Source organism: Centroberyx gerrardi, chromosome 2, assembly GCF_048128805.1.
Source record: "Centroberyx gerrardi isolate f3 chromosome 2, fCenGer3.hap1.cur.20231027, whole genome shotgun sequence".
NCBI lineage: Eukaryota > Metazoa > Chordata > Actinopteri > Beryciformes > Berycidae > Centroberyx > Centroberyx gerrardi.
In genome coordinates this window covers 10,555,860-10,607,655 of record NC_135998.1, presented here as the reverse complement: position 1 = coordinate 10,607,655, position 51,796 = coordinate 10,555,860, and the positions used below count along the sequence as shown (strand labels likewise).

Here is a 51,796-nt window from a genome sequence, read left to right as displayed (position 1 = left end):
CCAGAGCTTAGGGGCCCTAATGGAGACTAAGAGTCTAACAGCCCTGTGACATTGCATTTTGTGGAAGCGTCCCTGCTGAGAATCTGCAATCTAACTCTCTGCGGCACACTTTCACCCACATGACAAAACGGGGTGAACAGAGCGACCAACCGAACAACAATGCGATCCATAGAGCCCCTGCTGTCGCGGGGCTAAAAAAAAATGGAGGCAGCCCAAATGCATGCGAAGTCAATGAAATGAGACAAACAGGGTGAGATGGACACAACTTCACTTTAGGAGTTGCAAATTGAGGTGAAGAGGTGTTCGCAGAAGTTGAAATTTTTCGACGTGACTGAGAAATTCACCTGACGAGGTAAACTGAAAACCAATCTCCTTCAGGTGCCTGTAAATTTCTCCCCCCACCTAGCACTTAGAACAGGAACAAGGTATTTGTGACCAAAAACGTCTGGGCAAAAAGTTTATAAAACCTAGATTAATCAAAGGAGACATTGGGCGTGCTGACTGCCAAGCCTGGCAAATGATTCATATACAAGCATGATAGACTAAAGCAAGCATAGTTTCAAGTAGTCTACATTAGATTAGTAAATCATCATGCCATCTTCGAGCGCACCTTGTCTGTTGGAGGGGCCTTGAAATCTTCCTAACATTTCAGCCCTATGCTTACATGTGGTCAATACAATTTTAAAATCAATCCTAAGTGAAGTTGAAATGGAGGTGATATGCTGTCTCTCCCTAGTTCCCGTCAGGAGTCTGGCTGCAGCATTTTGGACTAATTGTAATCTGGACACACTTGACTGGGTAAGGTGACAGTAGTAAAGGCGTGACAAAATAAAGGCAGGGATCAGTCTCCAGCTGATTAAAGGACAGAAAAGGTCTAAATTTGGAAAGTCTCCTGAGTTGTAGAGAACACAACTGCAATGAATAAAATTAATTTCTGTTTTATAATGGTTAAGATATACAGACATGCCAATTTCAAGACTTCATAAGAAATTTATGGAGCAGAATATCAAAGGCACAGGTAGAGGGGTTCACCTTCACTATGAATCAGCAGAGACGACATCAAATGAATCTAGTGAGGCAGCAATCTGTGCAGTGATGGCTGTGTCTCGCCCGGCTGGGGTGATTCTAATATTGGCAATTTTGTTCATAAAATAAGCTTCATATTCTTCAGATTTCTCAAACGAAAGTTCAGTATTGGCACTATAGGGAGAGTATGTGCGGTATGGTTAATTACATTGTACTGAGACACGTGGTAAGACAACAGCAGCTTATTAGGAGTTTATTAGTCAGAATGGTGACGCTAAGTTGTGGATTTCAGTCTTTTCATTTTTTTTTCGATTTGTGTTTCGAAATAGACCAATAGGCCAATAGACCAATGAACCAATCAGCAGACCAATGAGCAGTTCTCACTCCACGGCCCACTCTCTCACCAATACGTTACATCATCCCATCAGCAGTTCTGTTGTAAGATAAACTTTCATAGCCTCTGTCTACATGCAGGCCAACCTGATCAGGGACCAATTTAGGGTTGAAAAGATAACGCTGAAAAAATGTGTAGCCTGTGTTTAAGGTGATCGAGTCCCAAGTTCAAGTCAAGTATGAGTCCAAGTCTGAGTCACCAATATTCAAGTCCGACTCGAGTCACAAGTCATCAATATTCAAGTCCGAGTCCAAGTCTGAGTCATCAATATTCAAGTCCAAGTCCAAGTCTGAGTCATCAGTATTCAAGTCCGAGTCCAAGTCTGAGGCATCGATATTCAAGTCCAAGTCCAAGTCTGAGTCATCAATATTCAAGTCTGAGTCCAAGTCTGAGCCATCAATATTCAAGTCCAAGTCCAAGTCTGAGTCATCAATATTCAAGTCTGAGTCCAAGTCTGAGCCATCAATATTCAAGTCCAAGTCCAAGTCTGAGTCATCAATATTCAAGTCTGAGTCCAAGTCTGAGCCATCAATATTCAAGTCTGAGTCGAGTCACGAGTCATCAATATTCAAATCTGTGTCCAAGTCTGAGTCATCAATATTCAAGTCTGAGTCGAGTCTGAGCAATATTCAAGACTCTCCAAGTCTGAGTCATCAAAATTCAAGTCCAAGTCGAGTCACAAGTCATCAAAATTGGGACTCGAGTCGGAGTCCAGAGCATTACAACATTCTGTAGTTATGTGAATCCAAGCAGTGTGGGTAGCTGTGTGGTTACAGCTGTAGCTGGAAGTGCAGTAAGTGCCCAGTGGTCCGGTGTAATATGAGGAAATTAAACTGAATAGAACGACATGCCTGAAATAAATTATAAGCGTTAGAGGGCCTATGTCCATGTGGCTGAAAAGTATCACCCCAAAGAGGAAAACCCCTCAAGTAACCATTGGATAAATACAGTGCAAACTCAGAAATCCATTTCCTTTACCCGTGGGTCCCTGTGCTGTTCCTCAGGACTCAAGGTTGCTGACAGCTTCAGCCCTCCAGTCTAAATCAATACAACAGGTTCTTTGAGGATCACACACACACACCTGCAGTAAGGGATAACCTTGAGACACATCCCACAATGGAGCAGCAGAGTGGATGGAGCAGGAAAGTGAGAGAGTGAGAAAGAGAGTTGGGGGGAAAGACACAGGCGGGGAGAGAAGAGAAAGAGAGAGAGGGAGAGAGAGAGACAGAGAGAGAGAGCACCCTCCCACCTGTCCCAACTCCTCTCCAGGCTACAAAGAGTTCTTTATGGAACAGCTGGTCGATTCTGACTATGGAGAAACCTACAGACACTAATGAATTAGAGGAGAGGAGGGTCTGACTCAGGAGTGCAGGAAAGAAAAAACACACAACGGGTTGACAAAAAAGAAAAAAAAAAGAAACAAAGAAACGCTCACAAACATGCTTACACAAGGCCAACAAGGCTAAATCGTCCCTGATAGTGTGTGTGGTGGAGTGGGTAAAGAGAGATAGATAGATAGATAGATAGATAGAGAGAGAGAGAGAGATTTTCCCTCTGCTGAAAGTAAGGGTTATGGTGGTCCATGAAGAGGGAGTCTTAATTGTTTCCTTGGAGACGGGCTGAAACTGCCCGTGAGCTCACGGTTCAGGCTCTGCGTTCCACGCTTTTCTCATTAATAGAGTACCTGACATTCTAAGTAGAGAAAAAAAAAAAAGAAAAACTCTCCAGACTGGCACACACACACTCTCTTGCAGCACCGTTCGCCTCTAAAATTGGTCAACACACTCAGACTGACAGAGTGAAACAGCTTCTTTTTCCTGTGGTAATTCTCTGCTCATTCAGTGACTCAGCAGTGTAAATCTACATAATACAGATCTTGATTAGCTGTGAGAGCTGTTTAGATGTACAAGTTCATTCATTGCGGAGTACACAAATCAGCCATGAAGTACCTCTATATACAGTAACTATCTGTCGACACCACAAGCAACCACCTTGATAAAGAGACACTGTTTGATGGACAGTTTGAGCTGGCTAATTGTCAGCTGTAGTGTCAGTGGTGATAGGCAGGACATTATAGAAATGCTACTACATGTCTGGCTGCTGGAAGTGTGAAAGAAAAAAGTGTCTGTGATTAACATCAGCTGAAGTTTCTCCAGTCATATTAAATAAATAGTTTCCTGGCAACTGGTTCCTCAAGCTGGTTGTAGTGTGAATACTCTTATTACAGCATTAAACTCAAGGCTAGGCATTTAAGGCTTTGAGGAGTACTGTACCTCAAAAGGTTTGGAAAATATGGTGTCACACTTTCATAGAAGACAGGATGTTTATTATGGATGGATTTTCTAATACTTATGGTATATTTGTTATGTAGGCACATTTATGTCAGTCATTTTCTTGTTCCATCATTGCTGATAAACAATGTGCAATGCCGAATTTCAATATTCCAGCGAGAGATCATCAGTGCCTATCCACTCTCCTCCACCTGCTTCTATGTGTCCATGGCAACATTTCAGTTTACTATTGATTTTACCATTTGAACACTTTGCAGGTCTTATTATGCCTTATTATTGCCAGAGTGAAATGTCCTCCTCCAGCCACTGGACTATGCTCTTGGTTTAGGGCTGCATGGGCAGACTTCAGCCTATTTGAGCCTAATAAAAAAAACTCTAATGGTACCATTAGAGCAGGCAGATAAGTCACACATGCACGCACGCACACGCACAAAGTTACGTGCACATTCCCTAAGTGTAGTCAGGGCTCTAAAAGTAAAAGAAAAGAAAGTCTCAACTCATCAGGTACAAGAGGAAGCCCACAAGATACTCAGCCTGTGCACAGTGACATGCAGGTTCAGAGTGGGTAGTTACTATGCAGGCTAAGAATGTGCCAGAAATTATTCATGTGTTCTTCGCCCATCCCCTAATTTATATGGTAAAATAATTGGACCTGACAAGTTTACCCGCATATTTAATGCCATGATTTTCATAAGCAATGCTTTTGTATTAACTGAGTTCATGATAACCAAACAATAACACCATACACGACAGAGGAAGCAAATAATAAGAAGCAGAAGAAGAAGATGAACTTCATTAGCAACAGCAGAAAAAGAAACATCATTACATAAAGGCACGTCTGTGGAAATAGGTCTAAAAAAGTAATTTAAAAGGCGACAATAATTCTGCTAGCCTGTGCTCCTCAGGGAGGGGTTTCCAAGATTAGGTTCACTGATGGTGAAGGCCCGGTCTGCTTTAGTCTTCAGTCTAGGAATGACCAGAAGCCCCCCCCACACACACACACACACCCACCCCCACCAAAGCAAAATCTGGTTCAAAAGTAATTGAAAAGACGTTTTAGCTGACGTTCTGTCCACATCCAGTTTTGGGCGAAAGTGAAAGCTGAAAAGATGTATTTTTGGGGTCATTGAAAAGACGACTATGAAAACACATAGACATAAACATAGACACGCCATGGCTGGAATTTAGCCCAGTCCAATTTTAGCCCAGTGAAGTTTTTGGTCTTTGTTGTGGCAAAATGTGGGCCTGGACCAACCGGGACCAACCGGGACCAACCGACCTGAAATCGCCCATTTTAAGTAACGTCTTTCTGACGTCACTCACAGAGACGTGCTGAGCAGGGAGGGATCTAACGTTGCACTCAGGCTCATAGGGGCTTGAAAGGTCAGAGATATAAGTGGGGGCCAAATCTATCCATGCTTTAGAAGTGATGAGCGTAATCACAAAGTGATCAGTGAAGTGATGCCAGAAATGGGCTGATGTGATTTCTTCTTGTTAGCATCAGCTGAAATCCTAGCTACTGCTTTCTGTACAAGCTGGAGGCGTTAGAGAGTCTCTCAGACAGGAATACAGAGAGTCATTGTACTCTAGGTGAGAGGAAATAAATGACTTTGTCCAGATTGCTAAAGAATAAGAACGGTTTATGAGATGGTTTTTACCTGAATGAAACAGGACTGCACAGCTCTCTTTAGCTGAATATCAACGGTTAGGTCAGCATCAAAAATCACTCCTACAGTAAGTTTCAGGCAGCTGGCTTTATATTAGCTGAAAGATAATGCTGTTGTCGGGTAAAAACAAGGTAACACCAATTTTCATGCTTTCATTGGAATTTATTTATTTTTCATTCAAAACCCATTGTTAGGGTTAAAAAAAATGCATGGTCATCATAAAGCTGTCTTTCTTAATTCCTGAAAAAACATTTTGATGATACAAGTTTAATAAACCCAACAGCAGAAATTGTATCTATAAAGTAACTCCTTTTTCCAATCATTAATAATGTTTTTTTGTATTTGCTTGCATAATAAATGAAATGTCTTTCACAGATTTTAGAGATTTCAGAAACATAAGCCGCCGGGGAAATCCGCTAAATGACGATAAGAATGTCAGGCGCGAGCTGTCTTAGCCTCTCTACACTGACAGAGCTCCTTCATTTTCCCCCTTCTCCTGTCAATAGTGCAGCTCGGTCTCCATTCCCCATAGGGTCCATTTAGAGGCCTTGTTTTGATTTCTTCACATGAAATATCACTCCATCTTTAAAACCCCGAGGGTGGGATTCCCACTCTGACCTTTCCCTGTCAGTCAATAAAATGAACCCTCCTTTCATCAAACGGCCCACAGGAAAAATTAATACATCATTCGGCCCGGCACATTTGCTCCAAAACCATTGATTCTCGATAGCTTCATCACCAGCATTCTGTTATGACCAAATCATTGATTTTACTACAGTGCATAGAAATCCAGTATGAGTGTGAGAGGCAAATGTACAGCATGACATTGGGTTGGTTTTCCTCATATCCTGCAGCCTGAGCAATGATTTATGGGGGAGGGGAGGGGTAACTTTGGTAAGTACACACATATAATATCACTGACACCAGTTCAGAGCTGATGCAGCCTAGAATTCACAATACAACCCACATATTGTCAGCGCTTGGTACCACTAAGCCATTCACCTCATATCATATCATTAATATCGCATAATGCAGTGACATAAGCACACTTAACACTCACATTATCTCATGCGCTGCTGACGGCCAACTAGAGCTGCTGATTGATGAGTCCAGTCCACATGTGAGGGGGTAGTGTGTGATAAAGAGCTCTACAGAGTTTTAATTAATGGTGTCTATCCAAGGTCAGAGTCATCGTGTCAGTGTACTGTGGCCCGAGCATTGATTGATCACATTTCTCTCTCTCACACACACACACACAGTCACACACACACAGTCACATGCTGATCAGACGCCACACACTGATTCGATTCTGAGGCAGCAGCCCGCACCGACACACCAGATGCAGCAGCCATCCATCTATCTATCTATCTATCCCCTCGTGCCATTAGCTGCAGCAGCTTCTTCGGCATGGTGATTGGCCGTTCTCCGTCCCCAGTCCATCACTCTGTAGTCACAGGCACCCATTGACGCTCTGTCACCGCAGGGCTCCACCTGACCGTCGGGGTAGTGATCCCTGAAACTGCGCTCCATTAATCAAAGTTACATGCCATACAGGGAGCCACCGGACAAGTAAGACCCAGATGAAAGTTGCTGGAGGTCAGCAAGGCCGGGCCTAGAGGCATCAAGGCTGACGACTAACCATAAATTGCTAAATTTACACTTATTGTCCGTGTGCAAGTGGATCAAAGGTGGCCGACTACATGAATACAAAATAATGTTTCCATCTTTTTGTTCCATATAACTTTATGGTAAATATTTGTAGTCTAATCACAGGTGGGTGTGTTCCTGCGGTGAGCTGGCAACTTGATCTGTATTACATCAGCTATTTTACCCACCAGCACTGCCAAGGCTCTGATCCCCCCCCCCATTGCTGTGATTTTTCTCTCTAACCATTTGGTAGAAATGCATAGAATATAAGAACGGATTAATTACCTTGTGTAGATTTTCTAATAACACACTCCTTGCAAAGAGAATTTAAACTTGGTGTCAGTGGGATTTTAATCCCCGTAAAAACACTGAATTCTTTGGAGCATTAACACCCCTGGACTAAAGGTTACACTAAATGCAATACACTGGTATTAGGAAGTGACTGACCTGCTTAGCGTAGCATGGGATTGTGTCGTAGAGGGAAGCAGTTGGGGCTTGGGCAGTGACTGGCCAGAAGCGACACTAAGCTCTTCAGGGATCACATTTCATATAAGCTTTCAAGAGGACACACTGCTGTCACTGCTGCTTGTTGTGACTGCCTTGTTTTCAACCACGTTAAAATGTCTTCATGCATCATTGTTTCAAAGAGGGAGAGGAAGAGAGGGGGGGTGACATTATCGATCACAATTGTCCAATTTCAAAGTTTCTTCAAAAAATAGTAAAACTCTAAGTTCAAGTAGGCAGGAATAATTAAAGGAGGAAAATTCACCCACCTCCTAATATTTAGAGGGACCTGTAACCGCCAAACCTTCTCCATACATATAGTTGCACACAGTTGAACAGCAGAATAGAATTGGGAATGAACTCACACAATAAAAAGTCACATACTCTTGACAAAATAACTGATGCACCAGAATAAGTACAATCAGTTTCTCACAAGATGTTTTATGTTGGCAGGACAACTGTCATTATTTGTTTGTTTATGGTCTTGTTTATCTCTGAGATGTCATCCTGTTGCAAACACAACAGGGGTTTGAGGTGACTGATAATGTCGATGTTTCATTTTTCAAGTATGAGGTCCTCTACCATCATCTAGTGGCTGACTTGACATAGCACAGTAAGATAGTTCTATAGTTTGAACTGCATTCACAGCTGTGCTGTATTATCAATTTCTGATTGCCAAAATTGCATTATAATACAGAAATACAAAGGATGTCTCTTATACTCATAAACTAAGATATTAAATGCAATGGGGTGATAACGGTAATAATAACAACTGAACAAAGTACATTTTCCAATGTAAATGCATGTACTTGCATGTACGGTAGGTAGGCCTCTTTGTTCATTTATAGTGCTGTCAAGTTTTATGGCTATTGGCAGAGTACAGGGAACTGCCAAAGCAAAGGAAACACCAGCATAAAGAGTCTTAACAGGGCTTTTGGCCACCACAAGCCACCAGAACAGCTTCAATATTCCTTCACATAGATTCTGCAGATTTCTGGGACTCATTCTTCCACAATAAATTTCATCATTTGGTGTTTTTATGATGGTGGTGGGAAATGCATGTCTCTAGAATCTCTTTTAAGTGTTCACTTGGATTGAGATCTGGAGACTGGGTCAGCGATAGTATATGGCTTACTTTATTTTCATGTTCATAAGACCTTTCGGCGACCGCTCATGCCCTGTGGAACGAGGCATTATTTTCCTGGAAGATTTGACGGTATATAATTGCTTCACCGCAGGATAAACGTGATCACTCAGAATAGCTTGGTATTTAGTGGCATTTACCTTGCCCTCTCAGCGGTTCAGTGGACTTAAACAGTGCCAGGAAGAATTTACCCCACACCATAAAAGAGCTCCCAGACCATTCACTGAGGGAAACAAGCACTTTGGCCTGTAGACTTCTTTTGGTGTATGCCCCAGTGAACTGGTCAGCTTGTTGAAAACAGAGTGAAGGATTACTGACCATATGACCTTTTTCCACTGCTCAGTTCATTGCACCAATTCACTCTAAAAAGTGCATTTTTAAAGGGTTTATGTATTTCAGACCAGCTCTAGTATACCTCTCTGTGAAGTTCTCAAGTGGATTATTTGAGATGAAACTGCTTGCCCTTGTCTTATATTGACATCTGAAGTGATTCAGAGGTGCTTGGCTGGTTTTCCTTGCATCTCAAACCAATGCATTGACATCACAGTCAAGAAGTAGGCTATGCACTTCCATCCCTATTTGATGATGCCTTCCCAGCGACATCCATACAAAAAAAAGAAGTCTTTGGGCCGCATCCGCTTGAAAGCCTTCTGATCTGTCTGTAGTTCACACACAGTTTAAGCTGACATGCCAGATCCAAACCGAAATGTGGTGTCAAACTAAAACGGCCCTTCGTTCTGTTGCCGCCCTACAGGTTTGGGCCAATTCTCTATTGCAGACCTCAGCCGAAAGCTTTTTTTAACTGAACTGGGCCAGCCCTTTCCCATATTAGACGCAGATCCGCAATCCAGACCCATGCCATTATTGGGCCGTTGTGCGTTTGGACAAAGGCACGGATCCGTTTGGTGGATCCGTGCCAGATGTTACAGTAGATGTAGCCTCGATCTGGCTACGAAACAATCATGGTCCACTTCTTCACCCCATCCCTATTCTTCCCTAGTTTGATGGCCCCTTGCCTCTAGCGTATAGGATATACTGTATATTTCTGTGTTTTTTCATATCTGACAAATCATCATGTGTCACTAGGCTGAACGGGTGATGATACATCGGCTGCACAAGGAGACGATCAGCCTGGTAAGAAGATTTCTGGGAAGATTTCTCCCTGCCTACCATATAGCTGATGTCCCACTGAAGGACATCAAATTCAAGGACACCAGCCTACAGTTGCCTGATGAATACCTCTTTCTTAGAGAGGATACTCGAAGATTATTGGAGAACAACACGGACGACCTTTCTTCCTCAGTCCCAAGGATGTTTGAGTAAGCTTTATTGTATAATCCAAATCAAATCACATCTGAAATCCCATCATGTAGTCACAGCAGTGGCTGTAATTGTGCATCTGGTAATGTGTCATAGGGCAGTGAGAGGCGTCTTTGTAGCTGTGACAACAAAGATGATGACAGCATTTCCGCTGGACATCATCACCCTCCAAAATCTGATTGTGTTGGACCCCGAGAGACGGCATCAGTTTCCCCCAAGCTCAGGTGCAGTAATTAAACTTAATTTAACTTAATCTCATTATTAGTTTTTTAATTAATTGATTTCAGAGGTTACAGAGAAAACATAATATCCAGCTCAGTTGTGCTGAATTTGTTCATTTTTATTTGCAGTGGTAGAGTTAGGGAAAAGACTGCCACAGCTCAGGTTGGACCCAATCTTGTACTCAGTGAGTTGTGTCCAATTGCAAGAGGCAAAAGTCGGCCCAGGAAGACAGTATCACTTTGTAAATCCTTTTCATAATGTACTTTGGTGCTCAAGAATACATAAAATCCATTGGTGGTCAGCAAAATAATATGGTACTCACTAGTTGGATACTGCACATAGATGTTTATTGATCTTTACTGATCTTGATTAGACATTTTCTCTTTTGTCTTTCAACCATCAACAACAAAGACGCTGTAACGGTTTTAATGAATTTGGTGTACTGCACTTCACTTCATCCAGTGGAAATGTAAATCAGGCAACAAGCAGAACTACAACTTACTAGAACTTCGGGTTAGTCGCAGCGATGCATCATCAGAGAGGATGTTCAGCATGGTCAGAAAGATAGTGACAGAGAATAGAATGAGGATGGACAACTCTACCCTTTCCTGCAAACTGAATTTCGCAGGTCCGGCCCACACATATGCTCCCCCAAGGGCATCACTACAGGTTGCGAAGCATTGCACTTTCAAAACAATCAACATTTGTAGATGGCCACAGATTGGTTGCTCTGTATTTGATTTTCATTTGTAAATACAGACTTTTCTAATTTATAATATGTAAATGGGTATCAAGATGGGTTTTAAAATTTGAATGGACGTACTTATGTTGGACTTTTTTTGTTGAAGCTTAAATAAAAAGTGTTTAACATAAAAAATGCAGTTGCAGTGGGCTTATTCTTTTGTTATTTTCATATTCAAAAATTCAACATAATGCAGAAGACAAAGTATCTGAAACACAAATATGCTCTAATGGAGGCAAAGGTATCAAATGGTCAGTGGGAAATATGTATTGCTTGTAACCACAAACTCATCAGGGGCTGATGTGTTGAAACCAGCAACCGGGTTTAGGCAGAATGACTTGATTACTGTGCCCAAATTGGATCTTGACTATAATGCCAAGATAGGGGGAGTTGACCATCTGGACCAGCTTAGGAGATATTATGATGCAGATTGCCCAGGCAAGAAGTGGTGGAAGTATATGTGTTTTTGGGGGATGCTAAACATCACCATCATTAGTGCTTACATTGTGTGGGTGAACCTGCAGAGGCCTTTACCCAGTAATTTGAAACCTTTCTCCCCCAAGGCCTTCAGGCTGGTGCTTGTTCACGCCCTGTGTGATGGCTAAAGTGGGAGGAAGCGGGGGGTAAAGGGTATGGCAGATTTAGCTGTGCATCAGGTCATTATGAGAAATCTGAAGCCAGGTCACTCCCTTGTGAAATTCATTGGAAACGAGAGGGTGTGTTGCTTGTAGGGGAAGTGGACGTAGGGCAAAGAGTGGGCAGGGAGTAGAGACAACATTTGGATGCACCACATGTGCAGTGCCATTGTGCAAACTGGGCCCGTGTTTCCAAGAGTTTCACGGCATGCTGTAAACAGTCTGCCTGATAATGGGGCTGTTTAAATGCATGGAAGTTGGTTCAAATCATTCCTGAGTCTGCATTTCTAAGGTTGGTACTGTGCTTCCGAGCAATACGTTCGTTGCTGCTGCCACTTGTGGTCGAAAGCTAAACTGCAACAATTTTGTGTGGTTGATGCGCTCAATCGAAGTAACTAAATCATTAGAACAAGACCATTTAAAATTTGTTAGTGTCACCTTGCATGTTTTATGACCCTAAATTAGCGATATAAGCATATACATTATGTTACTATATGCCTCATCATCCTATCTTCACATCCACTGACAGCTTAGGCTATTATTTTCACATGAATTAAGCTATCACTGCTTGAGTTTGGAAGTTTATACTAGTGCTATGCACAGCCAAAACTGAGAAGAAGAGAAGTTCTTAAGTAGAAAGGAGAGAATTTAGATGGAACAACAGTGGTTGCTATGGACATATTCAATTAGTTCATGCTCCATCAGTGCTCAACCATAAAAAAAACAAGTGCGGGACGTGCCAGTGGCTCAACCGGTAGAACACGTACAATTAAGGCAGCGGCACAGGTTCGAATCTGGCCATGCCCTTTGCTGCATGTCATCCCCTCTCTCTGCACTGTCCTGTTTCTCTTGTCAGTATAATGTTAATTTAGCAATTCCTATTAGCAAAGAATAAACAGAAACATTCATCTGGCATTGAGTTAGGAAACAGTGGCAGTAAATATGGAATAAGCCACCAGACATCTGTATCAAATTCAACAGTTGGCAGGTCAGTAGAAAGAAGCTGGAAAGAGGATAATGTATAGGCTTGTTAGTACTAGATTGAAATTAGGTAATACAAAATTAAATTCCTCTTTACAGTTATAAAATGGGCCTAAACATCCGAATGAAGACTGTGACTATTGTCATGAGAGACAGTAGCCTAAATGCTCTTTTTTACTGCAAACAATATTCATGTGAGAGACGAAACATGGAGTTGAAACACAAGGGAATTAAAAATTGGGCTTTAAATCAATTTTTATTCATTGATCAAGAAGTGTGGTGTCTGACAGCATAGTAGTATTACTACAAGAGCATGAACCAACTAAAAGGATCTAGATGACATCCATTTTTCGCCAGCTGGTGGCGGTGTTGCTCCACAAATGGCTGAGAGAACACATTTCAAATATACTTTACCCCTGTGAGTAGATTCTTTTTTTTTTTGTAAATAAACATGTGGGCATTTACTTTTTTACTTTTATTAATTATTTGTAAACAATCACCTTAAATGAACAGTTAATCAGCAAAATACACAACATATAGACTTTGTTTCAGGAATTTCCTGACACATAATGACTTGCATTTAGACATTTACCCTAAGGCAGCTCTTATTTTCATGTCTCAAATGTATTAGATCTCAGCCTGACAAGAGAAAATAAATATCACACATTTTGACTTCAGTTTCTTCAAGACTGTGCATCCACTGACTGTTGTAGCATGTGAACCATCTGATGTTTCTTGAACTCAGCCCGCTGGGTGTACACTTTACCACAAATTGTACAACGATAAGGCCGTTCGCCTGTGTGGATTAGTCTGTGTAACTTGAGGCTGCTGGACTGAGTAAACCTTCTACCACAAATGGTACAACCGTACATTTTCTCCCCTGTGTGCGTGATGTTGTGTTTTCTGAGATTGCTTGGGTTACGGAACTTTTTACCACACTGATCGCAGGTGTAAGGTTTTTCCCCTGTATGTACGCTCATGTGATATTTGAGTTTGACCATACTGCTGAGATATTTGCCACACACATCACAAACTGGCCGTTGCCCTGGCTTCTGTCCAGTGTGGATTCTCATGTGGTTTTGAAGTGCACTTGCATGACCACAACGTTTTCCACAGGTCTCACATACATAGGGTCTCTCTCCTGTATGGGTGAGCATGTGGTGCTTGAGAGCGCTTAGGTGACTGCAACCTTTGCCACAAACATCACAGGTAAAAAGTTTTTCTCCAGTGTGCCTACTTAAATGGTTTTGGAGAACACTTAGATTGCTGCATCCAAGGCCAAGCTCATCACAGCAATTATCCTTCTGCATATGAGTCACCCTGTGAGTGGACAAGGACGAGGATGAAAAGAAACGCTCCCCACATATCTCACAGACAAAATCTCTATCTCCCGAATGCAGATTCTCATGATCGGCCAAACTTTGTCTGCACTCGAAGGTCTTGGGGCAAAGTGAGCAGATGAAAGTCTTTTCCAAGGCAGAGCATTTGTGCCTTTGAAGCGCCAACGCCCCTGGAAACTGACCCTCGCAAAACGTGCATGTATGAGTGCACATTTTCTTAACGTTGTGCTGACGCATATGTCTATTGAAAGTACTCTTGTAGGCAAACTCCGTCCCACATTCTGAGCATTTGAAGAGTTTCTCTCCAGTGTGACGTCTCGCGTGTGCGACAAGCCCCTCTGGCCTGGCAAAACGCTTGCCGCACTGGGAACACAGATGGGGTTTAGAGTGACTCAGAAAGTGCCTGTCGAACCAACATTTCTGAGCAAATGTTTTTTCACAAGAAGGACACTTGATTGGCGATATACTAGCCTTCTTCTTTTTGATCTTGGCTGTGATTGTGGTTGTGGTTGAAGTGGAGTCAGTGTCCTGGACAGCATCCTCCTCACTTAGCTCTGAGACTGGTTCTGTGTACGTGGCGTGGGGGTTTTGTTTGTCCGGTAAAGGCTGCGAACCACCGTTTTCTTCCTCTTGTGAGGCAACATTAGCTGCAACAAATGAGAGCGTTTGTTTGGCGACTTGAAACAACGTGCCAAATACAAAGCTATGGGTAAGGTTTTTTATTTTTAGAACAATGAAGCCCATAGTCACACAATATGAAAATAATCATATTATTTAACATTCATAATAGTTGAACATTTTAGTTTTATGGAGATATTATTTTATAAAGGAGACATTAACAACAGTATATAAGTTGGGGGAAGGATGTCTTGCCTTGAGTATAGACCTGCAAAGTGGGATTGTGAGTTTTGGTAGGTTGTAAGTAAAATGAGTGTCTTTAGGCATTTTAATCTCTTGTCTCCTCTGCAGTGCTAGGGTGTCTGTCAAGTACATTGGAAGTGTTAGGGTTAGGGTTAGCTGTTTAAGGAAAGTTAATTTCATATGATATAGCCTAAGTGGTAACGTACCTTGGTTGACATTTCTTTTCCTTCTTGCTGGTGCTAATCCTCCCTCAGTTTTCCTTCTCTTCCGGCAAGAGGCTCTGACAGGTGATTCTGTAATTAAACCACAAGGGAATATGACCGTATTTTATACACAAAAAATGTAAATATTCTTGGGGGGCATGATGTAGCTTAAGGTAAACACACTGAAACTCACAACACAAAGACAGTGTATGAACTTATAACCACTTGCCACCTTACAGCCACTTGGGTAGCTAGCCCACTTACGCTTTTTGGGCCCATCCACCCGTCCTGCCTTTGGCTTGACCCTCTTCCGTGTGGTCTTGTCATTCAGCCTGGTCCTCTTCTTTGCAGAAGAAGCAGGTTCAGCTTCACCCATGGACACTTTCAACATCACTGACATTTTCTCCACTGCGGCTTTGCTCCATGTTTCCATGAGGGACGTGAATTGGCTCTGGAAAATTATTGGTAAAAACCATGCATAAGAGCGAATAATAATAACCAACCAGAGTGAGGAGTTCTTCGTCCTGGTTAGTTATAATTTGTCAGAGCTGGGAGGGGAACAACTGAGCACCACAAGCATCTGTGTTCAAGTCTCATGCACTTACATGAAACAATCCTCAAGTCCCAAGTCTGAGTGTAGATTACCAAGTCAAGTCCATGTTATTAATGTCAAGTCCCAAGTCTAAATGTAGAACACCAAGTCAAGTCAGAGCAAATCAAGCGTCCAGTATCAATTTAATATCTTAAAGAAAACAGAACGTTTCAATGCAATATGGTTTTAATAGGATAAAAACTTGATAAGAGCATCATGAGTTTCTGCTTCAATAAATTCAATCATTCCATACAAATTCAGAAAACAAAATTTTAATTCAGTTTTCTGGTGAAACAAATCTCCTAACTTTAAATCTATGTAATTTAGACATAAACAATACACAAAGATCTTTTGTCAAGACTTTAGAAACCTTTTCAAGTCTAGTCACCAGAAGTCCCAAGTCACTAGAACCCAAGTCAAGTCTCAGTTATTCCCTTCATGCATCAAGTCAAGTCTCAAGCAATTAAAATTGTGACTTGAGTCTGACTGAAATCCAAGTCATGTGACTCGAGTCCCCACCTGTGGTGCTATGGCATAGTTTTCAGCATCAATACGCATTCATTAATTCACATTCATGGGTTTAACATAGCTTTTTTTTTTTTCCCGATCATAGCCAGGCAACATAATACCGTTAGCTCCAGTTAGCTCAGACCACAGCTGTCACTCAGACGAACGGCCTTGTGTTGCCTAGCAACAGAATAGCCCCGTAAGTGCCCATTCTCAAGTGCATGGAACCAGGTAACTGTGTTTCTGTGTGTGTGTGTGTGTGTGTGTGTGTGTGTGTGTGTGTGTGTGTGTGTGTGCGTGCGTGCGTGCGTGTGTGTGTGTGTGTGTGTGTGTGTGTGTGTGTGTGTGAGCTTTAACCCTACCGTCATGGCTTTGTTAAACTGCTGAGTTCCCTCCAGCAGCGTCATTTCGCTCTCCTCTTCCTCATTCTTCACAAACGTTACGTGTGAAGTGAGAGCCGAACAGCGCTGCATAGCCATGGCTGAGCACTCGTCAAGAAGTCTCCTGATCTCCGTGACTGCTGCTTCTACCAACGCCTCCATGACAGCGGACATTTGCGTCTGAAAAGTCTCGTGACTAAACATTTTTTATAGAAGTATTTTAACGTTCACAACAATCTGGCAAATCGCTTCATTTACGCAGCTTGCGTTAGTTTTCTAGCTAATACTGCCGAAAGCACATAATTCGGACTGCTTTGGGTAAGTTGTGTCAAACTGTCAGCCGTTGAATGTTGTTGTTCCTTATTCCTCTTCTTCGTGTGAGATTTTAAGGCAGACTGGTCGCGTCTCAGGAGTGTTGCTGCCCTCGACAGGAAACTAGTGGTATCGTCTTTACAGGGTGAAAAAATATAATAATCAGAGTGGATATTTACCATCAGCTGTCAGCCAAATGTTGGTAAATTTTGGCTGTTGCTCCTAAATTTGCCTACTCCCTTGCCTTGCATTACTTTTGTAATGTAAAAAGCATTTTGGCTGGTAAAATAGTAAAAGCGGCTGCTGAATTTTGGGATCCAAACAGAATAAAGTTTGGTTTTATTCCAGAAGCCATAAGACTTGTATTGGATTATTTTAAATTATCCTTTCTCACAGCATAAATGCGCTCGCACTTTCCTCTGGACTGGACAGAATTGCATAGTAGCCTATCTATTATATTGTGGCCTAGCCATTGTTTTTTATTTTTTATATTTATATTTTATTTTATATCTTTTATATGTTGTTTTCTTCTTGTCTTTAAGTGTATGAGTGATTGTTGTATTGTGGTCTCTTGTTGTTTATGAACTCGCTTGCCTTGAATTGCCCCTTGAGGGATGAATAAAGTATTTTGATTGATTGATTGATTGATCCACCACAGTGGCCAGTAGCCTATTAAAGTAAAGTAGTTAGTTTCTTGCTCAAGTAACATCCATTTTAGTCAAATCCCCTACAGATTTATTGATGAATTTATTATTATTACTGTTATTTTTATTATTGTTATTGTTGATAAAAGAATCATCGGCATCCATTCAAACAAACCTACTGGACCATACAACATTTTCATTCAGATTCTTTAGCCTGAGACCTTCAAAATATCCCTCTCAGTATTTCTTGTAGATCAAGCCTTGTCACGTCTTTAATATCTAAAAGTTTCCTGTCTGCATTAATCAGACTCTCTTTCTACCTCCTTTGTGTTCATAGTGGGCTCAATGAAAGCAAGAATTTCCATTTTCTTGAGGAAAATAAATCAGAATCACTTTAATTGCCCTAGATAACCAATAATGACCAATAGTGTATTGCTAATGCAGAATTGGCCCAGTGTACCATGAAGAAGTTATGTTGAATAGAATGATGAGCATGAAATGAAATATGAACATGATGAGCTTATATTAATTTGAATAAAAGCCACTTGGGTAATCATAGATAGCAGGGTAATAAATACTGACAGTAGGAGTCCAAAGACTGTGGGGGGCGGCAGAGGATGAAAACAATGTGCAGGAATATTCTTGGTGGCACTGCTGCAGAATAATATTGACAATATTTCATAGAAGATACTGTGGATTATGGAATATGGACAAAAGGATGGTGGTCATAGTATGATCAGTACCACTCAATATTCAATATTCAGTAACTGGATGACACTTTATATTGAATATTGTACTTTTCATTTCACACAAACTATAAATACTTCAGTTAAAGTAGAATTCTGAGTGGAGGACTTTCTGCAGAAGACCAGTCTATCAGAAGATTTTTGCTTTTACTAGAGAAAAAGATTTGAGTTCATCTGCCACCACTGTATAAAGTCAGAAAGACATGCCCTTAACTTAGTAAGTATGGATAGCATCTTACATAACAGTATACGTCAATAGTAATTAATCAATAGTACTTCAATAATAATCAAAGATAAGCTTTTTTGCATCCTTCAATATGTACAAGTAATATATAAACATACAAAACATTTAGAGCTTTAGATGTGACTGTCACATATTTGACTGTCACATAATGTCAACCCTTTATTAATTAATATAGGCCTAACTGTTGACCGATCAGGATTTCCAATTATATCATTTTATGCAACCCTATAGGCTCTGTTCTCTATTGAAAGCCTTGTATAGACTACAGCATATTCAGCATCGCCTTTCTACCTCAAGATGTCTCCACAGATTATTTGCATGGTATTCATGGAAAAACGTTGAGTGTTGACTAGACTCCTGTTCCTGCTGAACTGAGCCAGTGTGTTGATCGAACTGCTGTCAGTTCAGGAGGCACAAGAGGGAGGCCAGATGTGCAACTTTCCTCAAGGCTCGCTGAGAAAGGCTTCACTTTCCATACAGACTTTTATGTAAAATTACAGAGTACATTCAATTAAACATGGATTTCATTTCCATGTAAAACATAATTCTTTAATGAGTCTAATTACTTGCAGGCTGCTAAATATGAAATTGAGTTCTTGCAGTGTCTTTTTCCCCAATTAACTTTATTTTACATGATAGTTTATGACATTATCTATTAAAATTACTGCTGAAGAAAAGTTCATGCTTTTAATTATTCATGAAATATTATTTCATATTTGTCAATGAGAAAATGAATTGGAATTTTCTCACAAATGGCTGTCACTTTCACTCCCCATAGCAGAGGGAGACAAATTGCAAAGCTGACCTCAGATTAACATCTAGGGGCAAATTCTGCATCTGGCCAGTAGAGGCAGAGAGAGTCAAGCCAAAACTTTTAGACAGGACCGCTCCTTTTTCATGGCTATAGGATGGGGGTCTTGTTAGATGATAATGACAGTCCCAAAGTGTATCCACAGAGGCTTTAGTCTTCCTGGGATTATTCTTAAAACAATAAAAATCAGCATGTGGTACACAGATATCATCCTTTTGTCACATATTGTTTTGGTTGCTTCTACTGACGCACTCAAGTTGCTCTCATCTATTGAAAAACATTCACATTTTGGTAATTTAGTTAATGCTGTACAGTAACTTGCATATGGCAAGACAACTGATAAATGGTGTACATACTGTAGTTAAAGCATGATGATACTCATATCAATACAGCGTGTTCCTTTTTTGTCTGGTAGCTCCTTTCACCACCCCTGGTCAACACAGGAGTGCTTTGTTGAACCTTTTAAAACACATCTATAAACAAACAGTTTTCTCCTCACTACAGACTCTTTGATTCACTCTAAAAGAATAGATACACAGATTGGGCCATTTCTTTAAACACGAGTTAAGTATAATTTTAGAATAAATCTATATGCTTAACTTTAAGATGGACTAACTTATATCAGCTTTCACAGACATAAAAGCTTAAAATAGTCTTAGAATGAACCTACTGTACAACATTGATCTACATCAAGTTAACCAGGTTGTATAAAATAAGATTAGAGTTACTCCAGGACTAAGTGGAGGCTCATCAGGTTTAACTTCAGATTAAAGTTGTTGGTCAGTGGAGTGTGCTATGGCAGCGATGACCACTTAACACCAATAGAGCCCAAAGAGTTTAAACACAAATTGGTTGAGGATTTCTTTGAGCTAGAAGGCGGGTGAAGAATTTTCATAATTGAATTAAATTTCATTCTTGAAATTCTCGTGTTCTCTTGTACAAAGTCCTTTGATTTCATTCAGTTTTTTTTATGTAAATCATTTTAATAACATTTTGGATATACTGTACTATCTGTGATTCATTTGTTTGATCTTAGCCAAGACCCAACAACACAAAATAAATGCATTTACTGATATTTCTGGGAAACTGACCTCAGAAGTTATTTTTAGTTCCCAGGTCACCAGATGTCTGATCAGTGAACCAAATCAAGTGACTGCAGTATTTTGTATCCAAATTCAGGGCCTTTCGCACTTCCCCATCATCTCTGTACAAGTGAAGAACTTAGCCACTGTGAACAAAATGCTGAGACTCCCTGTTCAGCAGTCAACCAAGCTCTGCACCTGATCAGAAACAGCAGATACACACACACACGGCAACACACCCGCACTCAGCCGAACACACGTAAGATACACACGTATAACACACACTGCTCCAGCGTTCTTGCCTCAGATGAGTTTGCCGACGTGCAAGGGCCGATCCGTGCTCTATAACATCTTGAAGAGAAAATGTAAAACATAGTAGATTAGCAGGAGGTGTGACACTCTCTCAGGATCAAAAATAGGTATCTGTCTATCAGTCCTCTCTCGGATAAGTTTCCAGAAGCAGTGGCTCGGACCATAGCGGTGTGGTAATCCCTGGCAATGTGATTTTCATCTTCTGTCCCAAATCAGCATGCCAGAGACCCACACAGCCACGGCAAGGAGGAGACTCCCTTCTCCGGGAAAACTCTGCAACTCTTTCTCCTTCGCTGTATATAGTCATTACTCTCCTTTCTCCTCTCCTTTCTCTCACGTTCCATTCTCTTCGTTCCTCCCTCCCTCCCCCCTCCTCCCCTTTTCAGTCTCCCATGCTCGGTTTAACTTTGGGTATTTCCCTCATTAACTGCTACGCCTATATCAGGAACTCTGGAGAGGGCTGAGGAAGTTTGGGTCTGAAATAAGATGATAACATGCTCCTCTGATAATTATTATTAATGGTAATTGCCCTTCCTTTCACTTGGTACGCATGTGTCATAGCGGGTGCGAGGGCATTCAGGGACGCAAGCTCAGAAAGTCACTCATGAAATAAAAAACTTTTCTGCCTGGCTCTATTGTCTCAGCGCTGCAGCCTTGACTGTTGCCCTTCTTACTATTTATGCTGGAGATTGAGAGATATAAGCTTGATCTAGTGTTTCACTCATTGTACAGTGAGTCACCCTGGATAAGAGTGTCAGCTAAATGTCTAAAATATACAGTAAATTTTAGTGTAAAATAGTGATAGGGATCAGCACAACAGCTTCAATATGTTCTCTTCTGTCACAGAAATCATAGTAGGTCAAAGAAACTAATGATGCCATCAGAGAAAGGAGATTTTAGAGGTAGGGAAGTTGGCCCAGAATTTTTGGTTCTGGCCTCCACATGGTATAGATACTGAGTTACATGTTATTCATAAAAAACAGCTCTCAAGTAGGCCAGTCTTGAGACCAAGGGCTGTTCAGCTGGCAACACACGGAGCAAGGTGCATTGTTTTGCAAGATAATGCTACTGCCACATACCAGCAATACTTCCAGAGTTGCATGCAACCAAACCCAGCTGTGCCTGGCCGCCTCGCCCCTGCATTCCCGCATGAGAAGAGAGGCGGTGTGACCTGTCAGCGGTGCTCCGTGCAGAGGCCCTGGCTCTCATCACGCTCTTTTATTGGTCCCGACGGGGGACTCGCGGTGCATGGGAGCACCACCTACACCGCTTAATGAGAAGCATAAAGTTCCCTCGTGGCAACACATGTCCCCAGCAGGAGGTTAGGGGAAGAAGAAGAAGAAGAAGAAGATGATGATGATGAGGAAGAAGAAGAAGAAGATGAGAAAGAAGAAGATGAGGAAGAAGGAGAAGATGATTAAGAGCAGAATAAAGGACAGTATCTAAGTCAACTCTGAGTGCAATTCTTGGCAAATTGGCAAATCCGGGTCATAGAATAATTCACAGTCGTCGCCTTAAAACAGTCTTCAAAAAGTAATCTTTTAAATTGACGATGTGCTTTGAAATTTTATTATGGGTTTTGAATAGGTTTTACAGGCCTTAGGGAAACCATCTAATCCTTCAGTTCAATTAAAGACATGAAAATCACCATTATTTATTTTCCACAACAGCAACAATTCCTTATTGCTTTTAATTGTTTTGGCCTGTTTTGGTGCCAGGTGGGTTGGGTCGGCCACACAGGACAATACAAAAAGTTAAGACAATTACAGGAAAGTAGTTAAAAGTCAATTTATGTACCTCTTTTTGACTGACAACTCACCCGACATGTAAATTGTCCAGCTGCAGTATATCCCACCCATCTGGTACTGCAGGCACATTGAAAGTTGAGTGGTGACGGATACACACACCCTAAAACGTTCAAATAATCTCAGATTAAACTCGTGTGTACAAACACACAGGCACTGATGTAGAAACAGAAACACATGCACATGGTGTTGACAAGAGCAGGATTTGAGTGAAGTCATGACCCTGCAGGGTTGATAGTGATCTTTCTGGTTGTAATCATGTCATTATTTGTCTGGGCCTGAAACAAATTATCATGCATTTTGAATAATCGACTCTTAAATAATTGACTCTGCAGACCCTTTTTAGCGAAAATACAGTATGCAATGCTGTGCGTGACAACAGTGTTCACATATTAAGCAAGGAATCATTCTCAGCTGATGCATCTGAAAATTACTGAAGAAATAAACAGCCCATGAGCAACAATCATTGGTGCCAACAGTGCATAAATTATCTCATCAGCCAATCGGTAATGATTTATGGTTTGTGGCAGCGCTCCACAGCTGCCAATTAAACCTATTACTCATCCCAGCTCCTCATGTCACATAAATGATTTCGGCGATAAATTCCCAACTCTTACTCAATCCCTGTGAGAATTCATGTTCCGAGTTTGAACACACTCAAGCAGCCAAAAGTTAACACAACATGCTCAGGCTTATACGCTGAAGTATAATGTGACCCGTACGGTTACCAGTGCGTGTGACTGCTGGAGCTCGCTTAATGGGAATCACACTACAATAACACCCTGGATTCTGCTTGCCAGGGTTTCACCTTTAACATGTTTGATCCAGAGAGGCATGGAGTGACTTGACATACCTAGCGTGATCTTGGCATGTGACCCCCACCAGCTGTTCAGCCCCCCCCCCCCCCCCCCCCCACTGCCCTCCGAACCCCTGGGAGAGAAAGTCATGCTTGATTTGGTGGGTTGAGGTACGCGGCCTCTATGAATGGTGGGAGACTCAATGACTGGAGCATCGTGTTTTAAGCATTAGGCAAACTTACAATTGCTGTGGTGGAAGAAGTTTAAATTCAACATTGCCAACATTGCAAGCTACTAATTGTAAGAAGTGTAAGGGTAAAAGTTGCCATGCTCTTTTACTGGATAACAGTAAAACAATATTCCTGTGACCCTACCAACTGAGCAAAGTTTGCATCAATTAGCCGTTTAAAAGACGTCTAAACAGTTTATAGGTGTCTAGGCTAAACGAGGCTACATAAGGTTTAAAAGTGAAAGTTTAGTAGTTTAGTTTAGACACGTCTTAGCTTAGTACATATGGACTTCTCTGGTGCTTATTTTTGATATTTACAGCTGTTAATGCATTTTAACTATGTAATAACATATTTACTGCTTGGGCTATACATAGCCAAAAATATGCTGGGCTATATGAGAGCTAAAGCATAGACGTGATGTTGAAACCACGTCTTGTGCTCAGTGATTAGAATGATTAAATATGACAGTATGAAGCAACATAAAGGGCAGCATGATCAGAGAGATTTCAATTTATACCGCTCTTTCTTCTTCTGTGGTGAGAAGAGCTCTCAGTCTCACTTAGAAAAACTTCTTTATTATCACACTCGAGCTCTCTTGCAGATAGTTGCAAGGACTGTGGAAACGGGTTTAATACAGTTGAAGAGTTTTGTTAAAAAATGTGACATTCCCCATTTGTAAGAAAAGGACATCTACTCTTACAAATTGAATCTTGGCACAAAATTACAGCAATGTAAGTTCGGAAGTGACGTGGCGCTGATGGCGCCCATCAGTTTGTTAGTTTCCTAGTCTGGTAACTTTGTATCCTTTTGTACTTTAATATTGAGGGCTTGGAGCCAAAGGGGCGTAAGTGTGATTTTGGGCGAATATGAGTATTATATATCAATTGAAAGGTCTCAGTGAGATCTTTTCAGTGCCAAAAGGACACAACTGCAAACATGACCCATAAGTTTTAATTAAACAAAAACTGAAAGCCGTAACAGTAAAAGTAGAGTTTTGTTTGCTGCCAAAAGGGCGTAACTGCACTTACGCCCTTTTGACACCAAGCAATACCCCACTTTTGACACTGAACAGGCATTGTGGGTAGAGGATTCTAACAGCACTTAGGTCAACTCAAAATGCATGCTGACGTAAGTAATGCCAGCATGGCAGCATGATCACATCATTTTTAGTATCCTATTCATATCCTAATTAATATTCTAGGTCAATATTGGATGAATGTAAATATGTTAATATTCCCATGAAATACTTAGGCCTATAGATTCAAAATGTTATTTTATAATGTTGAGTGTGAACTGATCAAGATGAGCTCTGGTAGTAAGACTGCTGGTAGCTGAAGTTCTCCCTCAGTGTTATGAGGAGTTTTACAGGTCTTTGAATGTGTCCCAGGACACATCAATAAGTGATGTGTCCTGGGACACATACAAAAATGTATTATACTGGCAAAAGGAAAAAAAAAGTAGTAGTTTAGAATCAAAAGTAGTTTCTTATGTCTATAGAGGTTTATTAAAAAGGTTTATTAAAAGTTTTTAACTGAAAAAATGTATTAATCAATTTGATATGTTCCATGTAGCCTACAATTTTAAAGGCCTTGGTGAAAGTTGCTGAGCATTACTTCAAGATAAAGATATTCATTCTGATCTTGTTTTATATTTCAGTGTTGATTGAAGTGTAATTAAAATGAATGTGTTTTACAATTGTTTACTTACATACGCCCATATTCTGCATGGCTGTATTGGGACAATGTTTGTGCCAAAAAGGCATATTTCAATCTTTTGCCATTTTTAACAAATATAATTCAACTTAAACTGTAGCAGTATTGTTTTTATAGTAATGCTCAATCTGATAACACAAAAAGTTAAAATATTGTGCTTAGTATGTGGTAACGACAGCTGATCCAAGTTTGATCAAAATTTGTTTTGGCTCTCCTGTAAAATCTATTATAACGCACTTATGCCCCTTTAGCTCCAAGCCCTCGATATGAGCTTCTATATTATGTCTATTTATTATTTTTTCATTTTTTTATCTCATAATGTGTTCCTTTTAAACTAAATATTATTGTGATGCTGATGTATTTTAGATGACTTATCAGCTAAAAGTCACTGGTTAACAAAATGATATAACTTTTACTGACACTTAAATTTTAGACATACTGAATATGAATTTAATGGTTTTTTTGATAATGGTTTGATAGAATTTTGGGAACAAACACTACAATCTGAACACAGCACAGACCTCTTCCTTCGTTTCCCCTTCCCCCAAGACTGAGTGCTGTCCAACCTGAACGCATGACACCCGCAGCACCGCGCTCATCAGTCGGCCCTGTGGGCGGCCTGGGATCATGTGAAAGTGCTTTGATCAGCACATACATGCCGGCCCCAATGCTGTGTGCTCTCTCTCTCTCCTTGCAAATGTTCAACACACAGCAATGCATCTGATCTAAGGCACACACACACACACACACACACACACACATACCCACACAAACAACTGGACATACATACACACAATTGGGCATACATTCACATCCGGACACACATCCGGATACACACACATGTATGCGAGCCTTTATACATGAACACACAAGACATTCATGTCCTGATGAAGTTTTGGCTGTACTGCAGAAGCCTTTGTGTGTGTGTGTGTGTGTGTGTGTGTGTGTCCTGGCCTCTTTCACCCTGTGCTGAGCCACTGACTTTTGTAAAAAAGCACAAATGAGACTTCACTTCCTGTGTGGCTGACTCACTCAATGACTCTGAAACATCTGTGACAGACCAGCCGCCAAACAGCAGCTCTAGTCAGGTGTCCTGCTGTCCCGGCGGGTTACAGCGCAAATCTTATTTGTGGTGTGGTGGGTTTGGGTCAAAGCTCAGGACCTTTGCTGCACGTCAGCCCCTCTTTGTCCCATCATTCCTGTCGCTCTCCAGGATTTTTCTAATAAAACAGAAATGCCTTAAAATAATCTAGAAAAAATAGTTTAAAATAGAAGACTAAGTTGAGTCATCAATTAAGCCATTTTTAGTAGATTGATTAAAAAAAAAAACAGACCCTAACACACCTTTCTAAAGTTCATCCAATCATAACCTTTGGACATGAATCCATATGATGAAAACATGCATTTTTTCCCCAAGTTGTTTCTCTTGGGAGGATAGGTGGAATGGTAGTGAGAAAGAAAGGTGAGAAAGGGCAGACATAAAGAAAAAGAAAAACAAAGAGTGCAATGGTAGTGAGAAAGAAAGGTGAGAAGCTGCAGATGTAAAGAAAAAGAAAAACAAAGAAAGTGTGAGCAACCTCAGACCGGCAGACAAATCAGAAGTCGTTCTTACTTACCACAAAGCGTCTGTCACCGTCTCCCGTTCTCCCTCATGCTTTGCTCCATACCGGCTCATTGAGGAGTTCTCCAGTCCCATCTGAAGTCTGAAGCCTCCTCTGGCCTTTCTTCATATCTCTCTCTCTCTCTCTCTCTCTCTCTCTCTCTCTCTCTCTCTCTCTCCCTCCCACATGGGGCCTGGTTTCACTTTTGAGTCGTGACGTGTAGAGAGACAACCGGAGACAGGACTTTTACATTTTGGCTGCACGTATCTAATGAACTTGCCAATAATCCAGACATCGAAACGTAACATGTACCATTTGGTGGATGCTTTTATCCAAATGCCTAGAGGAGTGCAGACATCTTATAGCATGGGTGGCCCCAGTGGGAATCAAAGCATTAACCCTAGTAATGTCAGTATCATATTCACTCTTACTCCAAGAGCTCTGGTATCATGGAGATCAGTCAGTAACTGCTGCAATTGTTTCAGGCTATATGACTGTGTACTGTTTTTCTCGAGTGCCATTTGTTATGTTGCAGCAAAAGAGATGAAAATGCCCTCTTACTGGCTGGGAGACCTGGAGGTTAAAGAGAATGTCCCATAACTGGATGTCCCATAAGCGTGATCCTCGCAACAGCCAAAGTCAATCAAAGACAGTGAATTCTTTGCAGGCCCTCTGACCCTATATGACACATTACATATTGCCATTGTCAAGTGAAAACCTCTTGACTCCAATTTTGGTGCATGTTTGGTCCATGTTTTTACTTAAATTGAAGGATTACATGCTCCTCTATGGGTTGAGAAAGTTCTACAACCCAAAAAAAAGCATGGTAAAACTAAAAAAGCTGAAAACAAAGCTGTTTCTTAGTCTCTGAAAAGTTGACATTTTGGAGATACGCGGTTTTCACCTGGCAACAACAGCATTATCCTAGATGTGTGTCAGAGGAATATGTAAAGAAACAAACTTATTACCTTATTACATTGTCTGAAATATGGTAACTGAAGAGCTTTAACATTAAATGAAGCTAAACATGAGAAGTGTTGACTCACCATCATAACTGCGTACGCTGGCGAAACGTGGTCTCTTCATATCGTCCCTTCATCCATGCATCACACTGACACACTGCTCGCTGGCTGCCTTCTTCTGGGACCAGAATGCCACATGCAGGAGGAAGGAGTGGGCCGAGACTGACGCCTTTCACTCCTTTATAAATCAGGCTTTATGAGTTGACATAGTGTCGTTTGTGCATTACCCCTAACTCCAAAACAATTCAAAGAACAGTTTGTTGGTCTGTCTCCCACTGACACAAAGCAGCCCATTCAGCTTGGCTCTGTGAGTAGGAAGTCCTGTTTTGTACCTCCTTCTCTCTCTCTCTCTCTCTCTCTCTCTCTCTCTCTCTCTCTCTTTTAGTCTTTCTTTGTCAAATCTAAGGTTGTGGAACATGTTTTTATTCAAGTTGTGCACTGAAAGGCTCCTTGAACCTGATTATTTCTCAATGGAGCTGATAATAAGTAGCTGTAATTGGCAGCAGTGGTTGGCTGGAGGTGAGGGAAGCAGCTGATTCAAATCTCCAGACCGGCTGGGAAAATCCAGATGGGGAAATCTGATGAGCAAGGCTACAACTAACTACTACTGAGATGCTCAGATGTTGGTGAAAGACAGAGCATGCATGTCTAACAAACCTATGAGTGAATCAAAGTTAAAATAATTTATTAGTTTTGTCTCAGTAATGCAGGCTAGAGAGGAATACAGGAAGACATACTGTAGAGGAAGAAAGGAGAGAGAAGAGTGCAACCCCTCAGATGGCCAGCAGATGCCTGTCTTGCTTTACTTTTCATGTATAAAACTAATAGCTTATTTCACTGTGGAGAAAAATGCCCAAAGTTCAACAGAGCCTTAATTTCTGTAAACCTCACAGCTTTTATTTAAACTTATTCAATTATTATATTAGCAAAAGACCTTGCCTTATCTCTCGAATCGTACCTTTTATTAATCCTATTTTCATAAATCCTTTCATCTTCATGTTATATTATTATGTGTGTACATGTGTAGTGGGGCACAATCAAAATAAACAAATAAGTTTTAAGTGTATAAATGACATCCATCACATTGCAAATGTTGATCAAATTTTCAAAGCGGTGGTGAATTTATCCTATTTTTTTAGTTTATGCAAGGCAGGCGTCAGTCTGGGAACTCCCCCCATGTGTCTGTCCAGCTCTCCTCCCTCTCCTCATCTCTCTATCCTTCACCACTCTGAGCTTCACACCTCCTCTGGGCATTTATGAAGCACCGTAACCAGATGTGGATTTAACTACACATGGCATGAGACTCCTGAACCTGAGCAGCCGCCGTCTGAAGCTACAGATCTGGTTGTGGGTTCTTGAGTTTTAAGATCTAGGCCTTTCTGAGCAGCTTGCTGGACCACACTGCAGAAAGGGACTTTGAGTCTTGGTCCATCAAAGGCGAATCGAGGAGGATCCCAGCATAGCAGGGCTATGAGGGTGAGCCGAGTGCTACAACTGTCCGTGTTACTGGTGGGCCTCTGCCTGGCCCACAGTACCACACCACCTGGCAAGCCCTCCTCCACGCAGGAGGAGGGTCAGGTTCCCGTGTCCCACCTGAAGATGCTGTCGCTGGGGCTGGTTCACCTGCTGCAGGGGGTGGAGGAGCACGCTGGGCGTCTGGGCAGGCAGGGAGAGCAGGTGGCAGCAGAGGTGGAGGGGGCCTCCAAGAGTCTGGAGAGTCTGCGTAAGCAGGGGTTACAAGCAGGCAGGACGCACAGGCAGGTGAGAAAGGATCTTTCACACTCGTAATTGTTTTGCAAACTTTTTTTCTGAGGACCCATGATTGACTAAGGAGAAAGATGATTTTTTGCACTAATGAGAAATCTCATGATACAAAATTTGTCCTGTTTTTACTCATCTAACCCACAAGCCTACAGCATTTCATTCAACCTACTTTCGATTTTTGGCACTTGGTAAGATTACCCTGACACAACATTGTTAGTAGCTTTAAATATGAGGATTGGAGTCAATTAATGAATGAACTCGTGAATTCCAACTCAACTGAGGAATTGGAATTTCAGGAATTTGAATTTAATTCAATGAAATTCTGTGAAATTCCATGTTTGTTTGTTTGTTTGTTTGTTTCTTACCACATATCTGAGATTTTACGGAGTGTATCAATGCTGAATATCATAAAATGTTAAAGGTACCTTTCAGGTGGTATTTGATGCATAACATGTAATCGTAATCCATACATTATGATTGAATGTATTTTATTTGTTTGATTTGATTTGTCTTTTATTTGATTCATAATGTTTGATTTATAATGTTTAGCAAGTCAAAACAGCCTCTCTTAGAAGTGGAATTTCATGGAATTTAATGGGTGCAAGTCCAGATCCAACTCCAACTCCAGGAATTGAAGTGGAATTTACCATGCATTCTCAGTAATGTGATGTTCTCCAGGTGAGGAAGGACCTGCAGCTGCTGAGTGCCAAGGGGGACAGGCTGCAGAGGGTGGTCCAGGATCTGCAGAGGGGGCTGGGGGATCTGGTGACCGAGCAGGGAGTCCTGGACCTCCGGATGAGCCAGATCCTCCAGAGGGTGAGCAGGGTGATGGAGCCGGTGGCAGAGGGTCAAACTCAGCTCAACATGAGTCTGATGAAGGTGAGCAAAAACAGAGCTAGACTTATGTATAGCTGAGTAAAACATTCTGAAGCTTTTCTTATAAAACTTAAAACTATCTTTTATTTTATTTTATTTTATTTTATTTTATTTTATTTTATTTTATTTTATTTTATTTTATTTGACATGACAGTACAGAATCAGAGTCACTCTAATCAGCAAGTACAATAATGTGTGCAGGAATTTGTCTTGGTGACTTTGGCAGATTTCACAGTAGCCTTACAAAAAAGTAGTAAACTTGAAGTGTATCGTTTTAGTTTAAAGTATATTTTAAATAGTTTACTTTGGTAAACTATTCGTTTACTTTTGAAGTGTTCTATTTTGTTACTTGTTGCGGCTAAATTGGCCCGCTTTTTTGTTTTTAAGACACAAACCTATGATTTTGATAGTCATTTTCTTTTTCTTACTTGAACAGAAAGTTGAGATTGCCATTTACTGTGTGTTTCATGACCCATGAGTGTTTGAAGCCTGTTAAATCCCCCATTGTACAATTTTAAAAATACATTGGGGTTAATGAGAAAAAAAAGCATTCTTTTCTTCATTACTGAAAAAGTTACTTTACTACTTTTTTTTTTTCTAACAGTGCTACATATGGATTTTACACTGAGAAGCACATTATATTGCTAACCCATTGCTTATATAAACAAATGGCTTCTGTTTTGACAATTAGCCAAATAGAGTGATGAAGATTTGGTCTAATTTATTTCTTTTTGTGAGTCTTTTTTTTATTTTGTTGTCCTGGCACAATATGTAGTTTGTTTGTAAACTACTTGTTTTCTATACAGTTGAAGTGTCTTGAAGTGAAGCAGTAAAAAACAACTTTTCAGCATTTGCTCCCACTTCATATATACAAAGTGAAACAATATCTGACACTGGCTATTAGCTAACTAGTTAAAATGAACAAAGGTCAAACTTAAAATTCTACTTTATTTCAATTATGAAACAAAATGAGCAAATAAAAATTAGCAATGTATTTTTTGTGTATCTCATGTAGTCGTATGCAGATATGTAAGTTTCTGTTCTTTTGCATCTTTGACAGGTTATTGTGGACAAGCAGGCCAGGCGGCTGGCCAACCTGGCTTCAGAGGTTACAGCCCGAGACGGAATGATCGACAGACGGCTGCAGCACATCGAACACCTGGAAAAACAGGTATGGTGTTTTCAGGTTCGATGCTCACATGTTATTCTCTGATTATAGATCGATAATTGAAGAGTTTTGTAAAATGTCACACCTCCTGGGGCAGCAGGTCACCTGGTGGTTAGAGCCTAAATCCCTACCAGGGTGCTGTTTCATAGCTGACCCTGACCTCTGACCTCCCTGAAGGGGAACAAGAGAACATTTCCTTACAAGGATTATTGTTATTAGTAGTAGTATTAAAATGATTGCTGGCATGAAAGTGAAACTATCAAAATGAACTGAAGTTATTATATTATTATTCAAATATTTGTATTAATTTGTACAGCTGTTATGCAACAATTGAATGAAATAATAACAAAAGTTATTTTGTTTGTTTGTTTTTATTTATGATGTCCTTCATTTTATTCAACAATCTGGTATTTTTAATGTTACTTATATTAATTTGTTTTTTGGCCTTGTATCACAGTGCCAACTTGTAAATGAATGAATGAATGAGTTAGATGCAAGCACACACTTACACATTAATACATGCACACACACACACACACACACACACACACACACACACACACACACACACACACACACAAATGTGCATACATTCACACAAATGGGCATTCCTTCACAGATCCAAATGCAGACGTGCATGCATTTACACATGAACACACAACACATTCATATTCCGAAGTTCCTCTTAGTTATATTCCATTTCTGTTGTTGTATGCTGTTACTGCTGTTGCAACAGTCCAATTTCCCCATGGGTGACATTACAGTTTCATCTTACCTTATTTTATGTTCTCTTTTACAGTAACAGGAACTTATTTGGCCTATTGTAGATTTTAGCTTATTTAATAACAGGGCCTGTCTTATACTCCCATTAAAATTGTGTAATGACTATTAAATACACAATACATTATTCAAACCATATTCCATGGTCTATTTTAACAATATTATATTATCAAGCCTTGTACATTAGCCCTATGTATGGTTTTCTATGGTAAAACCGCAATGCATTAAAATTTTTGGAGCAACTTTAGGGATTTTTTCCAACCAGTCTGTGTGTGTGTGTGTGTGTGTGTGTGTGTGTGTGTGTGTTTCAGGTGTCTCGTATCGGAGAGGGAAAGCCTCCCACCGGGGCTGAGGGCAGATTCTGACTCCGCTGTCTGTGAAGACTGCAGCTGTATCAATAATCTGGACTCAAAACAAATCCACCTGTAGCTGCAGTGAATTTGTAATGTTGACAGAGTCATGTGACAAACCTGATGTTACTCTCACACTCATAAAAGGATGTGTCATATTCAACAAATGTGAATGTAGTTTAAAACAATACACATTTGTGTTAGTTTTCAACACAACGTGTCAATAACAATATATTTTGTATTAATCTGTGTTGTTATTAACATAAGAAGTGTTGATAAATAACATGAGTGTGTGCTGTCCTTAACAAGACGCACGTGTTAAAAGGGACCCAAAAATAAAAATCTTAAAATGTTTTCTGTTGTTCATCTTACAGCCTAATATTTGCGAGACCGCTGTGAGTCATCTGTCCGTGTTGTGGCTCTGTCTCTGACAGTGTTGTGGTGGATGATGTTGAAAAGCCTTGTGAAGAAATTCCTCTTACACACCCAAATAAACACATAGACACACGCTGAAGACAAGCTGCTTCTCAACAGCTGGACAAATTGATCTTCCTGTCAAATAAACCTTCAGACTATAGTGAGTGTGATACATCACCTGAAAATACACAACTATATTTATTAGGAATTTACACAGTTACAACAACTTAGTCTTTATATGAAATCATCTCTCATTTGGAAACTAAAAATGGACTTATATTCTTTGAAGGATTCCTGTTTATCCTCAAACATGAATAATACATAAAGCATTATCAGAATCAGAATTAGTTTTATTGGACAATTAAAACAACATCATGAAAAAGTAGTATATAAAACATTTTGATGTAGAAATTTGGAGAAATGTGTCTCTTTAATAAAGTAGTAAGTATGTGTATAAAACAAAGTAGTATAGAAAAAAATCTTAGTTGGCACTCCTCAAGTCTATATAACATAACATAACATAACATAACGTAACGTAACGTAACGTAACGTAACGTAACGTAACGTAACGTAACGTAACGTAACGTAACGTAACATAACATAACATAACACATGCCATTTGGTGGGCATCTCTATACAACTGTCCATAGATCAATGGTTCTCAACCTGAGGGTCAGGACCCCCAGTGGGGTCGCGAGATGATTTTGGGCAGAGATGATTAATGGAATAGGAAAAAAACATATTTACTATACTATTCAAATGTATTATTGTGTCTATTTTTCCAGTTTTTCCTCATAGTTTTGCTTTTTTCTTGTGAAATAGTTTGAATAATTTTCAGCCTCTAGGTCTCCTCTGATAATCAAATGTAACAACCTGAAAAGGGAAAATCATTCTTTGGTTGAACTGTTCACCACTCTGCATATGAAGCATCGCCTGGGGTCACGAGCCAAAAAGGTTGAGAGCCACCGCCTTAGATCATCATGAGTGCCAACATTTTTATGGAGGGGCCTCAGTGGGAATCAAACCCCAAACCCTGACAGTGTTGGTGCCTTCCTCTCCCCATTGATCTATGCAGAGAATAGAAACCTTAGTCCCAGGAGTGCCGGTCTGATAATTTACCCACTGAAGAAGATTTGTCCTCCTCAAACCCAAATCAGCGGGTCTGCATCCTCACAGCTGTCTTCCAGCCAAATGTGGCAAAGGTTGTGTGTTGGATCTGTGAGGACCGAGGTGCTATCTGATGGCCTCAAGTCAGCGTCTCGGCGGCCGCCGTGCCGGCAGTCTGTCCCCTCTGGTGTTCCCAAACAAACCTCCGACAGCTCGAACTCTGGCCCACTTAGGGGAAGGGGTGTGTGTGTGTGTGTGTGTGGGAGGGGGGGGGCTATCTTTTCTATCCAATGAGTTTCTGTACCTACAGCCTTCATTACTGTATTGGAACTTTGCAAATGTGATGTATTTTAGCATTGTATCTATTTATGTATTTTTCATTATATGCTTTGACAACACTCGTTTCTATTTGATTCATGCCAATAAAGCTCATTTTGTATTTGAATTTGATAGAGCAAGAGCGAGAGGGAGACAGAGAGTGAGAACAAGAGAAAGAATTGGTGTAAACAGGCTATGTGTGAGAGAAAGAGAGATAGACAGACAGACAGAGAGAGAGAGAGAGAGAGAGAGAGAGAGAGAGATGAGGAGGAGGATGAACAATCACTGAGTGAAATCTTTACCCACTAAAAACAATTTACAACTTTCCTTTGTTTTTGGCCACTAATTTGTAAATCATGTAAATTATATGTAAAATATATTATCATGTAAAATATTATTTAAAAAAATATTGTCTATTTAGGTGGATCATCATCTCCTGTTTACTTTGATGCGAGGCGATTAACAAAAATAGTTCATTGTTTTTGTAGTGATAGACAAACCTGTCACACCAAAAAACAGCAACAACAACTCAGAATCAATGTGCAACTATGTAGGCACGATCCAACCAAACTGCCCACAGGTAGGCGGAGAGAGAGAGAGAGAGAGAGAGAGAGAGAGAGAGAGAGAGAGAGAGAGAGAGAGAGAGAAGAGGAGGAAGTGGTGAGGATGCTGAGTCGCTAGATCATTTGGCTTCACTCACCACACAACCAGACAGTTTCTATTGCTGAAGCTTGGTTTATCCACCTGTCACTGACCTTCATTCGCCGACGACGATGTCCGGTTAAAGGTAAGACTCCACATTTTCTACTTAACAGCACGTGAACCCCTTTGAACTTTCTTCTATTCTCGTCTCCACCTGTCTGTCCTGGAGAACAGCGCCACCTGCCGTCTCATCCTCCCCAAGAGAAACGCCGACGACAAAAACGCTTTTAAGACTCGGGATGATATTTATTTCTGTTTTACATCCCTGTGTTTGAAACTCAGACGTAGCTGCCGAAGCATAATTTGTTTATCGTCGATTTATGACACGTAGGCAGAGCCGTGCAGGTCAGGAAGATGACTTGATGGTTTATATCACAAGAGGAAATCAGCTCGACTTCCCCTCTGTCAGAGAAAGCATTACCAGTAACGAAATGGAAGAGGATGCAAAGCAGCCACGGTTTCTGTTGTGTTTGTCTGTAAATGATTAACTATACAGTGACTGCACCCGTGACGTTCCCATATGAATTGAATGTAATTAATACAAAAGCATATTTCATAATATTATCTTATCTTATTATTATCTTAAGGACTGACCCACATACCGACCAGACAAAGGAGGCTATCCACAGTTTCCACATTAACAAATCTACTTCACATTTGCCAGCTTCTATGTAATTCTGTTAAAATACTTTATAATTCCAAATACAAGAACAAGTCATGATAATAGTAGTAACTTCACTTACAGAGCACTTTTCAAAACAAGGTTACAAAATGCTTTACAATGCTTTACAAAAGATCAAATCTATACAGCTAAGAATATAAATAAAAGGGTTAACACAACAGAAGCACAAGACGGTCCTCATGATTAAAAACAATAAAATTCATTAGAAGCAATCCTGAAAAAGTGTTTGTTTTTTTAAAGATTTAAAAGAGGACACAGGCAAGTTATAACCTATTACAGTAAAAACACACATCACTTTTTCTGTCAGGTCATTCAAAAAGATTTTAAAATATAACTAAAGTGACTGACTGTTTCTTTAGTCTCCCTTCCTTGATGTTTGTGTAGCTTCCTCCCCAGAGCCTTGGTTACCTTTCCCACAATCCTCCATGTGTCTTGTTTGCTCTGGTGATCCAGGGCTTCATTTGCATTATTTTTCCTCTCCTCTCTCCCTCATCCACCGCATATGTAAACACAAACCTCTCTGCTTTACTGCAGTGGACGAAGCCTTCTCACACACACACACACACACACACACACACACACACACACACACTTAAGATAGCATAACATACAAATACATGGTGGACTCATCCAAAGCGGCTTACAGTTTTGTGAGTCCATACATATTTATTATGGATGGGAATCGAACCTCTAACCTACATGACTACAACTTTCACATACACAATCCACTGCTTTTTGCATTTGGTCGCATTTATTCTTTAAAAAAATAAACAAATAAACAGATAGGAAGTAGCTGGAATGCAAAAGTATGTTTATTAATGTTCCATATCAGCGCACAAATGAACAAAAGTGCACAAGTAAGCAAGGGACGAACACAAAAAAAGGCTCATATACTATGCAGCTATGCAACACATTTCAACCTGTTTTTCCTCAGGCAGCATGTTACATGAAGCATTAATAAACTTACTTTTTGCATTCACGGTACTTCCTATCTGTTTATTTTCTTTATTTATCTTCGGCCTACCTTGGACCTTCCCCCACTGTTTTGTTTATGTCATCTATTCTTAATCAGCAATCAGGCTGACTAAGAACTTATTTTGTGTCTTTGTTTTGATTGGGAAGCCGTTCCATTTAATCTCTTCAACTAAGCAGAAGGCAAACTAATGCACTTGTGACCGTTAAACCCAACACGTTTTTTACCCACGTTGGTCTGCAGCCGGAGTGTTATGTCACCCGGTGGTATGTAGGTGCTATAGAGACGTCCTGAGCCGAACTGAACTGCAGACCGACCATATAATTAACCCCATTTTATGAAAAGGAATAATGAAGATCTTTGAGCAGCTCAGGCCTCTGGTCCATTATGGTAACAACCATCAGGCTTCTCTTGACCCTTATGAAGCAGTTTTGTTCCTCTGCAGTGCCTGTTTGTCAGACCAGACCACATCCTGAGACAGCATTGTGCTGAATGAACTGCACATGCTCAGTAGTCATATAGGATCAGAATCACTTTGATGTACAGCAATTTGTACAGCAATTGTACAGGGAGTGATATTGAGTAATATTGACTACTTACAGTAAAATGACATGGCACAAGAACAACAGAGCCTCACATACAGAGCAGAGGGACAGTTATGAACATGTTATGGATGGAAGAATATTTGGGGAAAATTTGTCTCTCTAAAGTCACTTTACTTTCCTGCTTCCAAATTCAGATTTCCAGTACAGGACAGTAATAATCATAACAATCAAGAGCAATGCAGGCTTTTATAGTTTCCCTCAAGACACATGATGATTTTTTGTCAGGAATTTAAATTCAATGTTGCATATATTAGTGTGGAGCAAGTAATTCCATGTGTTTCAAAGTAAGTGATATTTAATCAACTCAGCTACATCTTATTACAATATTACTTGAGTGGATGTTTTTCCATTTAATGAATTTGTCTCATCACTTAGCAACACAAGAATTTCTCAACAGGCTCCTTAACTAAGTGTTTGTTGTTGTTGTTTTTGTCGCCTCTTTCTGCTTTCTGGGGAGCTGATATTGCAAATGCGAGTGAGAAAACATTGAGTCCTCCTTGAGGAATGTTCTGAACGGGGGAGATTTGGTATGTAATGGTTTTCCCAATCCCTCTTAATTGGGATCAAGGGTTGCAGCGAGGGATCTTGTCAGAAAAGTGTGGAGTTAAAGACTCACACAGCCACCTAAGGGCCCTCAGAACACAGCAGAGCCCCGGCCAGAAAGGTATGCATGTTTTGAAGCCTGATGACTGAAGACTGCTATACAAGACACACATGGACTAAGTGTGGGAAAATGCCACTGCAGAAGAAATGTAAAATAGATGGACAAAGTGTTAAAAGTGGACTTGTTGGGCTTCTGAGAGTGGAGGGGATTGTTTTGCACTCTCTGATTGTGAAGATGAGATGTTAATACATGTCTGAGCTATTTATTGTAGTTGTGCATTTGAGTTTTCATGTGCTTTCCATTGTTATTCATGCAAATTACACACTGTCTGACTCCACTTCTCTCCATATTCTCTATAGGAGCTGTGTGACTGGGATATGCGGTTTCAGTAAAATCTATTCAAGGTAAATCACTGCATTCACTGTTCATCATTGGGGAAAAGGAACTTCACCAGCGGTTCACCTGCCTGCCTCACAGTTTTAGGAACGACCTCTAAACTTCCCCCTAATCAACTTCTCTCTGTCCAAAAGATGTCAACCACATCCGCTGACAGTGTAGGAGGGGGAACCAAAACCTCTAAAGGGTCAAAGGACCACAAAAAGGTAAGATGTTGTTCCTCGTCATTATTAGGCTACTCATTTGTTTTTTTGTATGAAAAATTAAGCATAAGATGTCCACCATTTGGGGAAAAAGAGTTACACCTACTATTACAAAATGTTTGCTGAAAAATATTCAAGTGTAAGACTGTTGTAAACAAAATACTACAATTAATGAGAATGGAATTATCTCGCCTACTTCTTAAAATATTAGTAGTGATATTCAGGCAACTTTTTTACTTAGAATGAAAGCCCTTCATTTGTACATTACATGGTCAAACTGAGCTTGATACTGTTTATTTAGTGTGATACCATGGGGCTTTTACATGCTTTTCCCTCCCTGAGATACCAATATTCAATCAATGCTTTTAGATGAAAAACACATATTTGCAAAATGTGTGATTTCAGGAATGAAGAAAGAATGCTTATTTTCTCACTGATTCCCATGTATTTTTGATATTATTCTGTGGGGGTTTAAAAGGTTCCGAGGGCCCAAGGGTCATGAAATGAAATTCCCTCAAAAGATAAATGTAAGAAACTAAATCCAAATGAGAAATAGAGAAACACCATAAATGGCGCTACATGTTTCTTGTTTGCTGCAGTGTTATGTAACAGTGCTATTTGGTGATGGAGGGAGCAGAGCGGCAAACAATGCGATTAGGTAGATCAGCTTCACCGTCTGGCTTACACAGAGATTTCACTGCAGTTCAGTTTAACTGAGGAAAATTCCCAGACTTACAATTCCCAGACAGGTCAATTTAATTATTAGAGTTTTGTTTTTTTTAATTAAGAGTTGTTTTTTTTTATATTAAGGCTGCACTAAGGAAACTGGCACCAACCGCCATGGTATCTTACAATTCAAAGACGTCTGTTCTAGGCTTACTATCAATTCGGTTTGCTTCAAAATGTTATTCTTTGCATTTATGATGATTATTTCTATAAATTATCTTGAAAAACCATCATTTTCATCCCAAAACCTGCATAGTGGAATTTAAAAAATGTCAGCAGAAGAGAGATCTTCACTAAAGTTGCCAAACAATGCCACACATTCTCGTATTCATCCAGCGACGCCTTCCAATACTGTCTTGAGGCCAAAATGTCTTAAAAGCCACTAGAAAAAAAGCCCCAGAAAGTCTGATACACCTCAAACTGCCTCACACTAGACAGGCTCACATTTCAGGCATGATGGTGTGACTGTTGTGATTTGCATAGTGACGTATGCGATTTTTATGCGAACACCCAAGAATAACACTGCTCAGAAAGTGAGAATGAGTCGTGAGAAATAACTGCTGCATTGAAAGGAGCTTTATTTGGTCCATTTCTGTGAGGAATGATGTGACAGTGCTGATCCAGTATCTCTGTCTTTCTGGTTCCAGAGTTCGTAAACAAGAGACTAGTTTAGCTTTCTCTCTTAATTATACAATGTACCAACCATAAGGTTTGCATTGGGAATGGCCAGATTGCAAGTGTCCCTTTCTATATGAAGGGTTTCACTCCAAAAATATGTATCGCTTTTTAGAAAAAGTTGCCTGAATTTCATTATTCAGTATTTCAAAAATAAAGAACTTTTTATCCCCAGAAGTGTCAGATTTCTGTATGCAGCTTGAATAGATTCACATCTCAGTTCTTGTTTTTTTTTATTCATGGTTGTAGCCCACAGCAGCTGCCCTGAAAGGTGCCATCCAGCTGGGCATCGGTTATGCTGTGGGCAACCTCAGCTCCAAACCAGACAGAGATGTGCTCATGCAGGACTTCTCCATGGTGGAGAGTGTCTTCCTACCCAGGTACACACTGATTTACACAAATCTGCATTTTTGGCATTTAGTTGATGCACATGTTCAGAGTGATTTTCAGACTGCACCACCAACAAACTGAAATTCCTAGATTGTCCTCATTACATGGTACATCCTGCCATGTAATGTCTATGAGTGATTATGTAAGTGTGCAGCAAACCTACAGTTTTTATGGACATTGTTTTCCTATGTTTTGCCCCTAAACAGCTGTGTAGAGAAGCAGACACCACGGTCTTATTGTATAATGTTGTTTTTCTCATATTGACTTAAATATATTTTTGTTTTCCTTTGGTCACCAGTGAGGGAAGCAACCTGACTCCAGCGCACCATTTCCCAGATTTCCGCCTGAAAACCTACGCGCCTCTAGCCTTTCGCTACTTCAGGGAGTTGTTTGGCATCAAACCAGATGACTATTTGGTTAGTGTGGGGAGAGTCTCTCAAAGACACTACTGACGCACACAAACAGAAATACACACACACACACACACACACACACACACACACACACAGAGGCACACACAGTAATGATCATCATTCTGATTCAGCACGATTTTATGAGTACTTCTGTTGATTTTATTGCAACACATTGTCATACGAAGGCTGTTACCGCTGTCTGACTTGCAGTACTCCATCTGTAATGAGCCTTTGATCGAGCTGTCCAACCCCGGTGCCAGCAGTTCCTGGTTCTACCTTACCAGCGATGACGAGTTCATCATTAAGACTGTGCAGCACAAAGAGGCTGAGTTCCTGCAGAAACTGCTTCCTGGTTACTACATGGTGAGCCTCGCCCTCCAACGCAAACACAGTGTTGACCTCTGGTCAGTGCCAACGCACGTGAGGATTTACATGTCAATAGCAGCTATAGAGATATATGCAAAGTTATGGTCAAACACTTAACTCAACTCAGCTCAGGGACTTTATGCATATTGCTGCTGAAGGGTGAAAACCTTGTATGTCAAAAATGTCAACTTCAGAAAAACAGGCTGCTTTTTCGATTATGACTATACATTTTTAAAATTCTATATGATTTGAAAGGGTTTCAGACACTTAAGTATTAGTTAAGTTAGACAAATATTTTCTCAACCCATAGAGGAATCTTTCAATTCTGATAAAAATATGATATTCACCAAAACCGGAGTTAAAGAGAGTTAATCTGCCAACAGTGATGTATACCAAAGAAAATCCCAAATCTCGATCAGAAATACGAATACGGTTCCAATGTTGTTGTCATTTTCACACCAGTTACATGAATTTGTGTTGAAAGTGTTTTGTAGCTGTAGGTGATTTGGACACATTTGTTTTAATACATTTGCAGTCAATAGGAGACGTACTGTATTTTGAATCACAGTGGGAAAGTCTTGAGGAGATTACCCTTCAAGAATCAAAATCAGAATACTAGAATTTGTCTTGGTGACCAAGGTGCAGAGAAATATTGTTAAAGTATTGCTTAAGGACAACAGGACCTTACATATATTGCAAAGAGACAGGGCAAGATTCGTTGACATAATAATGCTCTAAAGAAAACAACCATTAGTCTCTTATCTATCACATCTGTATAACCATAAAATATTTCTTATCAGAACCTGAATCAGAACCCGAGGACGCTGCTGCCCAAGTTCTACGGCCTTTACTGCATCCAGTGCGGCGGCGTCAACATCCGCTTGGTGGTGATGAACAACGTGCTGCCGCGCGCCATGAAGATGCACTACAAATACGACCTGAAGGGATCCACGTACAAACGCCGCGCCTCACGCAAAGAGCGCGGCAAGTCCTCGCCCACGTTCAAAGACCTGGACTTCCAGGAGATGCACGAGGGCCTGCACTTCGACGCCGACACCTACAACGCCCTGATGAAAACCCTGCAGAGGGACTGCCGGGTGCGTTCATGTAGGGGTTAGATGATGGATCTGCTAAGCCATGGGCATGTTGTATGTCATTGTCATTGCTGAAGACTTTGTCATCGTTCTATTAGGAACTTTGTAACTGAATTTGGCGCTCCAGTGTGATCAGAAAAGCAAAATGATGTTCTCTCATCGTTTCTGTTATCCCTTATGTCGTTTACAAACAAGATAATATTAGATATGATATTTTAACAATTTAGACGGTTGCATAATAGAACGTCAGAAAGTCTCCAGTGGTAACAGGGTGTCTGTAGCCTGGTTCCAGACTCCTGAATCGCGTCCCGCCCACTCTTCAGATTTTGTCGAGCGATTCAGAGAGTCTGGTGTTGCTCTAGTCACCGAGCGGCTGGATACGGGCCCCCACACACAGAAAATGGCTAACTAGGAGGCAATCTCACGTGTGGATTTAAGATTTTAAAATGTGTTAAAAAATCTGCAGATAACGTACTGAGTTTGCAGACCACATTGAGGTCTTCGATTCGGTCGTAGCATACTGCAACTTAGTCCATAATGTCAACAAAGGTCCCCCTAAATTATTTGGAATAAAACCACCCAGGCATCACATTAGGCTTAAACCTTTCTTTGACACAGCCTGAACTGCCCTCCGATAATATTGTCAGGGTTCCTGCACAGATCTGGAAAGTCTGGAAAAGTATGGGAAAAGAATTGGGTGTTTTCCAAAGTGTTGAAAAAGTTTGGAAATCTCACAAAAAAGTTTGGAAAATTGTGGAAAAGTATTGTTAGAATGTCCCGATGTACATGCGACTACACATTTTCTGTTGTTTAGACCCCTGTCATCTCAAATGTTCTGGTATTTGTCACCGTAAAGAATAATCTAATGAAGACCCAAAATCTTCAAATCAAGAAAATAAAGTCTGAAAAAAGTATGGGATTTTGAAATTGAAACTGTGTAGGAACCCTGTATTATGTTTATTGTGTAAGCATGCTCCGTCAGCCAGGCCCCCTTCCCTCCACCCCACTCTCTCTCCCCCCAAGCCCTTATGGATGACCTCGTTAAGTTGCCCGCCTATTATTTGATTAGTGGGAAATAACAGCGGCCTCCTCATCCAGGATTACCTCCAGCAGAGCAAAGCACCTGACTCATATTACCAGGCTTAGGAACTGGACCTGGGAGCAGAAAACAGCCAGTCTAGGCGTAACGTGCTGTTATCGGGCTGCTGTGCACTCTGAGTTTGTGTATTAGGTAACTCAGTCGAATGTAAAGGCCTCTTTGTTTACAGGAGTTACTGCATGACATCAGCGTTTGGTCAGAGGGATTGAGGCTCGTGTTGTACAGTATGTTTGGTTTGCAGATCCAGGTTTAGCCCCTTTAACTGGGACTTGCTTGGGTGTCTGCCAGAGGTTGAGAGGTCAATTCAGAGCTTGTTTTTGAAATGTTTAATAAGTGGGCCGATGTTTTATTTTTACCGTTCACATGTCATGGCCAGTTTCTGTTTTACTATTTTAGTTAGATGCCCATTGTTAAATTGATCTAAGAGTTGGATAAATAACTAAAAGGTAATGTAATACAAGTTTCAAGTTCAGGTTCAAGTTTAACTTTATTTATCCATTTATGAAATCCATCTGGTCCATAGAGCACAAACATACATACACAGTAAAAATAAAACATCAACAACAACATCAACAAGAAGCAAATGACAGCTAAAGATAGTTAACGTCTAAAATAAGTAAATGCAGCACAATAATGATAATGTGAAACTTTGTTGACCTCTTCTCAGGGGGGTCAGAGGTCAGGTTTAGCTACAGAACAACACCTCTGCCTGCTCAAAGACACTTCAGCAGGGCAGATGCTTGCCGACATGGGGGCTTGAACCCAGGACCTCCGGTTGAAGGACAGTCTCCCTAATGTAATTGCATCATGCCTATAGGTTGATTTAGTTATGTTTATGTCTCTGTCAGGTTCTGGAGAGCTTCAAGATCATGGACTACAGTCTCCTGCTGGGGGTCCACGTCTTGGACCAGAAGACGCTGGGCAGGGGGAACCGGGGCGACAGTAGAAGAGGACAGAAGGTCCTCTACTCCACGGCCCTGGAGTCCATCCAAGGGAACATCAAGGCCCCCGAACCAGTCGCCGACGACGACACGTGAGAAAACGGCCTCTCTCTGACTTTGTAAACACAGTTTCTCTGTCTCTCTGGCTTTGTTGGACATGCAGCGATGGAAAAGTACACAGTTCTTAACAATTATTTAACGGTTTGGTTTATTTTAAGATTGGAAATGTTTGGAAATTAATTTACAGCTTGCCAGAGACTATGGTAATTTCTGGAGATGTTTTTTTATGCACTGTGTACAAGCATACATGAAGTAGAGACAATAAAGTTTTGATAACCGTTCACTTTACCCTCCTGCAGCTAAAACCCTTGAATGGTTTTCAAATGGTTTCCAAACAAATTCAAGGTGTTTGAAAGTAAAATGCTTTTGTTGCCTCTGAAAGTGTGGATGTGACAGCATTAAGATACTGAAATGATTCTCAAACATTTTAAAGTGCAAGTTCATACAAAGCCAGTCTTTGTTTCTCTCTCTCTCTCTCTTGTTCTTTCTCTCTTTTTTTCACTTTCTCTCTCTTACTCACTCTTACTCTCCCACACACACATGTACTTCAATCTGCGCATTCTCAGCCCACTGATCAATACAAGACAAGAAAGCACTGTAGTCACTGTTACTTGTAAAGTGTACCTTCCTCGTCTTTTTCAGAATGGGTGGGATCCCTGCCAAACATAAAGATGAGAAGTTGCTCATCTTTTTAGGAATCATTGATATCCTGCAGTCCTACAGGTAAGACATGTATGACATTGTTTTTTTGTAGGAATTTTAGAGCACAGACATGTATGCATTTCACCAGAATGGTCGGAGCGCCTGGGCAGCCAGTCCTTTAGTATATATACTGTGTGTACTTAATTAAAGGGGTGAAGAGACATGTGTACTATCTATAATTTATCATGGTATGTTGTTTCCTCAGGTTCATCAAGAAGGTGGAACACTCCTGGAAAGCCCTTGTGCATGATGGGGTATGCAACTCCTTACCTTGGCTTTCATAGATCTGACTTAACTATATGCATGTGTGTGTGCACGAGTGTGTGTGTGTATTGTGACTTCTTTCTTTGTTTTTTAGGACACGGTGTCAGTTCACAGGCCTAATTTTTATGCGGACAGATTTATGAAATTCATGGGCTCAACTGTATTCAAAAAGATTCATCGTAAGTTTCTCCTCTAACATAACTCCTGTATTCTGTACATAGCACTAATATGTGGTCAGATCTACTGAGTGATTCTCTCTCTCTCTCTCTCTCACTCTCTCTCTCTCTCAGCTTTGAGAGGAGCATCTTCGAGGAGGAAGAGGAGTTCCCTCTACGTACTGAGGTCAGCCTCTCAGGAGTTTCTGTCTCCACTCAAGGAGGAGCAGAGGGAGGAGAAGAAGGCCCAGAGCATGGACAACCTGGATGGAACACGTAAGCTTAAAGGAAAACATTTACATTACATGACATTACATTTTAGGCATTTAGCAGATGCTCTTATCCAGAGCAACTTACAAATAGTACAACAGTAAAATTATGTAAGGAGTAAAAGTGTCAAATCCACTGCACTTTGGCAATAAAATGTAACCCATGTTCCTGAAAGTGCCAGGTAAACTATTAAGAAACTGGTAGAAAAGGTAGAGTACACTGACTTTTTGGCAAAAAAGCCCTTTGATCAACTTATGTGATATGAAGATTAGCAGCACATTTCATCTCTGTGCACCAGGATGCAAATGCTGCCTCTTTTAAGATTCCAAGCTAGCTTCTAGCCTCCACTAAAATACACAGTGTGCTTAAGTGTTGCCATATAATGATGTGCACTAAATATAATTTTAGGTGGACGTTTTTGGTTAATTGCCTGGGTTTTTCTCTTGAGATTTAGTTACTTTTCAAAGGAGACCTGCAAAGTGGTAGGTTGCGGTTCAAGTCAGGGTTACATCTATGAGCTCTACATATAACTTCAAAATATTATTCTTTGCTTCATTTTATGGTTCATTCATCCATTCATTCAGGATCTGTTTTTTGCAACAGTGTTCAGCTCCTCCAAGCACCCAGACCTCGTCCCAAGATCTGCTGGACTGAACCGTTCTGTTTCTTTTGAGTCCACCAATAAAGATGAAGAGGACATGGAAAACAGGTAGTGTGTGCGCTGCTGTCGGATCAAAGCCTTGTCAGTTTTTCAGGAATTTAGAAAAAACAACCTTATTTTATAAATTGTGGCTAATGCATATGAAGTTTTGCCACAGATTTGAATAGGCCCTAAGGTCATGAAACATATGAATGAACATGTCAGTCTCCAGTACAAGTAAAAACATGAATATCATAAAAATTGGAGCTACAAGGTTTTTCAGCAAAAGCAGCAATACACTGCTTTTGTTGACATCATTGTTGGTGTGTGCGTTTGCATCCTACTTCTTTACAAACAGGTTTGTCAACTTAAGGAACTGCATTCCTCAAACAAGCTCTTAATACACAGATCGCCTGCCGGTTGCCTTTTATTACAGTATTGCTAATTGCCGGTTACCATGACTATCCTGTTTCTCCACAGTGAAGACCGGCGCGCCTCCAGTTCCACCATTGCGCTGGACGACTCCCTGCCCTCCCTCAGCAGGAGCCAGTCAGACTCAGACCTGGACGTCTACTTGGTATGAATCACTTCATATAATCAGTAGGCATAGCTTTTTCTGCCAAAAGTTAATGAACTGAGCAGAACTGTGCTGCTCTGTTATACTATTTTTTATTAATTATTATGTTTTTATTATTAGTATTATAGCTGCTGAAACTTGAAATTTGAAATTTCAATAGTAATTATATAGGACAGCATTACACAGGTGCAAAACGTTAGACTTTAGTCGTATTTCCAGTGAACTTGTGATTCAGCATGTTTTCACGACAACACAGACACTTTTCTGATGTCACTGATAATAAGTGAAATCATATTGTCATTATTATGAAACCATAACATTATTATTATAACAACATCTTAAACAACATGATGACTGTGACATCGCTTTAATTGGACTCAACACACTTTGTGAGCGAACTTGGATGACACACGCAGTACATCATCTGATGTATTTGGAGACGTCATTGTCGATGCAACCTGGAGTCACTGGGTGTCTCTGCATTTTCAGCATCAGACAGTCTCACCCAGGCGACCCAGCTGGAGTTGATCAGTCCTCGGCTTGTGTCCGAGCAGCAAGCGACGTTCGTAGATCGTTCCTCTTGTTCGTCAGCTTTCTTGAGGCCCTCTGTGCAAACTTTGTGGTGGTTTTGATGGACAATTTCGTAAGCTCGCTTGTGGTGCACAGCAGACTGCAGGCCCTGCAGAGAGACTGTTCTGCGGACGCTTGTTTCCTTCCTCTTGTCTCCTTCCTCTAGTCTCCTTCCTTCTTCTGACCACCTGTCTTCATGTGTTAGAGAGAGAGCAGCACTGTGGTCGCTGTGATGGTTTCTGGGTATTTGAACTACTTCAATCTTCAGCTTCCAGTCTTTTGCTGTTCAGCTCAACTGGCTCTCTTGGCTAAGGCACTTTGACAAAAGCAACGGCCTGCCTTTCTGGGTGGAGCAGCTCATCAAAGGTGATGCTTCTGCAGATGGTGTTTGTACAGCTCTCACCACCGGGTTGCATCACCCATGAAAGCGTCCCACTACCAAGTTTCTTGGGATAGGAGCTGTTTGTATGCTTCATCATTACGATGACTCAGATGAGGTTGGATGGACTGGGGAGGACATTGCAGACTGAGTGAAGTCAGTGTTGGGGCCATTCATGAAGTGAATTGAGAATGCATGGTAAATTCCAATTCAGTTCCTGGAGATGGAACTGGAGTTGGAATGTGAATGTCACCCAGCTCTAAGGAAACAGAATTGGAATTGAATTGGAATGACAGGAAACAGAATTGAATTCCATGAAATTCCATGAAATTCCACTTCTAAGAGAGTTTGTCCTGACTCGCTAAACATTATCAAACATTATGATAGTTGAGTTAAACAAAACAAATACATTCAATCATAATGTATGTATTACGATTAAATGTTATGCATCAAATACCAATACCTTTAACAGTTTATAATATTCAGCATTGATAACATATAACACTAGGTGTTAACAAAATGTACTTACTGTAAGTTGCTTTGGACAAAAGCGTCTGCTAAATGACGTAATGTAATGTAATGTAGGTGTTATCTCAGATATGTGGTGAGAATAAAAAACAAAAAAAACATGGAATTTCACAGAATTTCATTGAATTAAATTCAACTTCCTGAAATTCCAATTCAATTCCAATTCTGTTTCCTGTAGGTTTTTTCAAATTCCAGTTCCTCAGTTGAATTGAATTGATGAGTTCATTTATGAATTGACCCTGACCCTGGAGTGAATCATGAACTCGATACACTGAGGCTTGGCCTGCCAGAGGTTTGACCAAAAGATTTAATGATCCATTACTTGCTTACATTTTTCCATGCTGTTTATCTATCCCCACTCCCCACTATCCCAGCATGCAGTGTCTCTAGCCTTGTTGGCACTTGCTCCTGGACTGCTCAGTGTTGGTATCTGCCCCCCCCCCCCCCCAGTTCTTACTTCTGTGTCAGCCAGAGAAACCTTTCGGTCCCTGCTGGATTTCCCTTCACTATGGCACTTCTCTTACATAACCACAAAATCCTCATTCAGGCCTCTGAAGCTGTTCCTCAGCCCTTATAAAGTAATGCCACTGAGGCTTTGTGGTAAGCCTGCAGACGTGGTTAATCTATTCGCAAAGCCCTTGACAGTTAGACAGTGGGATTCATAAAGTAGTAGCAGCCACAGGATCCACGGAAGATAAATCGAGGCCTTGAACTTATCTAGCAGTGTTCATTTGTCATTTGTCTTCATTTGCCTTCAGTCGTGACTCCCACTGTAACTGCAGTTTCCTCTGTATGTTCAAGCTGCTTTTAACACATGACTACATGTTTACTCCATGATCTTAGTTTTACTATATATTTAATTATGCAAAGATAAAACACAATAAAGCACGGCCATAAACTAGTTTGCTCCCTAGCTCAACAGCTTCTTCTTCTCACCACTAAATGAAACAAGCATGATGGCGTTTCTCTGTCTAAAACTATGAACCAATGAGTGAGGAGCATTTATTTAAGGCAATTAAGATTACACATGAAGCATTTTGTGACTATAGGCTAGACCAACCTAATACAAGTTCTAAAATAAAAGATATACAGAATTGTCTACATATATAAGGTCTAAATCTAAATTAGTTTCTATATAAATGGCTTTTACATCCACTGTTGTGCTTTGTTACCTGAATGACAAAGAAAAAATCCTGCTCTTTTTTTTTCTAGTGAGGAAAAATGCCCACGGTGCCGCTCCATCCAGCTGTACCTCTACAAGATAAAGGCCTTGAACGTCCCAGCCGTCAGCTGCACAACAAATCCCAAAATACATCTATTCCGCTGCTGCAATCTTGGCTAAGTGAAAATGCAATCTCTTAATTCATCAAGTACAATAGATATGTGGGGGTTTATCTTGGTTGTATTGGTGCAGAGACGTAACAACAGCCAACATAGGGCTGGGCGATACAGTTGAAATCAATATCATGATAATCATAAGAATTTTTTCCAATATCAATATACATCATGATATGGCTCACGTATCTTCATCCCACTGAACTGAATGGTAATGTAAGGGTGTGATGTCAAACAAAACTGAAATTTTCAAATAATATTCCTACCATACCTCATTTTGCCAGTTCTTTTTTTTTGATAAAATTTGCTTGTTATCATCAATTTAGACAGCAGAATTGTGTGTCACGATATCAAAAATCACCATATCATCACCATATGATTCCACTGAAAGACGATAAACTATAGTATTGAATTATCGCCCAGCCCTAAATCAACATAGTAAAACTGCAAAGACATACTACAGGCAGTAGACTATACATGTCAGTCTCCACTGTGTGCATCACTATCTGCAGCATTGTAAACTTTTGAGTCAAAGAAAACCTGCCAATTCACATTGATTAGTAAATACATCATTCTTCTGTAGAAATCCCATCAATAACGGATGGGGATGTAGGTTCTGTTTGTGTAAGATAAGATCACTGTACCACTGTATTAATACATAACACTATGGAGTTCTTCTTCTCCTGTTATTGTACATTTTGCTGCTAATTTAATAACAGTGACTTTGCTCAGGAAAATGTGTGCCTCGGAAATTTGAGTTCATCCATTCACTCCTCTTGGCTTTTTGCTTTAAAGTGCATCCTTGCTATTGATTTCCTGATCTTCTGTGAAATGTTCATATCTCTCAGCGGCTGGATCCCTGAAAGACTAATTCTGCTTACTTGATTAACTATAGAAGAGACATTTTGTTGTTGTTGTTTTCAAATTGTATATTTATAGAGGCATGTTCTGCGATTTTTCTGGTTTCACAGAACTGAATGAAGAGAAATACCAATTTATATGTTGATGCATTCACATGTATTAGTGCCATACTGTTCGGTGTTGAGTCCATATACCAGCCACACCAATCCATTTTAAGACGTATCGCACCAGGTAACCTGGTATTAAAGTCCCAATGCACGTAAAAATGTATCTGATACATTCTGATACAAAATTCTTAATTTTCTTCTCTCTTCTTTCTGTGTTTTCTATTTTTATTTATATATGTAAAAAGAAATGTAGAATGTAAATGTACTTATTGTAAGTCACTTTGGACAAAGCGTCTGCTAAATGACATAATGTAACATAATGTAATAATGGCTGTGTCCAAACTACTCCCATAAATGAATTAGGAGAAACAGTTTTCAGTCTTTCTCAAGTGTATTTACTCTTTTCCTTTTATGTCGCTCTGTGCCTTACATATACAGAATCGAGATGCATCTTTTATCTTCATTGGGATTTAATAAAAAATAATACCTGTTGTAAATTGTTATGAATCCTGATAGTGAAAGTGACCATGTTGTATGTTATATTAAATGTCTTCCATTTTTGTCCACAGGGCTTATGAAAATTTCAGAATCAATGCTTTTATGTGATGTATCCTACTGTATTATAGCAAAACTTTATTTGTAAAATAAATGAATATTTTATGTAGTTACATAAATGTTTTCTTTTTTCTCTTCTTTTTCTTAAACATGCTACAGATCCAATAGCATCCATTGTCATACTTATATTTAGTCACAAGGGGGAGCAGCATGGAAGGAAGCTATAGTAAAGATTTTTCTCTTCCCTTACTTTATTTAGGGGTGTGTGTGTGTCAGTGTGTGTGACCGTGGATGTGAGTGTGTGTGTTCTGTCAAAACCTACAGAGGATGATGAAATGCATCTATTTATTTAATTGAGTTTAAACAGAGA

At 40.4% G+C, this 51,796-nt stretch overlaps 2 protein-coding genes across 6 annotated transcripts; one reads left to right on the top strand and one right to left on the bottom strand.

Moving 5' to 3' along the window:
- Positions 1 to 12,687: 12,687 nt before the first annotated feature.
- LOC139909135 (uncharacterized) lies at positions 12,688 to 21,887 on the bottom strand. Of its 5 annotated transcripts, XM_078285823.1 has the most exons (6): positions 21,687 to 21,774; positions 20,305 to 20,646; positions 16,439 to 16,904; positions 15,242 to 15,428; positions 14,981 to 15,067; positions 12,688 to 14,560 (listed from the first exon to the last, which is right to left on the bottom strand). In XM_078285823.1, exons 3-6 carry the CDS (start codon positions 16,658 to 16,660, stop codon positions 13,257 to 13,259), a joined length of 1,800 nt encoding a protein of 599 aa, XP_078141949.1. In that variant the 5' UTR covers positions 16,661 to 16,904; positions 20,305 to 20,646; positions 21,687 to 21,774; the 3' UTR covers positions 12,688 to 13,256. The 5 variants fall into 5 exon arrangements, with proteins under 5 accessions (XP_078141949.1, XP_071752199.1, XP_071752197.1 ...); XM_071896098.2 differs by lacking the exon at positions 16,439 to 16,904; XM_071896096.2 differs by lacking the exon at positions 21,687 to 21,774 and having other exon boundaries at positions 20,305 to 20,720.
- A 13,324-nt stretch (positions 21,888 to 35,211) lies between these two features.
- pip5k1ba (phosphatidylinositol-4-phosphate 5-kinase, type I, beta a) lies at positions 35,212 to 51,481 on the top strand. Its single transcript, XM_078287463.1, has 15 exons — positions 35,212 to 35,341; positions 38,483 to 38,524; positions 38,651 to 38,722; positions 40,370 to 40,500; positions 40,809 to 40,926; positions 41,134 to 41,286; positions 42,090 to 42,386; positions 44,331 to 44,515; positions 45,126 to 45,206; positions 45,391 to 45,439; positions 45,544 to 45,628; positions 45,740 to 45,880; positions 46,478 to 46,583; positions 46,995 to 47,091; positions 49,781 to 51,481. Exons 3-15 carry the CDS (start codon positions 38,651 to 38,653, stop codon positions 49,781 to 49,783), a joined length of 1,518 nt encoding a protein of 505 aa, XP_078143589.1. The 5' UTR covers positions 35,212 to 35,341; positions 38,483 to 38,524; the 3' UTR covers positions 49,784 to 51,481.
- Positions 51,482 to 51,796: the final 315 nt, after the last annotated feature.

Excerpts from the sequence above, each read along its gene's own strand:
- LOC139909135 (XM_078285823.1), bottom strand. The coding sequence starts at position 16,660 with ATGTTTAGTCACGAGACTTTTCAGACGCAAATGTCCGCTGTCATGGAG. Across the intron at positions 15,429-16,438 it reads AGTTTAACAAAGCCATGACG|AGCCAATTCACGTCCCTCAT; the intron begins GTAGGGTTAAAG and ends ATAATTTTCCAG. Across the intron at positions 14,561-14,980 it reads GAAAAGAAATGTCAACCAAG|CTAATGTTGCCTCACAAGAG; the intron begins GTACGTTACCAC and ends CATTTGTTGCAG.
- pip5k1ba (XM_078287463.1), top strand. The coding sequence starts at position 38,651 with ATGTCAACCACATCCGCTGACAGTGTAGGAGGGGGAACCAAAACCTCT. Across the intron at positions 45,629-45,739 it reads TGTATTCAAAAAGATTCATC|CTTTGAGAGGAGCATCTTCG; the intron begins GTAAGTTTCTCC and ends TCTCTCTCTCAG. Across the intron at positions 45,881-46,477 it reads GGACAACCTGGATGGAACAC|TGTTCAGCTCCTCCAAGCAC; the intron begins GTAAGCTTAAAG and ends TTTTTGCAACAG.